General features: G+C 49.6%; 3 protein-coding genes across 4 annotated transcripts in view; 2 read left to right on the top strand and 1 right to left on the bottom strand.

The window, feature by feature from the left end:
- Positions 1-634: 634 nt before the first annotated feature.
- Positions 635-9,918, bottom strand: PXMP4 (peroxisomal membrane protein 4). Its single transcript, XM_069871788.1, has 4 exons — positions 9,783-9,918; positions 8,734-8,796; positions 7,921-8,119; positions 635-6,606 (listed from the first exon to the last, which is right to left on the bottom strand). Exons 1-4 carry the CDS (start codon positions 9,896-9,898, stop codon positions 6,343-6,345), a joined length of 642 nt encoding a protein of 213 aa, XP_069727889.1. The 5' UTR covers positions 9,899-9,918; the 3' UTR covers positions 635-6,342.
- A 919-nt stretch (positions 9,919-10,837) lies between these two features.
- On the top strand, positions 10,838-35,099 carry ZNF341 (zinc finger protein 341). Of its 2 annotated transcripts, XM_069871745.1 has the most exons (15): positions 10,838-10,877; positions 16,174-16,284; positions 17,857-18,044; positions 19,154-19,306; positions 20,371-20,610; positions 22,291-22,486; positions 23,582-23,666; positions 24,740-24,930; positions 26,503-26,696; positions 27,521-27,729; positions 29,103-29,199; positions 31,080-31,212; positions 31,632-31,743; positions 32,530-32,600; positions 33,791-35,099. In XM_069871745.1, the coding sequence occupies exons 1-15, from the start codon at positions 10,847-10,849 to the stop codon at positions 34,303-34,305; spliced, it is 2,526 nt and encodes an 841-aa protein (XP_069727846.1). In that variant the 5' UTR covers positions 10,838-10,846; the 3' UTR covers positions 34,306-35,099. The 2 variants fall into 2 exon arrangements, with proteins under 2 accessions (XP_069727846.1, XP_069727847.1); XM_069871746.1 differs by lacking the exons at positions 10,838-10,877; positions 16,174-16,284; positions 17,857-18,044 and having other exon boundaries at positions 19,194-19,306; positions 20,376-20,610; positions 33,791-35,098.
- A 5,630-nt stretch (positions 35,100-40,729) lies between these two features.
- CHMP4B (charged multivesicular body protein 4B) overlaps positions 40,730-69,011 on the top strand; it is a 31,197-nt gene continuing 2,915 nt past the window's right edge. Inside the window, exons 1-4 of the mRNA XM_069871787.1 lie at positions 40,730-41,048; positions 66,024-66,201; positions 66,946-67,060; positions 68,073-68,199. Of these exons, the coding sequence (XP_069727888.1) occupies positions 40,853-41,048; positions 66,024-66,201; positions 66,946-67,060; positions 68,073-68,199 (616 nt within the window). The 5' untranslated portion in view covers positions 40,730-40,852. The remainder of the gene's footprint in view (positions 41,049-66,023; positions 66,202-66,945; positions 67,061-68,072; positions 68,200-69,011) is intronic.

A 69,011-nucleotide genomic window follows, 5' to 3' on the forward strand; every position in this document is an offset into this window, starting at 1 on the left:
TTTGTTTAGCTAATGGGTTCAGACTAGTGTCCAGTGCCTTGTACCTCTGCCCTGCTCTGGCAGACGGTCCCACCACCAGCTTTCTGCTCTGAAGAGGAATATTTGGGCAAGGACCAAGCAGACAGACAGAAGCCAGACTCCACGTGCATTCCTGGTGGTTCCACGGCACCAGGGAGCAGTCTGTCCTGTAACTGTCACCCCAGGAATACCCAGCGGGACAGACAGACTCTTCACTAGCACAGTGCAAGAGCTGGTCACCCACTTTCCCATTTACACTGTGTCTGAGTGTGCCCAGTTTGTACACACCATGACCCCCCCAGCCTCGCCCCCAATCTGACGATACAACCACACTAAATGAGCCCAACAGCGACAGCACCGGAAAGTTCATGCTTCAAAAGAAAAACCCAGCCACCCCAGTTTGTCCTTGCAGGGAGGATCCGAGCCAGCCAGCCTTGATGTAGGTAAATGTGGTGGTGTGGTCCAAGTTGCCTCCAAGCTGGTAACGTGAGGGCACAACCGATGCCAAAAACGCACTCTGTGCATGACTTTTCTGCATATGGGATGAGTAACATGCAGTAATTAAGCATTACTGAATTTATTTCAGATTAATAATGATGACAGTAACAAAAAAAAAGACAAAAAATTAGATTTTTATTATTCCTATAGAAAGCACAGTATTATATTGAAGGAGTGATTACACAGCAATAATCTGCACAGGGGGTTGGCAGAAAGTCTCTGATCGATGTACAACACGGACCATGCAAGAAGTCAACTCATAGTGGACAGAGCGATTTCTACAACCCACTGCCACCTCTTCCACATGTTTTAAACCCAAACCCTGAGATATTCCTACAAGCATCCAGATTACAAGTTACCTGAGTTTATGTTTCTTCTATGCTGTCAGAAAATCAGGGCCTGGATTACAAGGCAATTATGAACATAAAACCAAAAGCATAAGTAATATTAACTTGTATTAGAGAGCATTTATTTTGTTTTTCCCTCTCCTCATCACCAGCCTCATGAGGAAACAAGGCAAATAAAAATGCTGCTATGTGAACAAAAAGTTACCTCTTCCAACAATCTGGTATGAACACACAGGTTGAAAACTCAAGATTAGCACCCCTAAAATATTAACAGTGGCAGCCAGACATTGCGCTGGACACATTATGCCTTGTTTTCTCTCCTCCCTTATCTGCTGGATTTCAAAACCAGCATCAGAGAACCGAACACGTTCTGCTCAGGTTGGCACGATCTGGGAAGACAAACACAACCTGACAAATAGGAACCAGCACATGGCTCTGGGTGTTATCCAAAGGTCGAATTTGTGCTGAGGCGGTGAAAAGGAGTTGGAGTCACAGCAGTTTCTCCTGTGGGAGGGTATCTGCCAGGGATTCTGGTTACTCTGCCAGTACCAGCCATCCAAGACTGCTCCCACCTGCAGAGCTTGGTGTGCCCAGGGGTCACAGGGGTCCCAATGGGTGGCTGGTTTTGATCTGCTTCAGCATCCAGAGATCACCCCTGTGCCTCACCCCCACCCAGCTTGGTTTAAAGCAGAGCTGGAACTCTACCAGGGCAAGAAAATCTCACAACACTAATACTGAATCCGTTCTGCAGCCCCTGCCTCCCAACTCTGCTGTCTGGAGCAGGACTGGTTACTGCCCAGACACACGGAGGGTGATGGGACAAAGCCCATTGCCACTCCGCAAACGCAGGCTCACCCCTTACGGCAGCCACAACTTCCACAAACACTCCTCTGGGGCACTAATTGGACAAGCACAAGGTTTGCCTTTGGAATTACCCTCCCCTGAACTGAAAGGATCAAACGCAGCATAGAAAACCTCCCCTAACCCAAATGTCATGCAGCCATTTAATTGTCACCTTTGTTAAATAATGCAATTGTCCCAGAAACGGTTCCTCGGCCACCCTGACAGCCAACACTGCCAAGCAAGCTGCCCTCCAAAGGGAGGGGAAGCACACTGTGCATGCTAGGGCAGCATGCAGCGGCAGTAAATAACCCCGAGCTTGCTTTGTTCCTTCATAAACTGAATGATTAATAGCTCAGCATCACCACTCTGCTCTTCAAGGCTTGCTGAAAACTTTTGATCAGTTTGATTCATTAACCTTTAAAACTGCCTCCAAAAGAGGCTTAAAATCTGGAGGAGCATCATTTTAAAATGAACACTTCCAGAATTCCTAATTTTTGACAAACCTCTAATTTTTGACACTCGTCACCCACATCTCCCAGTCAGGTGTCAAGGAAGAAATAACAAGGGAAAATAAAGCTGATGTAGACAAACAAACCCAAGTTCATCTTAAAATTCAAACCCACTCAGGGCTGGTGGGGAGAGAGAATGGCACTTATTTGTGATTCTTAAGCATTTGGCCGATTCGCAGGTGGCTTCCCAACTGCCTCTTTATTTCCTTTGGTTTTAATGCTAATAAAAAAGAACACAAACAGGGACTCAATTCCCCAACACAATGCGCTGGGGGAGGGCAGGGAGTGTTAACTTATGTATCCAAAAAGTCTGACTCAGACAAATTACTTCTAGTTCACTTCCTTACTACACGCCTGCATTGTTCCAGCACCTCGGCAGCATAAGGGGTTCATCCCCAGCTATCTGGTCACAGGAACAGCAATGCGGGACTGGTGCCGTTAAAAAACTGTTCCAATTACTTCCCTGGGGAAAGTGGTGACTTGCAGCTTAACGTCCTGCCCTGGCACAGCGGGAAAGCCAACCGTCCCCTAACGCGTGGTTAATGGCTGCGGCTACATGGATCCCACTCTCGGGACGAGTGCAGTTTGTCTTCCAGGGACGGCAGCTGGTTCCTGGATCAAAGTACAGATGGTCTGAGGCTCGGGCACAATTTGCTTTGAAAGCAAGGATGGTGAGAGACTCCCAAGAGGAAAAGGGTGTTTTGAAGCAAGGATGACTGGTGGACAGGTTGATCCTGGAAACTTAGTTTTGCCATCTGTACTCAGCACTGGTGAGGTTGCACCTCAAATATCGTGTTCAGTTTTGGGCCCCTCACTACAAGGACACTGAGGTCCTGGAGCGCGTCCAGAGAACGGGAACAGAGTTGGAGAACAAGTCTTACAAGGAGTGGGTGAGGGAGCTGGGGTTGTTTAGCCTGGAGAAGAGGAGGCTGAGGGGACACCTTATCACTGCTCACAACTGCCTACAAGGAGGTTGTGGAGAGGTGGGTGTTGGTCTCTTCTCCCAAGTGACAGGGGACAGGGCAAGAGAGAATGGCCTCATGCCACAGCATGTTAAGATTGGACATTTGGAAAAACTTCATCACCAAAAGGGTTACCAAGCACTGGAACCGGCTGCCCAGGGAGGTGACTGAGTCACTATCTCTGGAAGCGTTTAAAAGATGGGTAGATGAAGTGCTTAGGGATATGGTTTAGTAGTGGATAGGTATGGTTGGGCTTGATGATCTTAAAGGCCTTTTCCAACCTAGTGATTCTATGATCTAGAGGACAGCGATATTCCAGCAACACAGGAAGTCCCCTTCACGTGGCCAGGGAAGTGCTTCACAAGCAGCCACGTGGCTGCAGTGGTAGAATTACAAGCAGAAGAAAATTATTTCGCCTCTAAGGGAATCACAAGCCTTTCTCAGAGAAAGGAATGCCAGCTATAAATTAAAAAGGTTAAAAACTTCTCACAGGGCTCACATAACTAGCCTGCACCATTTTCTACTATATTAATTATAGATGGTCAGGGTCTTGCAAGTCTAATAGCGCTCAAGAAAAACTGCAAGCCATGTCTGGAAGGGTTTTCTGAAGTTCTATCAAAGCCTGTAGGAATTCAGCCTTATTGGCAGAATATTAAGATTCTTAAATGGAACAATATTGAGGCTTCTGACTTAAGCGTGCTGCACTTGCACTGCTTCAGCTGTCCTGTGGTGCAAATAAAGATACAAAGTCTGTAAAGAAATCAGACCCCACCTGTAACTTCAGTGTTTTTTCCTGTACTTGAATCCTTAGGCTCATCTACACCAAACAAAATATTTAACTACAAATCAAAAAAACCCAGTTCCTAACTTCTATGGCTTTCCTGGGGTCTGTCTGCTTAAACACTGAGTGGTGTTCAAATTCAAGTGTCCAGCACAGACCACAATAGCTGGTGATGTTAAAAGTTGAAGGTACCAATAGCAGTTATTGCAGCAATATCTTGTCTGATGAGCACGTCATGGACTTGCATCGGATGAGCACAAAGAAGCTTCCGCCTCCACAGTCAGATTCAGCATTAGGTTCAGTTTGGATTCTGTTCCTACTTGACCTGAAACACTCAGGATGCGGTTCAATCTCAAATAACACAGCACCAGACTACCACAAGTCCTTTAATTCTCTCTCTTGCTGACAGAGAGAGTGGATGACTAAAGAGCAAAGCAGCACTCAGAAGATGTAGAAGAGCAGCAAAAGAGCTTAGGAGGACAACGACAAATGACTTAAGAAATCTTGAGGTTTTCTGCTCAGAAGATACCTGAATTTAAATGTAGTGTTTTGTTCGTATCATTAAATATGACAAACTGCTAGAGCCTGGAGCATAGAGAGGCTACAAAAGGTGACGAACAGCAGCAACAGAATAATGAAATGACAAGGTCAAGACCTTATAGTGGCCTTCCACTACCTGATGGGGGCTACAAGAAAGCAGCGGAGGGACTCTTTACATAGGCAGGCAGTGTTAGAACAAGGGAGAATGGTTTTAAATTGGAAGGGGGAACATTTAGATTAGACATTTGGAAGAAATTCTTCATGATGAGAATGGTGAGGCCCTGGCCCAGGTTGCCCAGAGCAGTGGTGGCTGCCCCATCCCTGGAGGTGTTCCAGGCCAAGCTGGATGGGGCTTGGAGCAACCGGATCCATTAGGAGGTGTCCCTGCTCATCACAGGGAGTGGAACTGGATGGGCTTTGAGGTTCCTTCCAACAAAAATCATTTTATGATTCCAAATCAGGAGAGAAAAGCAGATGGGTACAGAGAGAACTAACCTGTTTTAAACAGGAGATAAAAAAGAAGCAACTAAAATCATCTTGATGGATAAGGGAAGGATTAGCACAGGGTGCTTAGTGAATCTCTTGTGACATCACCACATAAAACCTGTGTTTTAGGAATTATTTTAAATGTACATCATTAAGTAAATAGTGTAGTGTTACACAGCAGTGTAAGTGCTTTGTGCTATTAACAGTTTGATTTTATCAATGTTAAAGCAGTTTTTGTTCTTTCTCAACTCTCCAGTCTGTCTCCTGTTAAAGTCCAGTGCGAGCTGCACTGTTCCTGGGGCCTAGCAGTGTGTTTTTAAGAGGAAAATTCACTCATATATTCATTCATGGCCTCAACATGGCTCAGCACAAACTACACGTACCTTCAAGTTTGATTACAGCAAACACATGCCACTGCTGTGGAGGGCGGATTCTGGAGCTAAGAGAAACCCATGTGCTTATCTTCCACCAAAACATAAGTGCTTGCTAAAAGTGTTGTTTGCTTCTACGTATAAAGCACCCAGCGTGATATCTGAGGGCGTGCGATGCGCCTCAGCCTGTTTCCACAGGAGCCCGAGTTGCGTAACTGTTTTTGGTATTCAGTTCAAGCAGCTTTTAAAAAGTCTACAAACAAGTTTAAAATGATTACAGGGTATTAATTAGCACACTCTGCAGAGGGACAGATTCAGCCCAAGCACCTGAAAGAAACCACGCAAAACCAGTCCTTCCAAGCCCAATTTACCAGGTTTTCACCAGTCTTACCAGTCTTGTTCTCAAGCATTTCATTGTCTCCCTGAGGGGAAACTGCAGAGAAACTCTCTTACGTAGCACACAACTGTCCTTGCAATAGTTTAAATGAGATTTCCAGTCATCCACAGGAATCAAGACATTACATCCCTGCGTTCAGACCTGAGCTGGTCCCCATTCCCATCACACCACAGTGAGCATAGCAGCACAGAAAAACGCTTTTGCCTTATGAGCATACAGTCAACCCCTACAACACTCTTACAAGATTAGACACGCTCTCCATTCATTGTCAGGCTGTCATTTTGTCAGTATATTTAGTTTCTTTAATAAATAAAACCACACACATGCATGGAAAATAAGGCCTCTCTTAAAAAAAGACTTACTTCAACTCATTCCCAAGGAATCCTCTCACTGAGGACTGCAACAAGTTTCTGTGGGGTATTTGCTTGCTCTGCACAGAGCCAAGACTTATCATTTTGCCCAGGACACAAGAAGTAACCGTGCTCGATAGATGTTAATTTAAAAATCACCAGTCAGGAGCCACAGAAGAACCTCTTCCCTCAGCTGCTGGAAGGTACCATCTCATTCGAAGGTGTTTTACAATGAACCACCTACTTGCTGTCTGTCCTCTTGTTGTAAATGAGAAAGTCAGAAACATCATGCCATACGTTACTGTCATCGTACAGGTAGGTCATGGAGGACTGCAGAGAAGGCTGCAGGGTTTCCCGGTGGTATTCAAAGAGCCACAGAACTATCCCCCATATCAGGGCAGCAACGAGCGGAAAGGGATCCTGCTTTGGCTGTGGGACGTAGCCCTTTTCCACCGCCAGCCGAGACAAGCCGAACAGGATACGGGACAGCAGGTACATAATAATCTGCATGGAGAGAAAAATCAAAGAACATTAGGTAAATCACCTGACCAGATGCAGCAGCCAAGTTAAGTGATTTAGAAGCCTTAAGACAGGTAAGAGGCGTGAAAATTATTTACATAACTTGACAGCGAACAGGCTGCAGGGTCACATAATGAGCAGCCTTTATAACTGGAGATCACAGAATGATTTGGGTTGAAAGAGACCTTTACAGGTAATCCCATCCACCCCCCTGCTGGACCAGGGACATACTCAACTCAATCAGGTTGCTCAGAGCCCCATCCAGACTGACCTGGAATGTTTCCAGGGATGAGGCCTCCCTCCCTGGGTAACCTGTGCCAGTGTTTCACCACCCTTATTGTCAAAAAATTCTCCCTTATATCCAGTGTAAATCTCCTCTCCCTTAGTTTAAAACCGTTACCCTTTGTCTTGTCACAACACACCTTGCTAAAAAGTCCATCCCCAGCTTCCCTTGAGCCCCTTTCAGTCCTGGAAGCTGCTCTAAGGTCTCCCTGAAGCCTTCTCCTCTCCAAGCTGAACAACCCCAACTCTCTCAGCCAGTGCTTTCCCCAGGTCCTCAAAGCCCTGCTTCTCTGCTCGTGTTCCAATGTAGCAATCGATAAGTTACTCTTGATGCAACATCTCTTTGCAGTTGCAAAACTTTTATCTTTGCTCAGTTAATACTGCCTCCAATGCTGCTGCTGACGGAATCGTCCCAGAGTGGCCCTGCTCACCTGGCAAGCAGATACAGACTCGGTAGACTGGACACATCCTAAAACCAGACTGAAGGCATGTTCTCACAGAGGACCGCATAAGAAAAACACCTGTGATGAAACTGCAGCTGTGTTTTACTGACTCATTCATCTGTAACTGTGACTTAACCGCCAAACCTGAGCAGCTTTCATCAGTTTAACCAGTTCAGGTCTGTGTAGCTCAGAAACTGACTGTGCTCTGCACTCAGTGTTCCAGCTACAGGCTTTAGTCACTTACCACAGCCCAGACGACACCACGGGTAACCCAACGCCTTTGGATTGCTTGCCTACCTGCCTTTCTCAGCACACAGCGCAGCTCTGAGGCTAAAGCTGGGCTCCTAGCTCTCACACTGAACACACTGCTCACAGACGTGTGTAACCACCTCTAGCACTTGAGTGCAGCACAGCCAGAAACAGAACTTGCGTGCGTGTAAAGAAATATGATAAAAGAGTAAAGCGACATGGTAAGAACTACAGCACTGTGCCAGGCTACACCAACCGTTTCCTGGCACACAGTCACCTGCCAGTTGGGTTTTCTGACACAGAAACTTTAAACAAGTGCATTTACCTGGCTGTTGATGGGATTGTTCTCGCCGAACACTAGCCAGCCTCCAATGCAGGCTGCAAAGAAAGAGTGAAATGGAATTTTTTTCCCCTGTAGTTGGGCCTGCAACGCCATCAGCCCCTTGTAGGTAAACACAAAACACGCCAGGTTCCGGGAATGAGTGTACGTAGCCTGAGCAATCGATTTCAATTTCTCTTTTAAGCTGAGGAAAAGAAGCAGACAATTAGAAAAGGAAAAACGCAGAACTGTGGCTGTCGCTCAGCCTGGACACTCTGGCCCTCTGGCCTGCCCATCTACACTGACCACTTGCTCAGCCCACAGAACAGGTACTTTGTGAGGGATGACAAACCCCTTGATGCCCAGCTCCCCTGAATACATTCAACTGCTCCGCTTAGACCGCAGGCTGTGCTTCTCTTCAATTCTATCAATTGCCAAGGAGGCTTATTTTATTTTTCATTACCATTAATTTTTTGCCTAAGTGCCAACCTCTAGCATAAGTGGGGAAGGCATGACACACACTGCTAAATCTTGGTTTCCCTTATTTGAGCGCAGAGCAGAGCGTTGCTATTTGCAGTTGCTAATTTCTCCTCAGCCCAATGGTTCTTATCAACCATTGCACAAGCAGTAGACCCCCATGCATACACATATTCGTGTACGTGTCCGTACATGCGCTGCCTGTGCCGCTATCAGAATAGGCTGTTACCACAGCTCATACATCTTTTTGACTTTTTAAGCCCTCTGGAAACACAGAAAACCAAATGCTTGAACGAAAGCACTCTACACAGTAACACAGAAACACAGCACTGTAGTTCGTACCTTCCACTTTTGAACAGGAAAGTCATCACCAGGGCATGCGGGGCTCGGATTTTTGCTCCATAACTGCAAAAGTGAAAACATATTTCAAACATTTTGCATTACACTGTAAAATGATGGCATTTTCATTCTGTTGGCAGCCAAAAGGTGCTACCTAAGGAACTACATCTTACACTTAAGCCAGCCCAGAAGCACACAAGACTGGAAGGAACCACAGGCTTAAGGAAATGATAGAATGACTGAAGTTGGAAGGGAATGGTTTGGGTTGGAAAGGATCTTAAAGTCCATCAGTTCCACATCAGTTCCACATCCCTGCCATGGGCAGGGACACCTCCGACTGGATTAGGGTACTCCAAGCCCCATCCAACCTGGCCTGGAACACCTTCAGTGATGGGGCAGCCACCACTTCCCTGGGCAATGTGCACCAGGGCCTCCCCACCCTCATTGTAAAAATATTTCTTCTTTATATCCACTGTATATCTCCCCTCCCTTACTTTAAAACTATGGCCCTTTATCCTGTCACAACAGTCCTTACTAAAAAGCCCCTCCCCAGCTTTCCTGGAGCCCCTTTCAGTCCTGGAAGCTGCCCTAAGGTCTCCCAAGAGCCTTCTCCCCTCCAGGCTGAACAACCCCAATTCCCCCAGCCTGTGCTTTCCCCAGGGCCTGGAACAGCTCCAGGAACGAGGCAGCCACCACTTCTCTAGGCAACCTGAGCCTCCCCACCTCCACAGCAAAACATTTCTCCCTAAGATCTCATCTCCATTTCCCCTCTTTCAGTTGAAAACTGCCCCCACCCCCCATCCCATCCCTGCAACCCCTGACCAAGAGCCCCTCCCCAGCCTTCCTGGAGCCCCTTTCAGCGCTGGGAGCTGCTCCAAGGTCCCTGTGGAGCCTCCTCTTCCCCGGGCCGCACAGAGAGAGAGAGAGAGAGAGAGAGAGAGAGAGGCCCATCTCTCTCTCACGGAGAGGCCCAGCGGGACCCCAGGCCCCGCCAAGCCCCGCAGCGGCCCCAACCTCCCTGGCGGCCCCTCCCCGCGCCCCGCCGCACTCACACGGCCCCGTTGCGGAAGCCTTTGATGACGGCGAGCGCGGCTCGGTACCGGCGCTGCCTCAGGAGCGCGTTGGCCGCACGGAGCAGAGCGCGCAGCGAGTCCGCCCCGCCCGCCATGGCGCGGCCCGGGCCTCTGCGGCAGCGCGCGCTCCCGGGGGCGGCGCCGCGCCCGGCGCTCATTGGCTCTGCCCGCCGTCCATCAGGGGGCCTGACCAATGGGAGCGCAGCCTTGCCGCTCATTGGCGGGAGCGGCGGCCTGGCAGCCAATGGGAGCGCAGCCTCGCTTCTTCTCATTGGCGGGAGCGCGGCGCCGCAGCCAATGGGAGCGCGCGGAGCTGTCCCGCCCCTCCCACTAAGCGCGGCCCCGCGGAACGAGGGCGCCGCTCCGGGTAGCGGCCGCCCCGGGGTCAGCCCCGTGTCACCCCGGTTCCCCGGGGGGCGGGGACGGCGGCCTCCGCGGGTCCCCAGGGCGCTACCGACCGAGTTAGGCGCGCACCGGGGGTGCCCCACGCGCCGGGGCGCTGCTGCCCGAGCTAAACACGCACCGGGAGCCCCGCACACACCGGGGCTGCCGCACACACCGAGGGTGCCGCACACACCGGGAGCGTCGCTTCTCGAGTTAAGCGCACACGAGGCTATCGCACGTCCCGGGGGTGCCGGTGCCCAAATTAAGCACCCCCGGGGGATGCCGCGCACACTGGGCGCGCCGAAAGCACCGGGTACCGCGAATAAGAGGGAACCCCGCGCGCCCCGGGGATGCTGGTGCTCACGTTACGCACGAGCTGGGGGCAGCGTAAGCCCCTGGGATGCCGCGCACAACCGGGTACCGAACACACCGGGGATGCTGATGCTAAAATTAAAGCACACCGGGTTCCGCGCACACCGGGTTCCGCGCACACCGAGTTCCGCGCACACCGAGTTCCGCGCACACCGGGTTCCGGGCACACCCGGGCCGCCGCCGTCCCGGTCCCGCTCCCCGGGCGCCGCCCCCCGTGCCCGGTGCCGGGCGCCCCCTGGTGGCGGCGCCGCTCGCTGCGGTTCCCGGCGGGGCCGCCGCTCTCCAAGATGGCGCAGGCGATCTTCGAGGCGCTGGAAGGTAACGGGGCTCCGGGGAAGGGGGGGGGACGCGCCCGTGCGGGACGGGGCGGGGCGGGCACCGGGGCCGAGGCGGCGCTGCCCGGGCCGCCCCCAGCCCAGCGCCCCCCCACCCCGGCCCCAGCCCCGAGCCACCCACCCCGCCGCTCCCCGCTCTGCGTGCCCCATCGCCCCCTGCCCCAGCCCCGCGCCCCCTGTCCCTGTGTCACCCACCCCAGGGCATCCCTGTGCCCCCCATCCTGGGCTGCCCCGTTGTCCCCCTGTCTCGTATCCACACCCCGGAGCATCCCGGGGTGCCCCGTTGCCCCCCTGTCTCATACGCACGGCCCGGAGCATCCCGGGGCACCACCTTGCCCCCCAGCTCCGGGGTGCCCCATCAGCATCATCCCTGTGCCCCCTACGCTGGGGTGCCCCATCAGCTGCATCCCTGTCACCTCCCTCATCCTGTGTCCCCCATCCTGAGGTGTCCTGTCACCTCCCTGCCCTTGTGTCCCCCATCCTGGGGTGCCCTGTCACCTCTCTCATCCTGTATCCCCCATCCTATTGTGCCCTGTCACCTCCATCCTGGGATGCCCTGTCACCTCCCTGCCCCTGTGTCCCCATCCTGAGGTGCCCTGTCACCTCCCTGCCCTTGTGTCCCCCAACCTGGGGTGCCCTGTCACCTCCATCCTGGGGTGCCCTGTCACCTCCCTGCTGCTGTGTCCCCCATCCTGGGGTGCCCTGACACCCCCTCACCCTGTGTCCCCATCCTGGGATGCCCTGTCACCTCCCTGCCCCTGTGTCCCCCATCCTGGGGTGCCCTGTCACCTTCTTCATCCTGTATCCCCCATTCTGGGGTGCCCTGTCACCTCCCTCATCCTGTGTCCCTATCCTGGGGTGCCCTGTCACCTCTCTCATCCTGTATCCCCCATCCTGGGGTGCCCTGTCGCCTCCTTCATCCTGTATCCCCCATCCTGGGGTGCCCTGTCACCTCTCTCATCCTGTGTCCCCCATCCTGGGGTGCCCTGTCACCTCCCAAGTAATTTCTTTCCTCAACTGGGTTACACACCTATTTTCCTTACGTGAGGGACACCACAAACTGCAAGGGCCTCGCCACAGGACTGTCAACCCCGCTGTGCTTTGCAAACCGCAGTGGCAGGAAAAAGAGCAAAGGAGAATTTTTCCTCTATTTTGTCAGGTTTCTTGGTGCATTTGACAGCGTTCTTTGTGCCATCAGGTTCTCTGTTTCCTCTTCATCTCCTTACTTCATCTCCTTGTCGGGTTTCAGGAAAGGAAAACATTTTAGCACATTGAGAAAAAAAGTGTGGGTTTTTTTTTTCTTGAAGCCCACAATAATTGGCAGCTTTTAGTAGCTGAACGTGTTTGTTTTGTCTTGTTGGTTCCATTACAAATCGAAGGGGACTTGGCACTCGTGTGCGGTGCTGAGAGCAGCCGTGTCCTCAGCGGATGCAGCTTCACCCCTCACAGAAATGCCTGCTGCTCGTGATGGACAAAAAAAAATCTGGGTGCGTGAAATTCAGGGAGGGAGGGAGGGAAAAGTAGCACTGGGGCGGAAGGGATGGTCTTATTTCCCACTTTAGACTGAGCGACATCTGAAAGGGGAAAAAGAAGCACAAACCGGTAGCCTTGTGCTTTTATCCTGGCATCCCCAAATTGCTGTGTTCTGTGGGGAAAGCCAGGAGAGAAGAGATGGCGTTTTAGTTTAGGTATCATAGAATCATCAGCTTGGAAAGGACCCACTGGATCATCGAGTCCAACCATTCCCATCAATCACTAACCCATGTCCCTCAGCACCTCGTCCACCCGTGCCTTAAACCCCTCCAGGGAAGGTGACTCAACCCCCTCCCTGGGCAGCCTCTGACAGTGCGGAATGACCCTTTCTGTGAAAAATTTTTTCCTAATGTCCAGCCTGAACCTCCCCTGGCGGAGCTTGAGGCCATTCCCTCTCCTCCTGTCCCCTGACACTTGGGAGAAGAGCCCAGCTCCCTCCTCTCCAGAAGCTCCTTTCAGGTAGTTGGAGAGAGCAATGAGGTCTCCCCTCAGCCTCCTCTTCTCCAGGCTGAACACCCCCAGCTCTCTCAGCCGTTCCTCATAAGGCCTGTTCTCCAGCCCCTTCACCAGCTTCGTTGCTCTTCTCTGGACTCGCTCCAGAGCCTCAACATCCTTCTTGTGGTGAGGGGCCCAGAACTGAACACAGGATTCGAGGAGCGGTCTCCCCAGTGCCAAGTACAGAGGGAGAATAACCTCCCTGGTTTCATGACTGAAGAGCATCCTGCAGGCTGGTGCTGGTTGAAATCAGTGCAGGATTGATCCAAAGCGTTCTTCTGGAGCCTGTGGACTGCCATGAACGGCATCCATGCAACCAAGTATCTCTCCCTGTTCATCTGAACCTTGAACGTGGTGAATTCCTGCTGTTACGTGCGGTGTTGAGCACTGACCCTGGGACACCGCAGGCTCTCTGTGGTTGCTTGCCTGAATTCCCAAATGAATGAAGAGCAACGCATTCCTCTTGTCCTGGGCCACTTCTCTCCAGCAGAAAGCTGAATGCAACCCCAGTGGTGCTCCTGCAGCGTTATTGCCTGTCTTCAGCTTTTGGCCTCTCCTCAAGCTTCTTCCTGCTAGTGAGATCGAGGGACTCATCTGGCTTTTTGACGTGGAAGATCTAGCTACGTGCCAGGAGGAAACCCAGTTGTCCATTGTCGGGCACATCAAGAGTGACGTTCTTGGTGCAAGCTGTTCTTAATTATCTTCATAATAGACTAAAACGGAATTTTTGGTCCCCCTAAAAAGGGGGAAGAAAACTTTTATGTCCTGCTAGCTCACTTATAGAATCACTAAGGTTGGAAAAGACCTCTCAGCTCATCCAGTCCAACTATCAGCCCAACCCCACCATGCCTAATAAACCATGTCCTGAAGTGCCATATCCACGCGTTTTTTGAACTTCAGGGATGGAGACTCCACTACTGCTCTGGGCAGTCTCTGCCAGTGCTTCACCACTCTTCCAGTAAAGAATTTTTTCCCAATATCTAATCCAAACCTTCCCTGGCACAACTTGAGGTCTTTTCCTCTCGTCCTGTTCCTTGTTACATGGGAGAAGAGAATGGCACCCACCTTGTTACAATCTCCTTTCTGGGAGCTGCAGAGAGCGATGAGGTCTCCTCTCAGCCTCCTTTTCTCCAGGCTAAACACCCCCAGGTCCCTCAGCTTCTCCTCATAACACTTGTTCTCCAGACTCTTCACCAGCCTGCAGAGAGTTGACCAGCAAGAGTTGACCAGGAGGTTGTTTGTAGAAGAGGAGGTGTATTTTAAAGGCTTTGGTTGGCATGAGAAGATCGACCCAGGAGTGCTCCATGGCCTTCTGCTGGTGGGGCTGTCCCACAGGGCTGGTCCCAGCTCTCTGTAGAAGTGCAGCCTTGCCAGACTGGAGCTTTGCTGTGCTTCCGTGAGATCTACGCAAAAGGATTCCCGTAGGCATGGGGGTAATTTCATGATAGCGTGTGAGGTAGTGTGATCTGCTGCTACCAGTAGCTGCTTGTGCCAACCCCCTTGCCAGCAGCACTGCTCTCCTCTGTCTGATGACACGTGCAGCCTTTGCAACCCCTTTATGGTGAAAGGTGATTGATGAAAAAGGTGTTCATGGAGACTTGGTCTTGCTTGCTTCACACTGGAGATGCAGGAGAAATGAGTATTTAGAGTGTCTTTAAAATGCCATGGATTATATGGAGGCTCCCCATCAGGAAGGGGACATCGTAAAATGGTTCGGGTTGGAAGGGACCTCAAAACCCATCCAGTTCCAACACCCCTGACACCTCCCACTGGATCTGGTTGCTCAAAGCCTCATCCAGACTGACCTGGAACCCCTCCAGGGATGAGGCAGCCACGATTGCTCTGGGCAGCCTGGGCCAGGGCCTCCCCACCTTTACTCATCTTGCTACCCCGACTGGCGCGTGGCATCCCAAGTATTTGATGTGTAGTTATTTCACACCTGCTGTTTGTAAGTATTCTTCTCTGCAGCAAATGCCTGAAACCAAACCTTCTTTCAGTTTTCCATGTCCTTCCTCCCTTTTCTCTTATCAAAGGAGTGTATGGAGACAGGTGGGAGCACTGCTTTAGTTGGTAGTTGAGTCCTTGGAGTAGAGGGAGATAATAAGGAGGCAAGAGTGGCTCTGCAGAAGGAAGTAGCTGGTTGGATGGCCGGGCCCAGAGAGTGGTGGGAAATGGTGCAAAATCCAGCTGGAGGCCAGTGACAAGTGGGGTTCCCCAGGGCTCAATGCTGGGTCCAGCCCTGTTCAATGTCTTCATCAATGACCTGGATGAAGGCATCGAGTGCACCCTTAGCAAGTTTGTGGACGACACTAAGCTGGGTGGAAGTGTCGATCTGCTGGAGGGTCGGGAGGCTCTGCAAAGGGATCTGAACAGGCTGGACCGCTGGACTGAGTCCAATGGCATGAGGTTTAACAAGGCCAAATGCCGGGTCCTGCACTTGGGGCACAACAACCCTATGCAGTGCTACAGACTAGGAGAAGTCTGTCTAGAAAGCTGCCTGGAGGAGAGGGACCTGGGGGTGTTGGTTGACAGCGACTGAATATGAGCCAGCAGTGTGCCCAGGTGGCCAAGAAGGCCAATGGCATCTTGGCTTGGATCAGAAACGGTGTGACCAGCAGGTCCAGGGAGGTTATCCTCCCTCTGTACTCGGCACTGGGGAGACCACTCCTCGAATCCTGTGTTCAGTTCTGGGCCCCTCACCACAAGAAGGATGTTGAGGCTCTGGAGCGAGTCCAGAGAAGAGCAACGAAGCTGGTGAAGGGGCTGGAGAACAGGCCTTATGAGGAGCGGCTGAGAGAGCTGGGGGTGTTTAGCCTGGAGAAGAGGAGGCTGAGGGGAGACCTCATTGCTCTCTACAACTACCTGAAAGGTGGTTGTGGAGAGGAGGGAGCTGGGCTCTTCTCCCCAGTGACAGGGGACAGGAGGAGAGGGAATGGCCTCAAGCTCCACCAGGGGAGGTTCAGGCTGGACGTTAGGAAAAAATTCTTCACAGAAAGGGTCATTGGGCCCTGGCAGAGGCTGCCCAGGGAGGGGGTTGAGTCACCTTCCCTGGAGGTGTTTAAGGCACGGGTGGACGAGGTGCTGAGGGACATGGTTTAGTGTTTGATAGGAATGGTTGGACTCGATGATCCGGTGGGTCTCTTCCAACCTGGTGATTCTGTGATTCTGTGATTCTCTCCATGACTCATGAGCTGAGTGCTCCATGTTCGAGCTGTGTTTGATTTACCACCCGTGCTTGTGTCTCCTTTCAGGAATGGATAATCAGACGGTGCTGGCTGTGCAGTCCTTACTGGATGGTCAAGGAGGTGTGACAGACCCATCTGGTCAAAATGTCAACCCTTCCACCGCCATCCAGCCAATGGGTGAGTCCTGGTAGCAACAGGAGAGAGGGAGGAGGGGCAGGGGTGGCAGGTTTCTTCCTGCGGTGTGTACTTGTGACTGTCAGAACAGCTGGTAGAGCAGCTGTATGTGTTGGGTGCTGCTGCGGGTGTTGTGAGCCCTCAGCAGGACTTGGCACAGCAAGAGGAGGGAGACAGGTGCCCGAGCAAGCAGAGAACCCTTCGGAGATGGTCATGACAACAGGTATTGTGGAATCATGGAATGGTTTGAATTAGTAGGGACCTTAAAGTCCATCCAGTTCCACTCCCTTCCAGTGCACGGACACCTCCCACTGGATCCGGTTGCTCTAAGCTCCATCCAACCATCCAGCCTGGCCTGGAACACCTCCAGGGATGGAGCAGTGACAACTTCCCTGGGCAACCTGGGCCAGGGCCTCCTCCCTCACAGGAGAACATTTCTCATTGATCTCATTGAAATCTTCCCCTCTTGACTGTGCCTTTCCACTAAAGGCATGAAAAGGGGGAGCAGCTGTTCTACTTGCCACTCGTGCTTGTTGCTGTTCCCGTTTCTTGTATAATGAGCCAGTCCTTATCCTCTAGGGTTGTACAACGGCTCCAGCCATCTTGTGCATGAATATGGGAACTGGTTGTTCATGTGCACGTGCAAGCTTGTTGCACTTGACCAGGGTGGCTACCAAGTTATCCCAAGTTATTTAGGCTGTGAATCAGCCTTGTGAGTCTGACTGGCTCAAGTGCAAAGCGGTGTGTGTTTGTGTGGTTTGCTGTTGGTGCACATTTCATCCAGGACATGGTGACTGCATTGTCTTCTTTCTGCTTCTAACATTGAGCAGAGTTACCAAGGACCAGCTGTTGTGAAGGGGGTGGCTTTTGGACACAAGCTGCTGTCAGCTCTGTGCCCTGGTCCAATTTACTTCTCTTCCTTAGTGCAATTTGAGTAATAAAATCTGCCGCCCCCACTGTAGCGCAGGTGCTTCAGAAGAAGCTGGTTTGACTAAAAGCAGAGGGTGCTGTGGGAGCAAGGCCAGGTTGGGTGTTCCTGCCTTTGGGATGAGGAGACAGACAATGGGATTCAGTTTGTCACAGGGAGATGGTGGGTTTCATATGTGGGAGCAGGGCTGAGATAGGTTCAGTCGCATCAGCTGGCTTTAGGGAGAGCTTGGGATTGGGGAGGAGAGACAGTTTGACCTTTGCAGCTGATGACTCCTGGTGATGGCCTCAGGCTGCACCAGGGCAGGTTCAGATTGGACATCAGGAAAAATTTCATCACCAAAAGGATTCTCAGGCACTGGCAGAGGCTGCCCAGGGAGGTGGTGGAGTTCCCTGTCCCTGGAGGTGTATAAGAGACAGGTAGATGAAGTGCTTAGGGATATGGTTTAGTAGTGGAGAGATATGGTTTGGTTTGATGATCTCAAAGGTCTTTTCCAACACAGTGATTCTATTATTCTATGATTCTGTGATGATGTCCTTGAGGAGCTAAGATCAAGAAGGGGTCTTTTCTTGTGGTTGTGGTTGCTAGGTGTAGCACTGGGGAATGCAAGAAAGCCTGAAGCAGTCATCTGGTCCTTTTAATTACAGATGACGAAGACGTGTTCCTCTGCGGGAAGTGCAAGAAGCAGTTCAACTCTCTGCCTGCCTTCATGACCCACAAGAGAGAGCAGTGCCAGGGAAATGCCCCGTCCCTCTCCACGGTCTCACTGGCCAACAACAGTGTGTACGGCCCCCCCATCACATCTGTGCAGCAGGCTCCAGGCACTGGCCGGCAGGTACTGTGCTGTGGGCGGGGGCTTTGCCGCTCCCCTGCTGGGGTTTTGGGACTGGGGGGACCTCTGGGTGATGCTTTTGTATCCGTTGATGCATCATGACTGACTTCTCTTTTGGGAGGCTCAGCTGTGGTCCTGTTGGCTTTTAATTCAATCTGCAGTGAAGTGTCCTCCAGCATGAGTGTCTGACACCCCTTTTTTCAGAACAGGAGCGAGGTTTGTGTTGTGTCTGTGTTAGAATCTTCATTACAGACGGTGTTACAGACTTTGGCTCTACTGGAAAGCCCCGATGTTCTGGTCCAGCAGGCTGACCATGTGCCTTGGAGTTCAGGGTGGAATGGCTCTTGCTGTCCCCTGGGCTGTGACCTGGCTAGTGGCATAGAAGGAGGGCAGTGTCTGGTAGCTTCATCCCTGCATCCCTTCACTCAGGCTCCTGCAGATAAGCCCATGTAAGGTGGTGTGATGAGTGTGAAAGGAATATCCTCTCTGGAGGAGTTCCCCTTCCCAACAGACTTCTCAGGAGTGAGTCCCTTGTGTGGTGGTTTCCAAAGTCATGGTGGTCATGGTGTCCCCAGTCGTGGTGGTTTCCAAAGGGCTTTCAAACCTATTTTTTTCAACCGTATCAGTTGCTCAGGGCTGCAAACATGGGTTGTTTCTGCTCGGAAGATGAGACAGTCTCCCTCCCTTCCTCTAATCCGATTCCAGTCTGAAGGGATGAGCCTGACATTCACCGTCTGCACCCAGAGCAGCTCCCCTCAGTTCTCCAGCATCCCTAGCTGGGGGAAGCACGCCACAAAGACCTGGACTTGTCTGCGACCAGTTTATCCTGCAGCTCTTGTTTAATAACGCATGATTCAAATTGTAGCCGCTGGCCACTTTCCTGAGCCACCGTGATCTTTTTCACCTCCTTTTCTGAAGAACGTTTGTGTGGCTGCCTCATTGTTACAGCTGGAAACTGCCATGAGCTCAGCTGGAAGCTGTAGATAATGATTGTGGCTCACCAGAGGCTGTGAAAGCAGGGACTCCGTGATTCAGTGAAAAGCGGTGTCATCGTTTTATGTTTATTGTTTTGTCTTGTTGCTGGTCAAGAATAAATCCTTTTTTTCTTTCAGCAAATTTCTACGTACATCACTGTTCCCCCATCACCTTTGATTCAGACCCTGGTGCAGGGGAACATCTTGGTCAGTGATGAGGTGCTGATGTCGGCTATGTCGGCTTTTACATCCCTGGACCAGCCCATGCCGACAGTGCAGCCCCCGGTGCAGGTAAGGAGCACGTATGGTTTGGGAATTCCTGGTGTGTGTGTCTGAGCTTGTTCTACATGGGATGACAGAATTGCTTAGATTGGAAGAGACCTTTAAGGTCATGAGTCCAACCATAAGCCTCAGACTGCCAACTCCACCACTAAACCATGTCTCTAAGTGTCACATCCACACATCTTTTCACAGAGTCATAGAGTCACTCGGTTGCAAAAGACCTTTGAGATCATCAAAATCCCTTATTTTAAATCACTCCATGGATGGTGATTCCACCACTTCCCTAGGCAGCCAGTTCTGGTGCTTGACAGCCTTTTTGGTGAAGTAATATTTCCTAATCATAGAATAGTTTGGGTTGGAAGGGACCTTAAAGATCATCCAGTTCCAACCCCCTTGTGATGGGCAGGGACACCTCCCACTGGATCAGACAGCCCAAGGCCCCATCCAACCAATATCCAGTCCTAACCTCCCCTGGTGCAACTCGAGGCCATTTCCTTTTATCCCATCGCGTGTTACTTGGGAGAAGAGACCAACACAATCCTGAGCATCTTCCCAACGTGACAGCCAAGCTTGGGAAGGAGTGATGGATAAAAGACGGGATAGCTCCAGAGCCTGCTCTCTCCTGCTGTCCTTGCTGCTGGGTGCTCAGATCTTTGCCACGTGGTCTCTCCAGCTTTTTATTGTGCCCTCGTGTAATGATTGGCTTCCAGAGCAGCTGTCAGTTTGTCCCATGGGTCCCTGTCCTCCTGGGATGGTTGTTTTGGGCTCTCCCAGTGGCTGGCCAGGCTATATACACTCTCCATGCTCTGAAAATATTCTTTGTCGCCAGGATTAAAAGCAAACAAAGCAAAAAAAAAGGCGTTGGGGCTTGAGTGCTTGGGTTTTGGAGGGGACAGTATCTGCTGGCGGGTCATGCCAACCCTCTGCAACCTGGCAGCTGGACCATGCTGCGTTACGGTGAGACATCGTCGCTGTTCCTGCAGGTGCTGGTTTGAACTGGGAATGTCTAGGAATGTCACCGCTGCTACATTTTCAGCATCCTGTCTGTCTGTCTCTCCCTCTTCTGGTTTTAGAGCAGCTTGAGTATGCACACTGGGGCTGGCTACCTCTCCCAGCCGCCCCCGCCGCCGCCTCCCCCGCCGCCACCCCCTCCCCAGCCCCCGCCGCCTCCTCCCCCGAGCATGGGGGCTCCGGGACAGCCCAGCACCGGCGGCAGCAGCGTGGTTGAAGTGTACAGCGCGCCCGCCCCGATGGCAGCAAACAGCACGGTGGAGATCCAGACGCTGGGGATGCAGCCCTATCCGCCCATGGAGGTGAGGTCAGGGGCTCTCGCTGGGGCTCTGTCCTCCTGGGTTGCTTCTAAGAAGCGATGCTCAGGAGTCACCTGGACTGGAAATGCAGAATTAGTCTGAAAATCTGTGTTAGGTTATTTGAAATGGTTATGAGGTCCGACACAAAAAACCTGAGGCTGTGCCTGTAACTCTTTATTTAATGAATTAAGGAAATCACCTACAATCCCCTTCACAACAGTTCCCTTCTGAGCTGGCACACGATGCTGTCAGTGCTCAAAGCAATTCTGCAGGTCATTTTCTGAAAGGCTGCTGCAGATCTCAGTCGTTTGTGCTTTCACAACTTCTCCCGACAAAAAATGGGTTCCTTTGAGTAACGACTGGATCTTTGGGAAGAGGCAACCAGGTCTGGAGAACAGGGTGGATGCTCAAGTGCAGTGATGTTGCGAGCTAAAAACTGCTTTGCAGACAAAGCGTTGTGGGCTGGCGTGTTATCTTGACGTGAACTCACTGTTCACTCTTGCACACCTTTTCTGACCAAGGGTAAGAAAACGTCTCTATGTGAATATGCATCCACTCATACAGGGTAAAGTGATCAAGCTGAGCCTTATCTCACTGTGACAGGCCAGATCATGTTCTGTACCCTTCTTCTTTGTCTCTGCCCTCCCACCTTTGGTTCCCAAGCTGTAGGGTCAGTCTGGTTTGTTTGTATCGGACCTCGTATTTCCTCTGGGAGAAGGTGCTGAACAGAAGGATGGGGGTTCAGAGATAAGAGAGATAGAGGGTTTGACTGGCACAGGCTTAGGAGACCTGAATGGCTGCTGTGGTTGAGGGATACCCGCAGGTGTTGGGAGTGAGAGGGAGTTGAGGGACTCACCTCCTAGAGGGCTGCAGGGAGGTGCACCCTGTGCACTGCAGGGTTATGTGGAAAATAAAAGTCAGTCTGACTATCAGTGAGCTGCACAAGGCAGCTTTCCCTAAAGAGAGGCACAGGTCGGGCTGGATTTACCAGTGGGTCAGCTGTTCACAGCCTCCACGTTTCCACAATGGAAACAGTGGGACAGAGGTTTGTCAGCTGGCATCTGATCTGGATGTTCCAATGGTCAGAAACAGGCAGGGATGTTGGATACATGGTGCTCTGTGTTAATTTATCAGGGTGGACGACAGAAACACCCTTAAACCACATCACCCCAGGCTGGTGCCTGTTTTTCTCTAAGTGTCCTTTTCTGGTGCTGCTGTAAATAACTCTGCTTTGCCACCTGGAGTGTTCTTGGGTTTTCCTTCCCTTCTGCAGTCCTGCCAGAGCAGGTGGTGGGGCTCAGAGATCCCTGCTTTTGGGTTGTGTGAACACAGAGGGTCAGCGGTGATTGTTCTGATGACCCACTTCAGAGGGATGAGAAACCCTTCTAGGGATAAGACATTGATGAGGGACTTGAGGGCTCCTTCAGAGTGTTCCTTTACTGCTCTGTTCCTGATGTAATAACTCCAGGATGCTTGGTGATGCCTAGCAGGAGAGCTTCATGCTGTGCAAGGTGTTAGTTTTAGTTAGAGGCACATTGTTGGGCTGGTGAACCAGCAATTTGATCCAGTCTGGCTGGAGGCTGAAAACTCAGCCATACTGGGGTGGTCTTTGCTGCTGGAGATGGAGGGTAGGACACAGCACGACTGCAGAAACCTGTCCACTGATAAATTGCGCTCTTGCAGGTACCGAGCCAGTGTGTGGAAAGTCCTGTGTACCCTTCTCCTCCTGTGTACAGCCCTGGGAAGCAGGGGTTCAAGCCCAAGAGCACCAGCCCTCCCGCACCTTTGTCCAGCACAGGAGGAGGTGGTGTGGTTGGTTTTGATTCCACCTCCGCTGCCAAAAGTCGACGCTGCAAAAACGAGAGCGGGCTGCAGGAAGGTAGGTGTCTGTACAGGATTCACCTCGCTAACCTCCAGCCACGGGCTCTCCAGGTCCAGTGGGGTGGCTTTGGCTGTTCCAGAGCAGGAGCACAAGAGCCCCTGCGTGAGGCTATCAAGAGCAGGTGAAAGCATGGCCATGCTTCTTCTTGCCTGTCACCTCTGAGCACATGTGAAGGACTTCCACTGTGTTGCTGTGTGGGCAAGCTTGTGCTAAACCTCTGCAGCGTATTGGATCGCACCTGAAATGGGGAGATACTGCCGAGTAAGGTGTTAGAGCCATTTTAACCCAAGGAAGACTGCTGGGCCGCAAGGCCACTCTCCACAGGCTTGGAGACTCTTCCCAGGGACTCAGCAGACCTGTCCCTGCCGTGTGTTTTGATGCCTCCCCAGGCGAGGCAGGATGGGGTGAGCCCTGTGACAGGATGATCCCCCACTGGCCAAGCCTGTGGGTGGGATTCAGGCACCCACAGCTGAGTGACAAGGGAGGTCCTAGGTGTGAGGTGGAGGAAAGCCACATGGCCTTCCTCCCCAGGAAGGCTGGGCCTTCAGAGCTGCAACCCTATGAGTGCTGGGCTTTAATGTTCTTTGCAGAGGTGAGAATGATCATACAGCCTGCAGCTCTCAGTCCAGATTGTCCTAGAGCAGCCCACACTTCTGGTGTTTCCCATTGGTTTATACCCATCATAGTAGACAGAAGATGCGACTGATGTTCTGGATGGGAGAAACATGCACGTGTTCTGTCTGGGGAGTTCGTCAGAGAGAGACAAAATTGGGGCCCTTCATCTCACTAATCCTGTGTGTTTTCCCAGTGTCCAACATGCCTTTAAACTGGGTGTTTTGTAGCATGGCTGGAAGACTCCCGGGAGTGGTTAGTGCCTGAAGGGGATGCCGTGCCCCTCACTACTGCTCTGAGTACTTCTGGAATTAGCTCAGGCTATGTTGAATGCATGTTTGTGCCCATAACCTCTCCCCAGTCTGGCCAGACAGATCTTATCCTTTCCTAAACTCTATATTCCTGGTCTTGAATAGACACATCTTGGGGTGAGGGCTCTGCTACATGATCTCATTCCTGTGTGCGCCCTTGCTCCTTCAGGGAAACCCAAGTCCCCCAAGCTGAAATGCACTTACTGCGACAAGGCCTTCACCAAGAACTTCGACCTGCAGCAGCATATCAGAAGGTAACGGTGCCATGAACCCAGACACAGAAGTGTGCCTGGGGTGGAGGTGGGCACAGCCCACTGGGGCGAGGCTCCACTCCCTGCTGAGGGAGTCTGTGCAGTCCCATAGACCTTGTGTTTGTCATGTCCCAGAATATGTGCTGTGCTGGGAGGTGATCCTCCATCCCCCTTGCTCCAGGACACCTTCTCCCCAGTGGCTGGGATAAAGGCCATGTCATGGATGTGATCTCGCTGACTGTGGGCTGGGACTGGAGCCTTGTTTTCTTCACTGAGGAGACCTTGAAAGCCAGACTTCTTGTCACCTGATTGCTGGAGCAGCATCTCCACTGCTTGCATCTGCCCTTTCCCCTGCTCTCCCTCCCTAGCAAGCGGCAGCTGTCGTGTCTCTTGGTGTTGGCAAACCATAAGTGAAGCTCAGTGTTTATGTAGGGAGCTCTTCTAAGAGAGCTTTCCTCTGGCAGGAGGCAGCGTAAATCTTCAGAGTTTTCCCTACAGTCTTCTGAACTCAGGACAGATGAGAAAGAGCAAGTGGTGGTTTTGTTCCCCTTCCCAGTCTGGACTCTTTGCCTGATGTACTGCACGTATTAGAGTCCAGTCTTTCTCCTGTGGCAAAAGGGTGTGGTGGAAAGACTGTTCTGCTGTGGACAGGGGAGAGCAAATTCAAGGAGCTCAGGGGGCTGCAAGCTAGAAGCCACATGTGTTCAGAGGAGAGAGGGGTGGCAGGGAAGAAAAGGGTTGTAACCCTGAGAAAGTGATGGGGTCCTCCAGGTCTGTGCAGAGACCCTGACGGCGAACGCCCTGATGTTGCTGCTGAGGTCTTTTCCTCTGCCACTTCTTCCTTTGATCCCTTGTCATCCCCAGAGCGTGAGCGTTTTGTCTGTGCAGCAGGCTTGTTTCCCCAGGCCTCTCGCAATGCATTTCCTCTGGTTAATCCGGTCTCACAGCCCTGTTTGGCCGGTCCAGGGGCTGATCTGAGCACTTAGTGCAGTCCTGCAGTGGCTGCTCCACCACCGTGTGCCTGGGGGCTGCTTCCCGTCTCTGGCGGCTGCTGATGTGGTGCCTTCTGCCTTCAGTCACACAGGCGAGAAGCCCTTCCAGTGCATCGTGTGCGGCCGAGCCTTTGCCCAGAAATCCAACGTGAAGAAACACATGCAGACCCATAAAGTGTGGCCTCCAGGGCTGGGCTGCACCATCTCTCGCAACTCCATCACGGTGCAGGTCATGGCCTTGAACCCCAGCCAGCCCGAGGACGAGGAGAACACAGGTTTGCAGGGGATGGCACATGCTAGGGACAGAGCAGCTTCCAGTACTGAAAGGGGCTCCAGGAGAGCTGAGGAGGGACTTTTTACAAAGGCATGGAGTGCTAGGGCCGGGGGGAATGGCTATAAATTGGGGAGGGGAAGATTTAGACTAGACGTAAGGAGAAAATCCTTCACAGTGAGGGTGGTGAGGCACTGGAACAGGTTGCCCAGGGAAGTCACAGCTGCCCCCTCTGGAAGTGTTCAGAGCCAGGTTGGATGGGCCTTAAGCTGCATGATCCAGTGGGAGGTGTCTCTGCCAATGGCAGAAGGGTTAGAATTAGATGATCTTTATGGTCCCTTCCAACCCAAACTATTCTATGATTGCTTGATTCCCGCTGGGAGGTGCATCCTTGGGTACCTACAGGGTGGGGTTTCAGGTGCTGGTGGACACAGCAGCTCTTGAGGCTGTGCCAGGATGTGCATGGGGACAGAGTGAGGTGTTGTACCCCTTCTCACTCTCTGGTTGGTGCAGCGTGAGTCAAGCTTGGCAGCTCTGGTCTGGTGGCCAAACTAGCTGGCAGTTGAGCAGAGCCCAGGACTGTGGCTTGTTCACAATGTGCAAGTCATGCCCGGGCTCTGTCTGGCTGCGGTGGCCGATGGAAAATGCTTGAGGCAGAGGAGAGCTCCTTGCTGGCAGGTGGTATCTGGATGCCCTTTCTGCTGGTGGCTTCAGTCCCGGTGGAAGGGAACACAGTGAAAATGTCACATCTAGGACAAGGCCCTACTGGAGCTGCTGTCTGCAGGCATCATGGGCTGTGAGCTGATGGCTGGATCTCGCTTCCCAACTCCTGCCAGAGAAAATCTGGCTCTGGTTCACTGATGGATGCCTCCACAGAGCACAGAGCCCTGGAAAAAGAGAATGGGTTAAGGGGAGGAAGACAAAGTAGTTGGAGCCCTTAATAATCTGTAGACAAATTTAAAAATAACCTAAGGATGGTAAAACTGTCCAGAGGAGGCTATGAAAGTGATCCAAGGGCTGGAGCACCTCTGCTATGAGGACAGGCTAAGAGAGTTGGGGTTGTCTGGAGAAGAGATGGCTCTGGGGAGACCTTAGAGCAGCTTCCAGTACTGAAAGGGGCTACAGAAAAACTGAGGAGGGTCTTTTACAAGAGCATGTAGTGATAGAATGAGGGGGAATGGCTTTAAATTGGAAAGGGGGAGATTTAGACTAGCCATTAGGGAGAAATTCCTTAAGGTGAGGGTGGGGAGGCCCTGGCCCAGGTTGCCCAGAGCAGTGGTGGCTGCCCCATCCCTGGAGGTGTTCCAGGCCAGGCTGGATGGGACTTGGAGCAATCAGATCCAGTGGGAGGTGTCCCCGCCCATGGCTTAGGGGTTGGAACTGGGTGGGCTTTAAGGTTCCTTCCAACCCAAACCGTTCTGTGATACTGTTAGAGAGTGAGATGTGTCTGATCTAAAGAAACTGCCTTTGAAAGGAAGGAAGAGCCTGGATAAAAAGCCAGCCTGGTGGGTTCTTGCAGAGCAGCTTTCAGAGCTGTCTGGTGGCAGGCTGTGACTTTCTCTCTCCCTTTCTCCAGGGTTGACTCAGTCCTCGAGGAACTCTGCACACCCGCCCCAAGATATGAGCCCCTTGGAGGAGAGTGAAGCAGGCAAACCAGAAGCCAAGCAGGTTGTCTTGATCGATAGCTCCTACCAGTGCCAGTTCTGCCCCAGCAAATTCAGCACCTATTTCCAGCTCAAATCACACATGACGCAGCACAAGAATGAGCAGGTAGGGACAGAGGGTGCCCCATGTTGGTGGTGGGATTGGGATGGGCTCCATGGAGTGCACTGGCTCCCAGGGTCTGTCCTGAGCCTCTTGCTCTGTAAAGCTGCCAGCATTTCCCCTGCAGCTGGGCTCTCTGCCTGTCTAGTTTCCAGCTCTGTGGCCTGGGTGGCTTTGAAAAGCTTCACTGCCTCCACCCTGCTGAGTGAGGAGTCAGCCAAGCAGGTTTGGGTGGTAGAGGAAAGGCAAAGGAGTGAAGGTCAAAGTTTTCAGTGTAGGTGGCAGCTGTCAGCTTGTGGGACAGTCCGTGCTGGGATGTTGTGGGCTCGCCCACTCGAGGGCTTTCAGGTGCTCACACCACCACCCCTTTCTCCCACCTTCTTCTTTCTTAGGAGAGTGCCCTGACAATCCGTGTTTGCAGAGTGTTCAGCTCCCTGCAAGTTCTGCTGTTGTCTTCAGCTGGAGCTGCCAGCCGCTTTGTGATGCTGAGCAGCTCTGTGCTGTGCTTTAAACACCCTTCGTCTGGGAAAGGGGATGTTTTACCACTACGTTGTGTCCTGCTGTAGTGCAGGGTTTTTCTGCCGTGCCCTGACTGAGCGCTAATACGGCTGTGAGCGTGGTGGGATGCTCTGGGAACTGCAGTGTTGCTTTGTTATAACATCAGCTCAGCTGTTCTCCAGGGCAGTGGGTGAGGGGGCAGTTGTCCCTTTCTGTAAATGACCCAGTGGCACCGATTTCCAGAAAGGAAGGCACTCTGTCTGTTGGCAGAGGGGTTTCCCTGCTCATTTCCATGATGGAGCCACTCCAATTGCTCCCGCTTCTTTGCCCAGGTATACAAGTGTGTGGTGAAGACCTGCGCTCAGACCTTCCAGAAGCTGGAGTCCTTCCTTGAGCACATCAAGAGCCACCAGGAGGAGCTGAGCTATCGCTGCCACCTCTGCAGCAAGGACTTCCCCTCCCTGTACGAACTGGGCATCCACCAGTACTCTCACAGCCTGCTGCCCCAGCACAGCCCCAAGAAGGATGTGGCCGTGTACAAGTACAGTAGCAATCGGTGCTCGCAAGGCTTGTAGGAGTGAGTGGGTGCAGAGAGTGTTTGGCTGAGAGCGGTGGGGACGTTAAATGGAAGATGGGGCTGTGTGTTCAGTGGCCGCGGTTCTTCTGGGCATCAAGGTGGCAGATGGAGGGTCCCTCCACGGGGCTGCCAGGGCGAAGCACTTTGAAAGCAAGGAACCTTTTGGAAAGACAGTGAAAGGCTGGGATCGGTTACGTGGGAAGATCCCGTCACTGCAAGTCCACTGAACTCTAGCCAAGAGTGAGATGGGCACAGCTGAACCTACACTGGGTTGGGTCAGGGACCCAGGGAAACCCCTCTCCAGCCTGTTTTCTGTGATTTTTGACCCCCTGCAGCCAAGGGATTGCGAGTTGTAGAACCTATGCCCAGGTACAATTTTTTTCACCTACCCTTTTGCTATGAAGGGATCTATTACCTGGGAAAACCTTTCTGTTAGTGTAGATGGAAAGGGTGAGGGGTTACAAGCAGAATGCTCTGGGGCTTTTGAAATGCTTGTAGAGACATACAGGAAGAGCAGGAAGCCCAGAGGAAGTTCCTAGGAGCTTGATGGAATAAATAATCTGCTGTTTCTTAGAACAGACCATAATTTCTAGTTATTCTTATGCTGTGGAGCTTCACCCTGCAGCCTGCTAGTGTGTATCTTTGAGATCAGAGCCCTGCGTATTTTTGAAGAGGTTCTAGTCCGATCTAAGGAAAAGAGGGGGTCACAGGAGATAACACGATGCGAGTCCCTCTGTATCTATTGTTGGTGCCTGTTCCCATTGCCCATTTTCAGTCAGCTTTTGCAGAAGTCTGTGGCAGAAATACTGCTGGGATGTGTGAGTTAGGTGGAGAGGGCCCCGTTGTGGCTTTGGAGAGTGGGCAGCATGAGATCCGATGTGGCAGCCTTGGGGCTGCCCCAGCCATGGGTTACACTGCTGCTACGCTGTGACCCCAACTTTCAGCTCCTGTCTTCATGCAATGAAGATGGAAGGAGCTGTTTTAAGTAAAGTGAAGTTGTTACTTAAGGCCTGTCTCCATCAGGAAGCAACATGGAATATGTGCTGCGGTCCCTGGGTGCTCCCAAGGGTGTTTGTGTGGAAGAGCACTAGCAACTTAAAGGCTTCTTCACTCAGTTTCCCAGCATCTCCTCCTTGTGAAGGATGCTAAGTGTGACTGTGATCCGGGTTGCTGAGGTTTGAGGGATGCTGAGAGGTGATATTATTGTCTGTACCAAACCGATCCTGTCAAAAATCAACCCAGGAGACTGCTGGTGACTGGGCTGGGATCTGCCTGCGGTGTGGGGCTTGCTGGCAGAAGCCTGGTTCACAGCCTCTGTGCTTTCTCTCTGCATTCAGGTGTGTGAAGTGTGTAAATAAGTACTCCACGCCCGAAGCCCTGGAGCACCATCTGCAGACAGCAACGCACAACTTCCCCTGCCCTCACTGCCAGAAGGTGGGTGGGTGACGGCTGCCTGAGCCTGTCCTGGCTGTGTCACTGTGGCTTTGAGTGAGACAGGAACCCTCGGCTCCCTTTCCTCTCCCTTCCTACCTCGGGCTCGCCAAGTGTCTTTTCACAGAGACAGAGGTGATTGCACCCCTGGCCTCCAGCTCTGGCCTCTCATGCAGAGCATGTTCCTCCCTGCAGTGCTGGCTTTTCTCCTGGGTCCTTTTGCCGAGGAGAACGTGTCAGGGGAGCTCCTTTACTCCCATGACAGCACAGGACTGCATGCTCTGGGCTGCTGTCCTTATTTCTTAAAAGCAAGCGTATCAGGCTAGTTTGGGGAAGTCTTAGGGGTGGTTGTACCTTTGACCCACTGTGTCTGGCTGGGAAGTAGGGCAGGAAAAGCCCTAGGTCCTGGGGAGATGGTACAACTCTTGCTGTCCTCCTCTGCTATTGCAACAGAAGTCTCTGGGTTCTCCCTCACTCCCTGCTTTTGGATGAATGTTTTGTGTCCTTGGCAAAGAGAAACCTTGTCTGAGTGATGTGACTGGGACTGGAATGATGCCCGGGTAGGTTTTGGCTGGAAAACTCTCTTCAGCACAGCCCCTAAGGGGGATTGAGGAGCAGAACTTCATGGGATTTGGATTCTAATAAATTAGTTTTTTGAAATCCAACCTAAAATTTGGACCCTTGCCCCTGTGTTTATAGCAAAGGAAATTAAAGCCCTGCAGTGGGGGAATGGGTGATCTTAAAGGTTACTTAAAGGAGTGTCCACTCTGTACAGAGGTAGCACAGGAAGGGAAAATGCTCTCTTGTTATGGTTAGTAACCCACCTTTCTTCACCTGTCTTCTCTCCACTTCCCCACCAGGTGACAGGTGCCCTTCTGAGCCTGGGTGGGATGTGCGGCCTGCAGCACAGGGGTTTGAAAGCCCATTATTTGCAGCAGTGTTTTTTACTTCTGTTTGTTTTCTTACTAGTATTGCTGGTTTGTGGAGATGGGAGAGCACAGTCCTGGGTACCAAAACTCCTGACTCTTCCATGCTCCCTTCAGATGTGTGCTTGCAGCATCCTCACTAGAAATTCACTGAGCTTGGTATTTCCAGTATCCCCATTTCCAGTATCCACATTAGCCAAAGGAACCATTCTTTATAAAGACTGTGAATGGGAGCCTTTGGTAACAGATGATGGGGAAGCTCAAACTGAAGTTAGTGCTGTGGGAAGGTGGTAATGACTGGGGGTCCTTGCCCAGCCCATCCTGCTGCTGGCTCCAGTGGAAGACTGAGCATCTGTCTGGGATGCTGGTCCTCAGCAGTACGGTGTTACAAAACCTAGCAACAAGGCTTCAGCTTTTGTGTTTGTTAAAGATAAGAAGGTTTTAGGTTTTGGGGGTTGATTTTTTTTTTTTTAAAAAGCTCTATCTGTATTTTCATAGAATCACAGAATGGTTTGGGTTGGAAGGGGCCTCAAAGCCCATCCAGTTCCACCCCTGCCATGGGCAGGGACACCTCCCAAGGGATCTGGTTGCACCGAGCCCCATCCAACCTGGCCTGGAACACCTCCAGGGATGGGGCGGCCACCACTGCTCTGGGCAACCTGGGCCAGGGCCTCCCCCCCTTCACAGGAAAACGTTTCTTCCTAAGATCTCATCTCAACCTCCCTGCTTTCAGCTTAAACTGTCCCCCCTCATCCTATCCCTGCACTCCCTGATAAAAAGCTCCTCCACAGCTTTCTTTATCCAAACTAAAGGTTTCCTTGGTGTGTTCTTTCCAGGAAAGCAGTCACCATGAGCTTCAGGTGCTTTCTATTCTGGCCACCCCTCCCATGCCCGTGGGGGCTCAGTGATGTCCCTTTTGTGCTGCTGGCTCTGAGCCCTGTTTTCCTGTGTTACCAGGTGTTCCCCTGCGAGAGGTACCTGCGTCGCCACATCCCCACGCATGGTGGGGGTAGCAAGTTCAAGTGCCAGATCTGCAAGAAGTTCTTTCGCCGGGAGCACTACCTCAAGCTGCACGCACACATCCACTCGGGTACGGGCTTTTCCAGCACCACAGGACTCACCACCTCGGTATCGCAGTCCTTGCCACACTCCGTAATGCCCTGGCTGTGTTCCTGATCACCGGAGTAACGCAGCTGAGCGTTTGAGTCACTTGTAGTAACGTGGGGTCTAGGGAATGGATGGTTTTGGTTCAGCCTTAGGCGCAGTACTGTTCCAGATAGAAGTAGGGCACAAACTGGCTTCCCCACTGCCTGTGGTTGCAGGAGCTAAAGAAGCTGGTCCTGGAGAGCAGGAGCAATGCACTGGATGGGTTGTATCCACCCATTTATCCATCAGGCAGGGTAGGGAAGCTTGGGGAGGTTTATAGAGAAGCAGAGCATGGCAGTGCTGTGACTGGAGCAGCCCTGGGTTACTGGACTCTTCCTGACTCTTGGTCTTTTTTTTATCCAGGTGAAAAGCCTTATAAGTGCTCAGTGTGTGATGCAGCTTTCAATCGGAAAGACAAACTCAAGCGACATATGCTGATCCACGAGCCTTTTAAGAAATATAAATGTCCCTTCTCGTACGTAGTTTGTTTCCATCGTGGTGCCATGTCTTAATGGGGTTGAGATGAGGTTTTGTGGGGGAAGAAATGTCTCTCGGTGGTACCGTAGGGTATGTGTGTGGCATCTACCGATCCACTGCTGCTTGGGAGGCAGGAATGCTGTGTCCTGTTGAACTGGGAGCCCAAAAGTCCCAGTTCTTTGACCTTGACTTCCTGTGGGGCCACATTGTTTCATCTCACTTCATCAAGCTGTGTGAAATAATGTCTGACTTTGTGGGAGGCTTGGTGGGGAGCTCTGGGGAAGAGAAGGAGTGTTGTTTGACCACAAAGCACAGGATTGCCGGCGTGGTGGGCTCTCCCTGACTGCTGGGTCTCAAAAAGCACTTGGCAATACAGGATCTGATGGATGAACTAGAGAAATCCAGGTTTGGAAGGTACCTGCCCAAACCCATAGCCCAGCCTTCTGAGGCAGCCAAGACTGACTGGCTTCTCCCTGCTCCAAATATCTTGTAGCTCCCTCTGAAGTATTTCCTTCTCTGGCTGAACCTGCTGCTTTTAGAAGTATTGATGGTGAAACACGGACTGTGTGTAGTCCAGCAGAAGCCACGTGTCCCTGTGGCAGCCTGTTTATTTCTTGCCCCTCTCCAGAAGGGCTCAAATAGTGGAGCCTCTACGGAGGCTGCACCAAGGGACACATCTGGGTGCTCCTAAGGGGAGGGGTTGTGGATCTTTCGATGGTCCAGGGTCTGTTTATACATCAATCCTTTGTTGATTCATGCTGCTCACCAGCATTTGTTGTTACAGAAGCCACACGGGCTGCAACAAAGAGTTCAACAGGCCGGACAAGCTGAAGGCTCACATACTGTCCCATTCAGGTAAGTGCAGCTCTGGGAATGCGGTGGCTGGGATTTGCTGTGGTGTGCAGGAGCATGGTACAGGAATAAACCTGATAAATGAGAGAGAGCAAACTCTGAAAGTGCTGCTTGGTACCCCTAGCAGCACAAGGTGTTCCTTAGAGGTGCTTTCCTGGGGTGTCCCTCGACCCATTGCTCAGCTGTCACGGCTCCTCTGCAGTTTCCTCTGAGAGAGTTTTCCACCATGTGTGGCACAGTGTTTCCCAGATGTAAGCCTAAATTCTTAATATCATTTATTTACTGTAGATTTTCTCTCTGTTGCTGCAGGCCTGTTGATGTGAACTTGCGTTTACAGCTGTGCCCACGCTGTGATCTGCTTTCTAAGGCAGTGTAACTGTGTAGGACGCAGAAGCAGAGCTGGATTACTCATTGTGTTTGCTATCAAACAAATATCCAGAGTGCTCTGTCCACTCCTCCCCAATCCCAGCTCACATTCAGAGGGAGATCTCTTACGATTTGATTCTCTTCTCTCTGTCGTTCAAAACCAATGCTCCCACTCCTAATGAAAACAAATAATTTATTCCCATGCCCTAGGGAACGTTGTGACTTTTGTCTCACGGGGTAAAACTGATGGTCTTTTCTCGTGCATGTCATCTCCAAAGTGCTGCAGAGTGCGGTCAGATGGGACTGTGCTGACAGCGCAGTGGGTGGTTTGTTCTGTGCTCTACATTCCCATGCCTGGGAGGAAAAAAAGTGATTTTTTTTTTTGACTTGCCAAATACAGTTGAAAAAAAAATAATCAGAGTTTTAAGTTTGTTTTGCATTTTCATCACAATTACCTGACATTTTTTTTATTCTGGTGATATTTTAATCATCTTATTTGAAGCAAGAACTATTGTTTTAGCCTTTCATAAACACAGACGTTCATAGAATCCTAGAATGGTTTGGGTTGGAAGGGACCTTAAAGCTCATCCAGTTCCAACGCCCCTGGGCAGGGACACCTCCCACTGGATGAGGTAGCTCAGAGACCCAGTTCAAGATGTAGCCCCTTACCCTTTTCTGACTGCAGATTTGCCTGGCACAGTATCTCCTCCCTTTAATCAGGGAACATCTCCTTGGAAGAGGAGATGAAGCTGTCAGGGTTTCTGGGAGGTCTGTATTAAGATGCAGGGTTTCTAACTGAGCTCTCTCTCCTCCAATGCTCTGTGCAGGGATGAAGATCCATAAGTGCCAGTACTGTAACAAGTCCTTCAGCCGACGAGCCCACATGATAGAGCATCAGCGCTCGCACACCGGCAACTACAAATACCGCTGCCCCACCTGCAGCAAAGGCTTCACACGCCACAAGTACATGAAGGACCACAAGTGCCGGCTGGGCTCACCCAAGGACAAGGACCTGCAGCTCAGGAAGCCCCAGAAGAAGCGGGTGGTACGGGGACGCAAGGGGGGCCTTTCCCTCTCCAGCCATCTGGGTTTGGGGGAGCTGAAGGACGGTTCTGCTGGGGAAAGCCCTCCCGAAGGTGGCCCTAACAAAGAGCCGTTCCAGGAGTCGGATGCAGTCCTGTCCATCGTGGTTGGTGGGTCGGGAGCTGCTGACTCGGACCTTGTTGTTCCTCGGCAGCCCAATAGCATCGCGTCCAATTTGTCCCTGGCAGAGCTGCAGACTCCCTCGGACAGCCCCTGCACCATGCTGGCTGTCCCTGTTTACATCCAAACAACAGAGTGATAACGTGTACAGCCACTGTGTGGCTGAGGGCTGCTCTGAGGTTTTCAGACTTGCTGCTGGAATTTATCCCAGTGAAAAAGACCGAATCTCTTGTGGGGAGGTAGATGGACATGGGAGAGAATGGCTTTCATCTCCAGTTGTTCTTCCCATCCTTGGGCAGAGGACTGCTTGGAAGCCACCAACGGCTACAAGGCACTGAAGAGAATGGCTCCATTATTTCTTGTCCTTCTGCATCACTGGTCAGCCTAGGGCAAGAAAGACTAAGATCCCTGAATCAGGGTAAGAAGAAGGAGCATGCAGACTTGCAGCAAACAGAGCTGCTGACATCAGGTGGCTTTGCAAATCACAGCCTGTCCCATCTGTGGTTTTTCTGGCCTAAGTATTGCCCAGTATTTGGGTGGCCTCTCCGAGAGCAAACAATTGATCCTTCCTAATGGAAGCAAGTTCATCCTGAGATCCTTTGGGAACATTGTTCAGAAATACCCTGATAGACTTATCTCTGGTATCTTTCTCCTCTCTGTATCTGTCAGCAGAAAGATCACCTTGTCTGTACTACACGTGTTATAAACACCATGGAACTCATGTGCCATGTGGAATTGCTGAGTGGGAGCACATGCAGGTGTTGCCTCCTGTCTCTGGTTGGTATTCCCTCCACAGTGTTTGTCCTTCTCATAGTTTTTCTCCATATCCAAGGATCTCCAAGTGCCTTAGAGATCAGTGAGTCAATCCTTGTGGCAGTTAAACGTGACACCTCTGTGTGCTGTGAGGGAGAATAAGGTCTGGGTGAAATCAGCTGTCCAGGGTCACACAGGAAACCTGTGATGCATCCACGAGCCAGTTTTCCAGCATCAGCTCTGGATTAGGTGCTGCGTGGTTCCTCTGTGCGCTTCTCTGTCAGCTGCTTCCCAGCCTGCACATTCCCTGAGCTCAGGTCTATGAGCCACTTGTTAGGAGTGTCACTGGGTCACTGCTGAGTGTGGTTAGAAAGCAAGAACATCTGGTGTGACTGGGACAATTTCCTTTGTCCACTTGGCTTCTCCTCTTTGATTGCCAAGCTGGAGGCCCAAAGCTGGCACGTGAGCACCAGACCCAGGAGCTGAAAATTACAGTTGTGCAATGTAGGTAAGGGAGGTTGCTGTGCTCTGCCATGCTTTATTCCTGCTCCATGCATAGGCCAGCAGAGCTGAGCTTTCCCCGGTGAATTTGTGTGATGAGCTGCTAAGTTGTCTGTAGATGCAAAATGCTGCATTCCCAGCCGGTTTCTCCTGGGTGGAGAAAAAAAGTGTGGGCTCAGTCAGTCCTGGGTGCCAAAACTCTGCCTGCCGTCTGAGAAACATAGAATCACCAGGTTGGAAAAGACTCATTGGATCATCGAGTCCAACCATTCCTATCAATCACTAAACCATGTCCCTCAGCACCTCATCCACCCGTCCCTTAAACACCTCCAGGGAAGGTGACTCAACCACCTCCCTGGGCAGCCTCTGCCAGTGCCCAGTGACCCTTTCTGTGAAAAATTTTTTCCTAATGTTCAGCCAGAACCTCCCCCTGGTGGAGCTTGAGGCCATGCCCTCTCCTCCTGTCCACTGTCACTTGGGAGAAGAGGCCAGCACCCTCCTCTCCACAAGCTCCTTTCAGGTAGTTGTAGAGAGCAATGAGGTCTCCCCTCAGCCTCCTCTTCTCCAGGCTAAACACCCCCAGCTCTCTCAGCCATTCCTCATAAGTTTTATTCTCCATCCCCTTCACCAGTTTCATTGCTCTTCTCTGGACTCGCTCCTTCTTGTGGTGAGGGGCCCAGAACTGAACACAGGATTCGAGGAGCAGTCTCACCAGTGCTGAGTACATGGGGTGCTCCTGGCTGCTAGACCAGTCTTCCCAGTGATTCTGGTCTGACCCACCTGCTGTCTGCCTGAGCTCCAGTCCGTCATTTAACCCCAAGGTGCCTTTTCTGTCTCCTTGCAGGGTTTTGCTCAAATCTTAGCAGCAGCTTGCAGACAGCATGCTGGGGCAGTGCCCATTGTGGTTTCTCCCGGTGGGATGTGCTCCCAGGCTGCACTGTTTCTCAGGATGGCTTATGCTGTCACCCCTGGCAGACTGTCACACGAGTTCAAGTCAGGATGGGTCCTGCCACCAGTTCATTCTCCTCACTCACTTTCCTAACTGATTTTTTGCCCTTTTCTCTGTTTTGTGATGCTTCTGTACCTCCTGCCATTGGTGGGTGTTGGGAAAAGGAGCACGGGGCTTACAAAGGGAGGCTGAGAGAAGGGGAGTTGTTCAGGCTTTACAAGAGGCTCAGGAGAGATCTTGCTGCCTGATGGGAGGGGGTGGAAAAGGTGGAGCCAGGCTCTTCAGAGGTGCGCAGGGATGGGACAAGAGGCAACAGGGACATGTTGGAACATGGCAACTTCAGAGCTGATACAAAGAAATTTCCACCAAGAGGGATGTCAAAGGATGGAGGCCACAGAGAGGTTGTGGGATCTTGGTGGTGACGCTCCAAACTGGACTGAGCAGAATGGCTTTGGAGGACGTTGCTGGGCTGGAGACCTCCAGATGGCCCTTGCTACTTAGGTGTTTTTGTTCTTCTGGAATGTCTTGTCTGCTTTGGAAGGCAGAGTTTATTTGCCCACAGTGTTTGCTTTAAATACGCAGCTCTCACAGGAGGGGAAGAGTACCAGGAAATAGTTTTCTAAATATATTTTTCCCATTTTCCTCCCCTCTGAACCCGCACTGGATGGTGTCATTATGTGGTCCCTGGCACTCGCTGCAGTGCTGCAGTTGGGTCTGTTTTGAGGCGATGATGTGTGGTGCAGCACTCCTTCAGCTTGGAAGCACCATCTGCAGGCCTGGCCCATCCTTTCTGGCCCTTGCTTTCCACTAGCCCTGTGCTCCGGCCAGCCAGTCTACGTAGAATCATAGAATCATAGAATCACCAGGTTGGAAAAGACCCATCGGATCATCAAGTCCAACCATTCCTATCAGGTACTAACCCATGACCCTTAGCACCTCATCCACCTGTCCCTTAAACACCTCCAGGGAAGGTGAATCAACCCCCTCCCTGGGCAGCCTCTGCCAGTGCGGAATGAGCCTTTCCATGAAAATTTTTTCCTGATGTCCAGCCTAAATCTCCCCTGGCGGAGCTTGAGGCCATTCCCTCTCATCCTGTCCCCTGTCACTTGGGAGAAGAGGCCAGCACCCTCCTCTCCACAATCTCCTTTCAGGTAGTTGTAGAGAGCAATGAGGTCTCCCCTCAGCCTCCTCTTCTCCAGGCTAAACACCCGTTCTCCAGCCCCCTCACCAGCTTTGTTGCTCTTCTCTGGACTCGCTCCAGAGCCTCAACATCCTTCTTATGGTGAGGGGCCCAGAAATGAACACAGGATTCGAGGAGCGGTCTCACCAGTGCCGAGTACAGAGGGAGAAGAACCTCCCTGGACCTGCTGGTCACGCTGTTTTTGATCCAAGCCAAGATGCCATTGGCCTTCTTGGCCACCTGGGCCACTGCTGGCTCATGTTCAGTCGCTGTCAACCAACACCATGAGATGCTGGAAGGTGGTTCCACTGCATGTAATTCAAGGAGTGGAAGCAGAGCCACAAACCAGCCTTGTATGTGACTGGGTCATCGGGGCTGAAGGATGCCACGCTGTTTGCTTAAGAGGCATTTGCGTGTGTGGTAGAGTTGACCTGAAACAAGTTTTATTGGATTTTACCTAGAGCACAAATAGAGAGAACCTTTAAGCGATTATGCGTAAGATAACATAACAGAGGTCCCTGCTCAGCCAGGCAGCTGGTTGCCTTTGGAAGCTCTGTGGATACGGGTCCTTTGCGTGTCTGATGGATGCTGCAGCCCCATGGGGACTAGCAAGGGAAAGGATGGGCCACTGTCTGCTAAGCATGGTGGCTGCTGTCTCCTGTTTCCCAGCTGGGCTGGGAGCAACACTGGAGCAACACTGGAGCAACAGCCACTCCTGGCAGCACTACGGAGCCACTCCTGGAACCTCGCTGTCCTTGTGGCAAGGGAAAAAAAGGCAGCTATTTAAATGAACAGCAAACCCATCCCTCTCCTCTGCACCCATGCTGCCTGCAGAATATATTCTGCCAGGGAAGGAAATGTCACGGGGAAAACAATTTAATTAGGAGACTAAATGCCTAATGAACTACATCCCTAGTTACGTGTAGCCCGCAGTACTATTCAGTATGGTGAAGGGCACATCACAGCAGGCCACAAACTTCAGGAATTCTGTTTCCTGCTGGCCAAAAGGGAGGGATGCTACCCAGAATGTTACCCCATTTCTGTCTCTGTAGAGGGGGCTGGATCTGAGCTGCTCAGGACATCGCTTTTGTCCCACCACCTTTCTACAGGATTGGTTCCATCCTATGTCCTGGGTACAATAATTTCCTTTACAAAAGCCCTGTCAGAAGGATCTTGGCATTTTCCGGAAGTACCCTGGAGTACTGGAGCGCCAGAGCCATTCCCTAGAAGAACCGGAGCCAATACCGGATTGGAACAAAGCTCCATGGTGCTCAGCCTCCACCTCTGACAGCAGATTCTCATGTGAAAGTAAGAACGGGGCAGGTGAAAGCTCTGCGTCCCCTTGCACCCTTCCAGCCTCCGATGTCGTCAGCTGGGATGGGCGTTCCTGCCCTGGGAGTGGTTTCTATAAACCTCTGTGGATTTTTCTTGTGTATTTTCTTCCGTATCAGCCTCCACAGTGTTAACAAGGTGGGATGAGGCAGAATCCATCACACAGCTTTGTCACTGAACTCCCACCTTGTAGTAAAGAGTCTGTCCTGTCTCTAGTTACATTAACCAGTGTGGTGCCATTTCTCATTTGTGGGTGTGGAGTCCATCTTACCCAATAAGCAGTTTTGGGGTTCATTTTCCCTCTCTGCCATTTGGGGGATTGTGCATCCTGGTGTGTTTACAGCGCGCTGACTTGTCCAGCCCTGCTCCAAAGCAAGCATTAATTTAGGTGGGTCCTTTGCAGTAGTTAACATTACCATTGTAGTTATTAATTAGTTTATTTTCACACCACCACTGGCAGTTCTCGGAGAAGGAGGGGAAGCTCAGTATTTTGCAGATGACAGAGGCCAAGCACAAAGAAACAGAAGTCAGAAGCACCCAGCAAGGGTGGGTACCGCGTGGAGGAACCCAAGGCTCAGTTTCTGCATTGGACTTTGGACTCTACACAGGGTCACACAGCCTGGTGTGATGTCCACACCACCTCTGCAAATCAGGGCGCGTGACTCGGTGCCTAGGAAAGAAGGAGCTCACAATTAGTCACCACCAATGAAGCAACTGTGACTTAAATACTTCATTTTGCAGTGCTGACGTGTAAAGAAAGGGAAGTTTAATACCTAAACTGTCCCCAGCTGCCACCCTGACTCCTCGGTGGGTGCTGGTTCTTGCCCTACAAGGCCAAGTGCAAGGTCCTACACCTGGGTCAGGACAGTCCGCAGTTTCAATAGAGCATGCGAGATGAAATGATTGAGAGCAGCCCCGTGGAGGAGGACTTGGGGGTGCTAATTTGATGAGAAGCTCAACGTGAGCTGACAACGTGTGCTTACAGCCCAGAAAGTCAACTGTATCCTGGGCTGCATCAAGAGAAGCGTAGCCAGCAGGGTGAGGGAGGAGATTCTGCCCCTCTGCTCTGCTCTGGTGAGACCCCAACTGGAGTCCTGTGTCTGGTTCTGGAATCCCCAATATAAGAAGGAAGTGGAACTGTTGGAATGGGTCCAGAAGAGGCCATGAAGATGATGCGAGGGCTGGAGCACTTGCCATCTGAGGGCAGGCTGAGAGCGTTGGGGTTGTTCAACCTGGAGAAGAGAAGGCTGAAGGGAGACCTTAGGGCAGCTTCCAGTACTGAAAGGGGTTCCAGGAGAGCAGGGGAGGGGCTTTTGATCGGAGAGTGCAGGGATAGGATGAAGCAGGAACGGTTTTGAGCTGAAAGAGGGGAGACTGAGATGAGATCTTAAGAAGAAATGTTTTCCCGTGAGGGTGGGGAGGCCCTGGCCCAGGTTCCCCATCCCTGGAGGAGTTCCAGGCCAGGCTGGACGAGGCTTGGAGCGACCGGATCCAGTGGGAGGTGTCAGGGGGGTTGGCCCTGGGGGGGGCTTTGAGATCCCTTCCAACCCAACCTGTGGCTCCACGAATCTCCCCCTGGCCCCAGGCGAGGGCAGCCGGGCCCTACGGACCCATCACTGTCCTCCTGGGGCCCAAGGACCGGGCCCGGCCGCGCCCGCCATGGCGGCGGCTCCTCCTTTCCGCCCGGCGCGTGACGTCAGCGTGGCGCGTGACGCCGCTCCCGCCTTACGCTCCCGCCTACAACTCCCGGCATCCCTCGCGGCGCGGCCGCCGTCCGCGGACGGCGGCCGCGCCGCGAGGGATGCCGGGAGCTGTAGGCGGGAGGGGGTGGAGCAGCGCGGGGCGGGGCGAGGCGGAGTCCGGTGAGGGAGAGAGCGAGCGGCGGCCTGGGCCGGTGGGTGGCTAGACGGACAGACAGACAGACAGGCGGTTTGTGAGGGGTCCCGGTGCCCCGCGCCCGTCCTCGCAGCCATGTCGGGGCTCCTGGGGAAGCTGTTCGGGACGGGCGGCGGCGGGAAGGGCGGCGGGAAGGGCCCGTCCCCGCAGGAGGCGATCCAGCGGCTCCGGGAGACCGAGGAGATGCTCAGCAAGAAGCAGGAGTTCCTGGAGAAGAAGATCGAGCAAGAGCTGGCGGCCGCACGCAAGCACGGAACCAAGAACAAGCGGGGTGAGCGGCCGGGCTGGGCTGGGCAGGGCTGGGCTGGGCTGTGAGACCGAAAATGCCAGCAAAAAAAAGTCTCCGAGATTCAATTTTGGAGTTTTAGGGAGCAAACAGTCCTTCAGTTCATCGAGGGAGTGATGGATGAGAAGCTGGATGTGAGCTGGCAATGTGCACTCGCAGTCCAGCTCGTGTCCTGGGCCGCATCAAAAATAGCGTGGCCCGCAGGGCGAGTGAGGGGATTCTGCCCCTCTATTCCTCTCTCGTGAGACCTCACCTGGAGTCCTGTGTCCAGTTCTGGAATCCTCAACATAATAAGGATATGGAGCTGTTGGAAAGGGTCTAGAGGAGGCTACAAAGATGATCAGAGGGCTGGAGCACCTCCCGTATGAGAACAGGCTGAGAGAGTTGGGGTTGTTCAGCCTGGAGAAGAGAAGGTTCCAAAGAGACCTTATAGTGACCTTCCAGTACCTGAAGGGGCTACAAGAAAGCTGAGGAGGGACTGTTTATAAAGGCTTGTAGGGACAGGACTAGGTGCAGTGGGTATAAACTGGAGAGGGGCAGATTTAGACACAACATAAGGAGGAATTTCTTCACCATGAGAGTGGTGAGGCCCTGGCCCAGGTTGCCCAGGGAAGTTGTGGCTGCCCCATCCCTGGAGGTGTTCCAGGCCAAGTTAGATGGGCCTTGGGCAGCCTGATCTAGTGGGAGGTGTCCCTGCCCATGGCAGGGGAGTTGGAACTGGATGATCTTTAAGGTCCCTTCCAACCCAAACTGTTCTATGATTCTGTGATTTCCTTCAGTCCTGCAGCAAGACCAGGGCTGGGACAGAATATATTTCGTACTTGCATGTGTATGGATAAGTTTTCCCAGACCTTTGTGGGTATGTTTGTATGTATAAGTTTTCCCATCCCCCAAATGGCAGAGGAAAAATCAACCAGATATAGTTTTATATCTTATGCCTAGAATTGTTTGATTGGAAAAGACCTTTGAGATCATCAGGTCCAACCATACCTGTCCACTGCTAAACCAGATCCCTGAGCACCTTGTCTGCCTGGCTTTTAAACATCTCCGGGTATGGAGATAGGAACGGTTGGACTCGATGATCCGGTGGGTCTCTTCCAACCTGGTTATTCTATGATTCTATGGGGATTTAACCGCCTTCCTGGGCAGCCCCTGCGAGTGATTTACCACTATTTCAGTAAAGAGTTTTTTCCTGATATCCAATAGGCCTCCTTTCAGGCAGTTGTAGACAGTGATAAGATCTCCCCTCAGCCTCCTTTTTTCCAGGCTAAACAACCCCAGTTCCCTCAGCCGCCTCTCAGAAGGCTTGTTCTCCAGACCCTTCACCAGCTTCATTGTCCTTCTCTAAATGTGCATCAGCCCCTCAATATCTTTCTTGAAATGAGGAGAGCACAAGTAACCTTTTAATGCAGGCCTGGGCAATGTGAAGGAATGATCTCCAGCAGTCATGTTCAGTGAGACAAGACCTGGTTACAGAATTTATTTCCCACTTACATGCATGTGTATATATTTCCCCAGAAATCTTATGCATATTCTGTTACTTTCCAAGGACTCATATTAATGTTATTATGAACTTCACAACAGTCAAATCTCTTGCAAATTAGACCTTTGGAGCCAGCTCTCTGTCTGATTCTGCGTTTCAGATAGGGAGAGACTGCAAACAGAGGTGATTATAGAAGACACATCTGTTCAGTACAGTTCATACTTAACACAAGATGTTATAATTTCCAAAAGAATGAAGAGTGTAACAGTGTCTAGAAAACTCCCCTGGCTTTCGCGGGCTTTCCCCGGCTCAGGAAGGGCAGTCTTTGTTGCCAGGAGTGCTCTGACATCGGTATACGTCACTGCTGCCCCATAACAGTATCACACTATGGCTCCACTCCTCTGTGCTAGGTTCACTTTCTGTTCCCTGTGCCCACATTTGGGGAGAGGCCTGGAGAATCTGGCAGAGTAGAGGCTGGAGTTACGCTGGTTGCGTGCCGGAGGAGTTGGAAAAGATGTGATCAGCCTGGAACAAGGCCTGGCTGTCTGGTGTTTCATCTTCTAACAACCAAAACTCTTTATAAAGCCGTTGCTCAAATCGAGGGTTTGGCTAAATACATTTTTGTTGTGCTCAGGGTATCCTAAAGCTGTAGGTGGCTCATAAATGAGTGTTACAAATTCATGTTCACTTGGCTGTCCCAGGGAGCTCTGGCTGCGTGTTTGCAGTCGGTGCATGGTGGGCATTGGTGGTCGGGCAGCCCACAGTTAAGACCAGGTTTCTTGGCTCATGTATTTCTGTGCTCTTATAAGCTTCTTGCTTGTTTTACAACAATCATTTAAAGTGGCATTTTCAGGAACGTGCATTTAGATTTTTGTGTTGACGTTGCCCTTTTTGTGCAGGGTTTCAGCAGAGTTTGAAGCAGGAGCAGTGGCTCCGTGTGTGGCCCTGGGAGCTGCTGACGCACAAGTGTTGGCTAAGCAGCAAGGGTTAATTTAAAGTAATTACCCACAACAGCTTCTGCTTTATATCACCACCTCAGTCAGCATTTTAAGCCTCTTTTCGAACTTCAGAGCACTCTAGTACCTCAGGGCTTCTTGCTTGTGCTGGTGCGAACAGAGCAAGCTCGGGACTGGTCACTGAGTTCGTGGGCAGTGATGGTGTGGCAGGGGCCTCGCTTGCTGCCCCAAGCATCTTCTGAAGGACCTCAAGGGAGCCTGACTTCAGGCTTCTCTATGAGTTTCTAAATTTAGTGCAGCAGTTGTAGTAAGTCTGAGTTTCTTGTGCGGTTTTTGGCCTAGTTTGGTTATGAGCTTAAAAGGAGGACTAAAATACATCTCTTCGTAGCCTTCCTGTAATGCAGTTTGTGCATGTTCCATCTTCCTCTTGTCTTGTTTAACCTCTTCTAAGCTTCTCTTTCTGCCACTGTTGTTCAGGGCTTTTCTGTCAGGCCCTCTCCCTCCCCGCCGTGCTGTGCCTGCTGCCTGGCAGTGTGCTCTGGAGTGCTTTGGGTAGCAGAGGGATTGCATTTCTTTGGAGGTGGAGGAAGGAGAAAAACCTGCCCAGGATTCTGGGTCAGACTAATTGAGGTCTCACAGGCGGAGAGGATCCTGGTGAGTAATTGAGGAGCTGTGAAATGGAGAAGGGCTAGGAGTGGTTTTCTGCTGGAAAACAAAATTGTCGTGTTTTCCAGAGGATTTCTGAAACTTGGAGGCCAGCTTTTATTGTTGGGCTGCTGGGAAGGACAACTGGTTATCTGCAAGCTTGCTGGGAAGTGAGTTCCACTCAGGACAGACTGTGGCACTGCTCATTTATTCTGGGTTCACATGTCAGTCATCAGCTCGGCTCCAACAAATTGTGGTTGTATGCAGTCATTTGGGTTTTTCCCTCTCTGATTTCAGGCTGGTTTATAATCCAGAAATGATGTAGTTTTGATGCAAAGTCATTTAAATCAACAGTTAAAGTGAAAATAAAAATACGTTGATTTTTATATGTGAAAGTCTGTCTTTTGAATGTCAAAACTTTAATGTAGTTGAATGTTTTAAGTCAAACTGAACAAAAGTTAATTAAACAGGGATTTTGTAAAGTATTGTGTCACCTTTTAAAAAGTACAACTTTAAGGATCTTTAAGCTTTCATAGTTTCTGTGTATCGCTTGCTACAGAGAAGCGTGCTGTAGATTGTGCATGTGTGTAATGCCCAGCTGGGCAGTCATGCTGGCATTAATGGAAGCTGCTGCGGAGAAGCTGGGAGACATAGAATGATTTGGGTTGGAAGGGACCTTAAAGATTATCCAGTTCTAGTCCCTGCCATGGGCAAGGACACCTCCCACTGGATCCGGTTGCTCAGAGACCCATCCCACCTGGTCTTGAACACCTCCAGGGATGGGGCAGCCACAACTGCTCTGGACAACCTGGGCCAGGGCCTCCCCACCCTTAGAGCAAAACATTTCTCCCTAAGATCTCATGTCAATCTCACCTCTTTCAGCTGAAAACCATCTCCCCTTGTCCTATCCCTGCCCTCCCTGATCAAGAGCCCCTGCCCTGCTTTCCTATAGCCCCCCTTAAGGAGAACACATGTTGCTGCAGCAGCAGGGAAGGAGCTTACTTGAAAGTTTAAAGCCACCTTAGAAAACCTGGAATGATATTTTTGTTTTCTCAGGGGAGAGATGGGCATCTGGCACACTGAGGGTGACAAAAGGAAACCTTCCCTGTTCTCCAGCACACTGTGCGATTGTTCGGGTGCCAAGTCAGTGGGTTTCTAAAGGCTCATTGACCGATTCCTGCAGCACTGCTGGCGTCTAGGGAGAGCACAGAGACTTAGAGGCTTCCTGCTTCTTGTGCCTGCCCCAAGCACATGCAGGGTTTTATAATTTATGAACTTACTTTGTGTGTGTATTTTCCATCGTCTATACTCTGGATGTCCAGGCTGTGTAACCTCTCATGAAACACTGAAGTTAAAATGAGTGACTAATATATAGTGACTAGTATAAATTTCCTCAGTTGATGGTGTTTCTTGGCATGGGAAGCTTTCAACTTTTATTAAAAAGCTGGGGTTTTTTTTCTGGGTCTTTGTCTTTTCTGGCAGCACAGATGTGGCAGTGCTGTGATTACCATGACTTGTGGAGGAACTGGAGTAATTATTAAAATTAAAATTATTAAAACTTATTAAAAGTAGTAATAATTTTCCTTCATTCCACCAATTCCTTCTCGTTAGTCCGCAGCTCCTGGAGGATGGAGAGGGTAACAGCCTCCAAGAGTTTGGTAGGTGCGAAGGCACCTATGCCGCTTCTGGACATGTCAAGGAGACCAGCACTTATGGCTTCAGTGAGCTGTGGGAGAATAAGACTGATCATCTTTAGAAGGGTTTCTTGAGAAGATTCAGGTTCTTTTAGGGAGAGTTCCTTCTTTTAGGGGGGAGTTGGGTTATGCTTGTGGTTTTTTTAGTGTTATCTCATGGAAGTGCTCAGCCTATTCTCTGGAAAACAGTCTGTGTTCTGGTGGTTATCTTTTTGTTTTCTGTTCTCAGGAGGCTCCTCAGCATCTTTGCTCTGGCTCATGAGTAGTGGACCTACTCTTCCTGAAGTTAATGAAGCAGCAGTAGTACAGCAGGGTTTGAACACCAGTCAGCCAGCTTCTTCCTGGGTTTTCAATCTGTCCTGAAAACAACTTTTGCTTTAACAAAAGGAATGTGCAGCTGTGAGCTTGACGGTTTGAAGTATTGTGCTGCTGCTGCATCCTTTTATTCCGCCCCAGTTTGTCGATACGGCATTGTTGCGTTCAGTCCGGGATATTTTATCAGGCACTCAACCCTCTTGAAACAAACAGAATGGCTAGGTCCTGCCAAGGGTTATGAAGTTCTTGTGTTCAGTATTCAGTTTCAGGGTAGCTCAAGCTGATCTTAATCACTGCTGCTTTGGCATTACTCCTTTCTTTGTGGCTGTTGCCTCATCCTTCAAGAGCTAGCTCATAAAGCCAAGCTGCTGGAGAAATAGAGTACACACCCAGAAAAGCAATGGGTTAGTTCCTTGATCCATAACTATTTTGGGTATAATGATTCCAGAATCTGTTTCTGCATTATTCATTATTTATGCATTATTCTGTATTGTTTTGGCCTTCCAATACCTGAATGGGACCCACTAGAAAGCTGGGGAGAGACTTTTTACAAGGGTGTGGAGTGATAGGATGAGGGAGAATGGCTTTAAATTGGAAGGAGAGAGGTTTAGGTTAGATGAGGGTGGTGAGACAAAGGCACAGGCTGCCCAGAGCAGTGGTGGATGCCCCATCCCTGGAGGTGTTCCAGGCCAGGCTGGATGGGGCTTGGAGCAACTGGATCCAGTGGGAGGGATCCCTGCCTATGACAGGGGGTGGAACTCGATGGGCTTTAAAGTCCCTTCCAATCCAAACCATTCTGTGATTCTATGATTATTCAAAACTCAAAGCCCAAATGATGTTTGAGCGTGAAGATTACAGCAGGGAGAGAAACTGTGTGCTCTGTTGGGGTGCCCCTTGTGCAGGTTGTACACTGCAGAGGTTACGTCCAGGGTGGATTGATGCCGTTGTAAAATCCAGTGGCAGGCAGGAGCACATCTTTGTTAATGAGCACCGGGTCCACGCACACTGGAGTGGGCGAAATGCTAACATGGTGCTAATATGAAGTAAAATTATTCCAGCTTTAGCAGGATACTGACATTTCATGGGTTTTCTGTCAACTCTGACTGTTAGTTAGCCAGTTTTCTTCTCTGATGTCAGAGTTTCACTGTAAATAAATAGAATCCTGTTTTTTTTTAAGCACTGATGACTGAGTACAAAATGGATGCAAAACCTCTGCTAGATTCCTGCTGTATAATTCAGACTTTTCCTGGAAAGACAGCGTTCCTGTGCTCCAACCCACACGTAAAAAAAACCAACAAACAAGAAAGCTGGGTGTAGGCTGAAGCCAAAAGTCATAATTTTATGCCCACCTCCGGCTGGCAGTAGGTGATGGTGCTGCCACAGGTGAGTCAGCGCTGCTGGCTGATCTGATGGAGAATTAACTGTTTGCTGTCCTTGTGCCTTTTCAGTCCCTCACAGCAGCCTGCTGCTGCTCTTTGCCTCTTGTGAAGACATTGAGGAGCTTGAGTGTGCCCAGAGAAGGGGAACAAAGCTGGTGAAGAAGCTAGAGAACAAGCCTTGTGGGAGGCACCTGAGGAAGCTTGGAGTAGTTTAGCCTGGAGAAAAGGAGGCTGAGAGGGAGACTTCATCACTCTCTGCAGCTCCCTGAAAGGAGGTTGGAGTGAGGTTGTTGTTGGTCTCTTCCCCCAGGTAACAAGTAATTGAGAGGAAACTGCCTCAAGTTGTGCCAGGGGAGGTTTAGACTGCGTATCAGGGAGAATTCCTTTGCCAAAAGATTTCTCAGGCACTGGAACATCTGCCCAGGGGAGTGGTTGAGTCCCCATCCCTGGAGGCATTTAAAAGATGGGTAAATGAGGTGCTCGGGGATCTGGTTTAGTGTTGGACAGCTGTCCTGTGCTGCTGTTAGCACCAGTGTGGGCAAGGCACCAGTTGGATTAGTCTGCTGATCCAGCCAAAACCTAACTGTTAATAAAGATAAAGAGGAAAAAAACCTATTTTATGGGCTTAACTGCACAAATGCCAGAGCTGGCAGGAGGAGTCAGGACTGTGACTGGAAGGAGGAGGGCAGTTCTGCCTCTCCTGGCAACAGTCTCCTGCTTGATCAGTTTAGGGCTGTTACTTGAGATAAAATCTGAGTGACTTGCAGTATCCCAGCTGATCATTAATTAAAAAAAGGAAGCCAGCCTGCACCGTGGTGTGGGCATTTTTTATTTAGACGTTTACAACGATCTGGGATTCAAGAAAGAGAAAGCTGCAGGCTCAGACCTGGTATGGGCAGAACTCCAGTGACCTGTGACCATGTATGTAGGGTCTTGGGTGTTAGCGCATTGCTTATGGATGTGTTTTTAAAGCCCTGCTTGACATTTGGCAAGATAAGTGATCTCTGCCCTTAGAGTCAAATAACATGAGCCTGGTTCTGTTTCTGTGAATCATAAGATTCATGAAGGGGAAGCAGGAGTCCTGCAGCAAACACTGTCCAGCCCTTCTTCTAGTATTTGAGGCTGCCGTTTTGGTGTTTTACATCATGTGAAATATGTCTGTGAGTTCCAGGTGCCAAACTAAACCATGGCTGCAATGCAAGAGTACTGATAGCAGTGCTGGCCCGAGACCTTCATCTCCCCTGAGGTTAATGAGTTCAGCATTAATGGCCTGGCTTAGGAGAGTGTGATAATTACTCTTTATAAACAGAATCACAGAATCATGAAGGTTGTAAAAGACCTCTCAGCACATCCAGTCCAACCATCAGCCCAACCCCACTGTGCCTGCTAAACCATGTCCTGAAGTGCCACAGCTACACTGTTTTTGAATCTCTCCAGGGATGGAGACTCTGCGGCTGCCTGGGCAGATGATTCCATTGCCTCCCCACTCTTTCACTACAGAAGTTTTTCCTAATATCCAACCTAAACCTCCCTGGCACAACTCGACATCGTTTCCTCTCGTCCTGTCCCTTGTTACTTGGGAGCAGAGACCAGCACCCACCTGGCTACAGCCTCTTTCCCGGGAGATGCAGAGAGTGATGGGGTCAGCCCCTCAGCCTCCTCTTCTAAACAGCCCCAGGTCCCTTAGCTGCTCCAGTCCCTTCTCCAGCTCTGTTCTCCTTCTCCAGATGCACTCCAGCCCCTCAATGTTTTTCATATACTGAGGAGCTCAAAACTGAAGCCAGGGTTCAAGGTGTGGTGTCACCAGTGCCAAGTACAGGGGGATAATCTCTCCCTGCTCCTGCTGGCCACCCTATGGCTGATACAGGCCAGGATGCAGGTGAAATGGGTGTTTAAAACCGAGGAAACTTCTAGTTTGTGATTCCATCCTACCCTTGTTTAACAGAAGCTTTTGGAGAGAGGTTGGTGTGGTATGGAACTGTTTGGTTGGAATCTAAAGCTTCATAAACACCGTTTAAAATGGCTTTAGAAAGTGGCATAAATATAAACAAAAAACCTGCTTCTGCCAGATGTGTGTTGGTAACTGTATTTGATGCAATACATCCTTCCTCTGTTCCTGTTCCCTGTCAAGCCCTGTCGAAGGGAAGTTTGCAGCCAGCAATTTTGTGTTTATTATCTCTCCAAATGTATCAGATATTTGGTTCCAGCATGTCATTAAGCTCCAGCCCTGGTTACTGAACCCTGCTTAAGGGCCCCTAGTGCTTGTTCAAAACCCTAGTTTGCAGGTGATATGAGTTGTTAATTTGTATTAACCCTCCTTTACTTACTCACACTTGTGCAAGAAACTTTGATGTTGTTTCTTTGGCACAATTTGTGCAATGTTTTTCTGTACTGGAGTGTTGCCAGGCTTTGCACTTGTATCCTTCAGGCCTCTGTCAATCTTTTCTTGCTCCTTGTGACTTGGTGCTGATAAGAACCACGTGCTTGTACTTCAACAGCGTTTTTCCTGGGAGCATCAGCAGCTGAGGGGATGCACTGGAGGCCCTCGCTTAGTCTAGCTGGGAAAAGATCACTGTGGTGCTTCTGGCAGTTTTTGCTCTCCCCTGTGAGATCGCCAGCTGCTTTGGAAAAAAACAAAGTTTTTATTACTGCCCTTTCTGGTTTTTGGAGTGCTACCTGCAGCTTATTGCAGAGACTTTGCATGGGATGTGATGTGAGTGAGGAGGATGTGGCTTGACCTTCTGCAGGCAGCAAGGCTCTTAAAGAGAGTGTGCATGTGTGTGAGGAAGGAATGGGGTGTGAAGTCAAATCTTGCTGTTTACTCATACTACTTACAAATGGATGATTTTTGCAAAACTAGGAGTTGGATCAGCTCACCTGCTTTAACATGCTTTCCATGAAGTTTGCAGTCCAGCAGACAGGCTCTCCTGGCACTAAGTGCCTGAAATAAAAGGGTTGTAGTTGGAGAAACCCAAGTAGGCTATGCATCAGGTGTTGGTAGACCTTTTCCTCAGACATCCCAAGGCAACTCAGAAGATGCTGGGAGACGTAGGTTTGTGTTCTCGCAAGGACGTGGCCAGGTTGCAGGTGATGATCCTGGATTGTACTACTCCCACTTGCAGGATCACATCTAGAGTGGTAACCAGCTACTACCACCTTCTGCTGTGAGTGTTTTCCAGGCAGCAGTTGCTTCAGAACTGAACAAAAGATTAAAAAGTCCCTGTGCCCCAGTCCCTTATCCAGAAGGTTACAAGCCAGTTACAAGTGGGGTTCCCCAGGGCTCAGTGCTGGGTCCAGCCCTGTTCAATGTCTTTATCAATGACCTGGATGAAGGCATCGAGTGCACCCTTAGCAAGTTTGCTAAGCTGGGTGGAAGTGTTGATCTGCTGGAGGGTAAGGAGGCTCTGCAAAGGGATCTGAACAGGCTGGACCGCTGGGCAGAGTCCAATGGCATGAGGTTTAACAAGGCCAAATGCCGGGTCCTGCACTTGGGGCACAACAACCCTGAGCAGCTACAGACTAGGAGAAGTCTGGCTGGAAAGCTGCCTGGAGGAGAGGGACCTTGGGGTGTTGGTTGACAGCGACTGACCATGAGCCAGCAGCGGCCCAGGTGGCCAAGAAGGCCAATGGCATCTTGGCTTGGATCAGAAACAGCGTGGCCAGCAGGTCCAGGGAGGTTCTTCTCCCTCTGGACTCGGCACTGGTGAGACCGCTCCTTGAATCCTGTGTTCAGTTCTGGGCCCCTCACCACAAGAAGGATATTGAGGCTCTGGAACGAGTCCAGAGAAGAGCAACGAAGCTGGTGAAGGGGCTGGAGAACAGGCCTTATGAGGAACAGCTGAGAGAGCTGGGGGTGTTTAGCCTGGAGAAGAGGAGGCTGAGGGGAGACCTCATTGCTCTCTCCAACTACCTGAAAGGAGGTTGTGGAGAGGAGGGAGCTGGGCTCTTCTCCCAAGTGAGAGGGGACAGGACGAGAGGGAATGGCCTCAAGCTCTGCCAGGGGAGATTTAGGCTGGACATTAGGAAAAAATTTTTCACAGAAAGGGTCATTGGGCACTGTCAGAGGCTGCCCAGGGAGGGGGTTGAGTCACCTTCCCTGGAGGGGTTTAAGGCATGGGTGGATGAGGTGCTAAGGGGGGCATGGTTTAGTGTTTGATAGGAATGTTTGGACTCGATGATCCGGTGGGTCTCTTCCAACCTGGTTTTTCTGTGATTCTGTGATACTTTGAAGGTCTGATATGTTGAAGTCAAGTGTTGGTTTAGGCACAAGGTAAACCAAGAATCTTGCTCATGTGGCCACCACCCTGCTGACACCAGCCCCTGAGATTAACCTGGCAGTGATATTGGTGAATTTAGCTGTGTAGCTGCATCTTGAGCTTGTTTGGATACTTGATGCCAGGTTACTCAGTGCATGCAAAGCCTTGCAGTGTCTTTTGCTGTGAAATCTGCTTTTTGGTGTCCCTCTCTCTGATAAGGCTGTGATCACTTGTAATTCCTGTTTCACTGAGTTGGTGGTGTTACCAAACATCCATATCGCACGTGCTCTTCACAGCCTGGCAGGAGCTCATTCAGGGTTAAGGATGTCAATGTTTACCTCCAGGTGACTGCACAAAGGTTGCTTGGAGGTAGTGGGACTGCAAAGAAGCATCAATGCCAGGGTAACATGAACATTGACTGATAATATTCAGAAGCTTGCATATGATTCTTGTTGATTACGAAATAAACTCGGTTGATATAAAGTTCATAGTGAGCTGCCTAGAGCTGTGTGCAGTCATTGCATCTGCTGTGAAGGTGGTACCCCTATAAAATATCTTGACAGCATCCGTGTAGTGGGCTCAGCACGTGCAGTGTTCTGGGAGAAAAGCGAGTGGTAGAAAACCTCTTCTGCTAAGTGCTTCCCTGGCAGCTCCACCAGCTTGTGATGGGAGGGCTGTGGTAGCAATGCTTATTGCCAAACCGAGCTCCAGGAGCTCGTCTCTGCCCAAGGGTGCGGGAGCAGCATTAAAAAATAAAATTAATGAAATTCTGGCCTCGAGAGATGAACTGCAGTGGTGCCCATTAAGTGTTTAGGTGTTGATTCAAGAAGTATGAAGTGTTTTTTGGAAAATAAATATGGTTTCTTTGATTTGTAACTTCTGGCTTTCTGAAGGTTTGTGTATTCACTCTTATCCCCTCAGTCATTATGTCGGAATCTGAGCTGTCATGAAAAAAGTTCAAATTTTCACATCTCAAAATAGCATAACTTTGCCAGATGAGATGTTAAGAGAAATGCTAAATATTATGACAGCCTTAGCATAATTCTTAAAACTTGGCAACAGTCTAATGATAATTGCTGAAAGATGGAAAATGGAGGATAGGTCACCCAGGAACCCACTTGTTCCTTTCCCCACGAAGAGAAGGGCTTGAAATGGGCTACTTAAGGGTAGACTCTTCCAGGTTTTGTGACTTAATCACAAAAATATTGTTGAGCCAGGGAGTGCAGTTGTTTGGGTTTCTTCCCTGTGAGAAAAGAACATTTTGAGATACTGAAGAAGCACTACTTTGGTTCTTGTAAAGCTGAACCTCTGTTTGATAAGTCCTGGCAAGGATTCAAGGGAGGATCATAGTCTTTCACTGGAATTCTGTTCTGGAATCCCCAGCGTAATAAGGATATGGATCTGTTGGAACCGGTTCAGAGGAGGCCATGAAGGTGATCCAGGGGCTGGAGCACTTCCAGTACAAGGACAGGCTGAGAGGGTTGGGGCTGTTCAGCCTGGAGAAGAGAAGGTACTGGAAGAGAAGCTTCCAGTACTGAAACAGGCTCCAGGAGAGCTGGGGAGGGACTTTACAAGGGCATAGAGCGATAGGATGATGGGGAATAGCTTTAAATTGGAAAGGGGGAGATTCAGATTAGACATTAGGAAGAAACTCTTCACAATGAGCATGGTAAGGCCCCGGCCCAACTTGTACAGAGAAGATGTGGCTGCCCCATCCCTGGAGGTGTTTCAGGCCAGGGTGGATGGGGCTTGGAGCAACCTGATCGAGTGGGTTTTGTCCCTGCCCATGGCAGAGGAGTTGGAACTGAGTGGGCTTTGAGGTCCTTTCCAGCCCAAACCATTCTGTGATTCTAATTCTCTTTGACAAGGTATCTACAGCAATCACAAGATGAAGAGGAAAACCCATGGAGAGTATTTGCAGGCTGTGAGAGTCCTCAGGAGTCCTTACGGACCATATTTTCTCATCCTAAAAGTTTAAACATTTGTTGAATTCTGAATAATGATCTCCTTTTGTATCCATATAAAATTCTGATGTGTGACCAAGTGCAGATTTTAACAGCAAAGTTATTGGGCAGTTTAAAAGGGTAAGGGGGGATTAATTACCCCAGGAGGCTTAGAAAATACCTGGTCTCATTTGGAAAGAAGAAATGTGTTTTGGGTAAATCAGTTTTGGAGATGCCTTGCAATCCCCTGCCATCATTCAGTGATGTGCAGGACTGAGAACTGGGAAATGTGGCTGAAGCTTTCCTTCCAGAGGGTGGAGCAGATTTAATGTAAGTTGGAAGCCTTGGGCCTAGATCATGTTGGCTGGTGCAGTGTTTGTTAAGCTCACTCTAGCTCCTGGGTGGAACAAACCAGTTGGCTTTTTCTCTTTCTTTCCCAGGTTTCTTATTTGGGTTACAAAGCTTGCTGTAGTTGACTTGTTTTTTTTTTTAATTGGATAAAACTGCTCCAGACTCGCCTAGAGATTATTTTACAGCAGATTATTGACCAGAAGGTCTGTTGCCTTGATGTCCAAGGTACAGAGGAACCAACTTTCTTGGGCTGAAGGTTTGCTGGCTTTCAGGACCGTTCACCTCTTGTCTGAGGTAGAGGTTCCTCAGCTTGTGGGTCTGCATCCCAAGTGCAGTACGTTTCCATCTGTAACTTCCAGCCCGACTGAGTCACTTGCTGCTTCAATAGTAAATAGCATTGTAGTCATGGACCTTTGGAAACGCACTTTTTGCACTGTATGTGAAAATAGCTGCTTGTGACTGATTTCTGAAAAGGAAGCATTACAAGGAAGTGCGCTACGCTTTGAGTACAGCTGCTTACATCTCAGCTCTGGGATTGTAGAATCATGGAATGGTTTGGGTTGGAAGGGACTTCAAAGATCATCCAGTTCCATCCCCCTGCCGGGGGGATCCCTCCCACTGGATCCGATTGCTCAAAGCTCCATCCAGCCTGGCCTCGAACACCTCCAGGGATGGGGCAGCCATGACTTCTCTGGGCAGCCTGTGCCTGTGTATCACCACCCTCATCATGAAGAATTTCTTCCAAATGCCCAATTTAAATCTTCCCCCTTCTAATTTAAAGCCATTCCCCCTCATTTTATCACTCCATGCCCCTGTGAAAAGTCCCTCCCCAGCTTTCTTGTAGACCTCCTTCATGATTCTGGAAGGCAGCCTCTTTTCCAGGCTGAACAACCCCAACTCTCTCAGCCTCTCCTCACACAGGAGATACTCCAGTCCTCGAATCATATTCGTAGCCTCCTCTGGACCCATTCCAACAGTTCCATATCCCTCTTATGTTGGGGATTCCAGAGGTGGACACAGGACTCCAGGTGTGGTCTCACAAGAGCAGAGTAGGAGGGAAAAAATCACCTTCCTTGACCTGCTAGCCACGCTTCTGTTGATGTGGAACAACATCAGGAACTGCTGGTATGAAAGCTGAGTTGATGCTGGTCGGAACACCGAGCAGCATTGAGGGGGTAACAGTGTGAAGGAGGTAGTTGTCAGATTATTTGGGTAAAATTTGAATCAAGGCTTTGATTGCGGTTGCACAGGATGCACTTTTCTCTGTCTTTTTCTTTTCTTTTTTTGCCTTTGTGTATTTCTAGATTTTTAGACCAGGATTGTGTTTTGTTTAGTTTAATCTCTTGCACAACAGACTAAATGTTCTGTCGCTACTTTGCTCAAGGGGACGTTGTGTAATCTCGTTGTTTTACATACAGATAGGACAGCAACCTCCTTGTATTCTCTGACTGGTTTGGATGCTTTATTGGAGTAGTTTCTATCAGTTACTTAAACTGTGAGCTGGGAATAGTTGCCTCCCATTGAGGAGAGGGGTTGGGAACTTTGTTAGGTGTTTAGTAGCCAGACACTGAGAAGTGGAGGACAAAGACTAAACTCTGCTCATGATTCTCTGCTAAAATACAGCGTCTCCCAAAAGAAAGACAGAGGCGGCTGCTGCCAGCTCTGCCGGCGTGCTGGAGGCATTAGGCCGGACCATTGCAGAGAAATGCACGATAACGGCTTCAGACATTCAGCATAAAGTGACTTTTAGGCCTGTGTGTATCCTCTAGACATCATAAACCTCAGCAGGTGATCCTCACGGGAAAGGAAATCGTGCTGCTTTGTGCTGTGTTAGCTTTGGAGTTGATGTGAATGCTTTAGTGCCTCTGTCTCCCAGCTGCTTTCACACCATGATGCTTAAAATCAAAGCTGACTTCTTGGACCTCTAACGTTTTATGCTGTGTCATCAGCTCGGCTCAGTGTGTCTGAGTGTTTATGGGCAGCCAGGTAGGAATGGGGTTGGGGATTGGCTCAGTGGCTGTGCTTTGGAGAGGCTTTGGAAAACACCCTGAAGAGATCTGAACTGTACGACCGTGAACAGAAGGGAATTCAGTGTCGCCAGCTTCTGCATCCTGTAAGGCTGAAAGGTCTTGGACCAGTGTTCCTTGGAATGTGCTATGGATCTGTTGTGGCAAGATGCTGCCTGGATGCTCTTATGCTGTTTGGTTTGAACCAACACACGTGTTCCTCAGCTGGTTAGCAGTTCCTTGAGCAAGCAAATCCCTGCAGAAAGATGGTTATCCGAGGCCAACTCAGTGCTTTGGAAGGGGTTTGGTAAGACTGTAGTGGAATTTATATAGAATCATAGAATGCTTTGGGTTGGAAAGGAACTTTACTGGTCATCCAGTCCAAACCCCTACAGGATCAGGGACATCTTTAACCAGATCAGGTTGCTTAGAGCCCCATCCAACCTGACCTTGAATGTTTCTGGGGAAACGTATCTACCCCTTTATCCGCTTGAGGTTATTTTTCAACCTTTTTCCTTCTTAGGAGATTTTTTGAGATACTATAGGTGGTTTGCTAGTTCTCAGTAGAATGAGAGCTGAGTGCATGCTGCCTGAGACGAAGCTACTCCCCTGCAGGTGAAGCAGCCAACTACTTCTTGCACCTACTGGTGCCTCTTGTTTATCCCATTTTAAGGACAGTGAGGATATTGTCTGTGATTAAATTTGCCGCCGAGGCAAGTGCCAGGAATGGTATTTCCAGAAGCAGCAAAAATCATGAGGTTTCTTTCTGTTGAGCACATTCTAGCTGGATACACTATGTGGAGTGCAAGAGCTCACCTGGTATTAAGGTGATCATGTTGGTCATCTCTGGTGCCTGGGCTGTCCGAGTGGGGCCAGGAGACTCCCATCAGGAAGCCCCTCTGTACTATATTGTGCTGCTTGTTTTGGTGTGGCTGTTGCTGGGTGTGTGGGGTTTTTTGTGGCTATTTTGGAGTATTTCATCCCATGTTAAACAGCTGGTGCCTGTCCGCAGTGGCATGTCTGCTGCTGCCAGTTCTTCTCCTCTACCAGAGAGAATCAAAGAATTAGAAGTGAGAGTAGATTATTTTCCCTTTCAACTGGAGCAGTCGGAGCTCTTAACCCTTGTGTTTCCTCTGGGTGAGAAGCCTTTCTGGTTTAGGTATCACTGTGATTTCATAGAATCATAGAATCACCAGGTTGGAAGAGACCCACCGGATCATCGAGTCCAACCATTCCTATCAAACACTAAACCATGTCCCTCAGCACCTCGTCCACCTGTGCCTTACACCCCTCCAGGGAAGGTGACTCAACCCCCTCCCTGGGCAGCCCGTTCCAGTGCCCAATGACCCTTTCTATGAAAAATTTTTTTCTAATGTTCAGCCTAAACCTCTCCTGGCGGAGCTTGAGGCCATTCCCTCTCATCCTGTCCTCTGTCACTTGGGAGAAGAGGCCATCACCCTCCTCTCCACAACCTCCTTTCAGGTAGTTGTAGAGAGCAATGAGGTCTCCCCTCAGCCTCCTCTTCTCCAGGCTAAACAACCCCAGCTCTCTCAGATGTTCTTCATTTTTCACAGATCTTTGCAGAGGCTGGTGTTGGAAATGTGCATATTGTGAGCCACCAGCTGAGACAAATTCTTGGGGTTTGCAAATGCCTGGGCCGTGGTACAAGCATGGCTTTGAATTCAGGAAAACTCTTGAATTGTATTCCCAGTGCTCTTTGAAGGGATGAGTCCTCCCACTGTTCACAAGGTGAGATGTGGTTTTGGTACCAGAACTTTGGAGTTGCAAGTATGTAGAAAAAGAAGCCTTGGGTCTCCCTTGTTTTTATTAATACTTTTCTATTAATGACATTTAAAAGCGTTAGTTCCACAGAATTGCTGTATGCATCAATATTTATTAACATGACTTGTCCTACAAGTGTGTCAACAGTAATTATTTGCAGGAGAGCTGTTGATTAATGAATTCCCTGATATGTCCATAGTCAGTGTTTCCTCTCTGAATGCAGTACTATTTAGTTAAATTATGTTTTTATTATCCTGCTCACTTCTTAGCGCAGTGAACTTTTTTCTTATTTCACTCACAAACTGCTGTAAACATTGCAAAGAAAATCATAGAATGGTTTGGGTTGGAAGGGATCTTGAAGCCCATCCAGTTCCACCCCTCTGCCGTGGGCAGGGACACCTCCCACTGGATCAGGTTGCTCCAAGCCCCATCCAGCCTGGCCTGGAACACCTCCAGGGATGGAGCAGCCACCACTGCTCTGGGCAACCTGGGCCAGGGCCTCCCCACCCTCACAGCAAAACATTTCTTCCCAAGATCTCTAAGATCTCATTTAAATGTCCCCTCTTTCAGCTTAGAGAGGGTACTCTTAAGACTTACAGCAGCTCTGTTAATAATTTGCTTGTACACAGGTTGAAATACTTCAACAGTATGTAAAATTAAATTCTTACAGATAGCATTTCCTGAGAATGAAATTAAATTATTTGGGTGAGCAGTCATGCTTTTCAGACCGAGTGCTGACAGAGTGGGATGGTCTTGCTAAATGTCTGCCTTCACTTGTGAGTGTTCGTTAGTCAGAAGGGGTAACGACTGAAAACCATAGCATGAGTTCCTGCTTATCCACAGTGCTGGAGGGCTGGATACTGCCGTGGCAGGCATAGCAATGAAACCCTTGCTATTCACTGCGGTTGTAAAGCTTCTGCTCGAGCCTCTAGGGGGTGTTATCACAGGAATTTGAATAAATAGAACATTAAAAATGGCATTATACAGTTCAGCAATTGAAGACTGTAAGTAAATAAAAAGCCCTCATCAACACCCAATAGCTTTGTATGTATTAAAATTAATTTAAACTTGTATGTTTGAGTTCTTAAAAAGGCTGTAAGATGTTCTTCAAATGTACATTTATATGTGTTTTTATGTTCAAATGATTGAAGCAGCCAGGCCAGATCTGACCACTTTGGGCGCAGCTACAATTGTACCAGACTCCCCCTCTGCTCTGGAAGCTGATTGTTTCTTTGGGAGAATTTTTGTGTCAAAACGAGCCACAGGGTTTAGAGGCTTGTTCTTATTAGCACTGAGACGCTTTGTATTACTTTGCCAGTGGAAAAGAGCTCATAAACTATTCATATCCACTTTAACGGGTCGGAGTACTGTGGTGAAATCTTTTGGAATAAAAATTGGCTTCAACAGCCCAGTTGTAGCTGGTAATAAAGACAATGAATACATCAAAATGTCATATGGAGAAGATCGTTCTGAGCCTACTCATCATCTTCTGATGGATGACAGGAGTCACCTAGTTAGTTTTAAATAGGTTTAAATCTATTACCTTTAATTTCATTACAATAATGTATATATAGCTACTTTTTCCCCAGTGCCTACTTCTTTATGCATTCAGCTGAAAATGTTACTAAAATTCAAATAAAGTACAACTGAATTTTGTTGTGCTGTTATTTTTTTTAGAAGATATTTTAAATGCATGTGATTCACCATACACATTGGACTCAGAAGGTAAGCCACCCTCGGCACCTGCCCTCTGAAATCCTGTGTGTTCACTGGCAGGTTCTTGCTGTCATCTTGTGAAAATGAACTTCCCACTTAATGACCAAACTTATTTACTACCATTTGGGCTGCACTGATTCACTAAGTGAAGGTCATCTTAGATGTTAAGTGTTTTTCCTTTTTAAATAGTAAATTCTAAGCCTACTGACAGTTTTCTCACATCAGTTTATCCAGTCATAGAATCACAGAATCATTAAGGTTGGAAAAGGCCTCTAAGCTCATCCAGTCCAACCACCACCCCAACCCACTGTGCCTACTAAACTCTGTCCCCAAATGCCACAGCCACACTGTTTATGAACCTCTCTAGGGATGGAGTCTCCCCCACTGCCCTGGGTAGCCTCTGCCAGGGCTTCACCACTCTTACAGTCAAGAAATTTTTCCTAATATCTAATCTAAACCTCCCCGGCACAATTTGAAGCTATTTCCTCTCGTGGCTGTTCAGCCGGGCAGGAGGGGTGGTCTGTCAGTTTGTTCTTTTCAAGTGGTTTGGCAACTGCTGGGTATTTCTCTCGTGCAGCCTATGGGAGATTTGAGCTAAAAAAAAAGTGGGGGGGCGGGGGGCGGGGAAGAGGCAGGAAAAAAGGGAGGGCGGACAAGGAAAAAAGCCCTCCTAATCCAGCCAATGATTTGAACTGGTCCTACTGTTTTTGTATATGATAGGGATATTCCAAGAACAAGTTAACCCCACCTAAAGGGAGGATGCTCTGGGAGGAGGAATTACGGTGTTATTGAGTGACATCAGTGGAAAGTCCCTTTGAACCTTGACCCTAACTACCTGTCCTTTTTCTGTACCTGCCGCTGGTGTCCTTTGTTGCCAAACCTGTGCCTGGGGAGGCTTTTATACAGAGCGATTTCCTTCAGCTCCGTGCCAGAGCAATATCACTGGAGTTGTGCCCTGCTCTGTACTCACTGCCTGCAACGCGCCGGACTTACCAGCTGTGCTTGAGTAGATAGTGACACGGAGAGACCGTAGTGGGAATCTTTGTGCATTATTCTGTATAAAAGGAGGCATTTCCATGAGAAACGCACAGCCACAGTATGGTGAGAGCAAGCATCCAGCCCTTATTCTTTCTGAGCCCTTTGCTCTGAGAGTCTGGTCTGGTGATCTTGTAATCTCATACAGCTTTTTTACTCTCAGATAAGATAAATTGTTGTGCTGTCAGGAAACTCGTATCAGCCATTTGTAGAAGAATGTGCTGGTGATCTCTAGCAACAGGTTCTGGTTTGTGAGTGGAGTCTGGCTGCATTGGAGAATAAATGCTTTAGACTTAATTTATGGTTGCAGGTCCTGCTGAAGCAGTTCCACAGCAATTAAAGCTGGGTATTAAATTACATTGCATGCCGATGTAATTACTATCTTGGAAGCAGTAAAGGCATAATTAGGGGTGTGGGTCCCGAGGGTGCCTCCCCCATGGCTGCCAGCCTGCATGAAGAGTAGAGCTGGGCCGTGATCTCCTTTGACTTCAAACACACATCTGCTTCTTGCGTGTGTATAAAACAGTGTGATGCTAGAGGACACATTTATAGCTTGCTGTCTCTTTTTCATACTTACTTAAAATTCTGAAAACTGGTTTTTTTTTGAGAAATAGAGCCAATGTCATTACCTACAAATTAAGTATTTGTAGCTTCGTCTTCAAGGAGGACTTAATGGAAATGTATTACTCTGGCAGTATGTGAGATTTCAGTAGGTATTTATGTAGATGGTAAAGACTGTTGTGCAGGAAAAAGCCATTAGAACTGCTCATCAATTTTCAGAAATCGATGCCTAAATAGGAGGTAGAGATAAAGTTGCTGTAGATGAGAACAGAATCGCCCCCTCAGATCGATATCTCCATCAGACACCTTCACTCTGTGAAGAATGTGAAGTGTGATAGCAACACATGGAGAATTTGCAGACCTGTTCTTTGTGCTGACGGGAGCTGGTGCTGGTCCTGTGATTCAGGCAGGAGTTGATGGCTCTTCTTTCATCTTCCCTTTCATGCAGAGGGTGGCATGGCTTTTGTTTTGCTTCCAAAGGGACATTTTCTTTAGGAACTCATTGTGATCTCTGAGCTGTGGGTATTGTGCTCTTCATGAAATATCTGAAAATTGAGAATTCAGTACAGAGAGATGGAAAAATCAACTGAACTGTAATGGACTTAAACAAATTAACATGATTTTAAGTATTTCTCTTGAAGGAAATGGAATTAGATGCAGATAAATGATCACTTGGCAGCCTGGTTTTGGAGCTGAGACTGATAGAGCATAGAAAGCTCTGCACTGATCCCAGCAGTCTCTATCAAGCTGGTAGAGATGCAGGAATCATAGAATGGTTTAGGTTAGAAGGGATCTTAAAGTACATCCAGTTCCACCCCCTTGCTATGGGCAGGGACACCTCCCACTGCATCAGGTTGCTCCAAGCCCCATCCAACCTGGCCTGGAACACCTCCAGGGATGGGGCAGCCACAGCTTCCCTGAACAACCTAGGCCAGGGCCTCTCCACCCTCGTCGCGAAGAGTTTCTTCCTAATGTCTAATTTAAATCTTCCCCCTTCCAATTTAAAGCCACCCAGTGTTCTCAGAGTTGCATTTGCAGCCAGACATGGGTGCCTGGCAGCATCTGCAGAAGGGGCAGCGCTAAAAATTGCAGTAAGGAGAATCCTGAATGTAAAGTGCAAATACTTTTCTGTGGGGGAAAGAATATGGGAAACAAATTTCCAAAGCTCTCAGGATGCAATGAATGCAAGTGACCTAAATTAACTTGGTATTTTTTTGGCTTAAGGAGATTTCCTAGTTATGAACAAGGAGACACAGATGAAAATAAATTGCAGGAAGTTATGATCATCTAATTGAGGACACTAAATACCTTTTTCTACATCCCTCAGTGCTCCTGGCTGCAAAAAATTGCAATCTCTGGTGATAAATGTTCTTCACTGCAGAAGTTTGTCACTTTGATGTTAATCAACCTGTGGTAAATGTTTTTGCTGAAATGCACAGGAGCTTTATGTGTGGCCCTGTGTTATTGCTGGGGCTGTGGTCAGTCCTTATTCCTTTTAGTCTACTGAAATAGGCATCTCGACCAGTCAATCTTCAAGTAGGTACAAGAGGTGCACTGTGGCCATGGGAGGCTTTGTCCTTGCATATTCCTTATTGGAGAGAGGAGAAGATATAAATATCTTCCTTGGTCACTCTTGGTACGAAGGAGCTAGAAGTGTTTATAGAAAATCCCTTGAATCCATTATAAGCTTTCACTTGAAACAAGGTGAGTTTTAAAACGAAGATGTTTATTTTCCCATTCCTAGGCAGGGATCTACGTTCCAGGCTTCTGACTGTAACAGATCCGAGCACGGTGGGTGCTTGGCTGAGAGCTCCAGGAACTCAAGGGGGCTTGGCAAGAACTCTGCTGCCTGAGCTGCGTGGGAGACGTGCCGTCCTTGAGGTCTTGGGGGGTATCTCTGCTCAGTTCTGCAAGCTGGAATATTACATGCCATGCTTTTGTAAAAGCAGGAGCCTTGATCTCTATATATGATAGAGAAATTCAACAAGGAAAGGGTTTATAAAAGAGATTGAAGGCTGAGGAAGGCAGGTCTGATACACCGAGCTGGTGTGTGTGGAAGCAGGAGGAGAAGGGTTACCCAGTAGTCCTGACAGAGCCTCTTCTATGCTGATGCTTGCCATGTTTGGTGTCTGAGCAGCTTTTAAGTGCATAAACATGAAATCTAGATGAACTGTAGCCAGAGAAAGCTGTAGTGGGGAACTGTACATTTGGAGTACTTGTGTTTGTGTAATGTTTACAAAATCTCCAGGTTTGCCAGCAATTCCCCATGATGCACAAAATCCTCTCTGAAGAATGTCCTATCGCTCCTTGATGCTGTCCCAGCATCTCTCGCTGTATAAAGAGCCTGCTAACAGTTTTATCTTTGTGAGGGAGAAAACTTCATATATCCTTAATGAAACCATTAGCGTAAAATTAACCAGACTCAATATACCAGAAGTGTGTTGCTCATCCCTTTATGAGCTGGCATAAAGCTGGAATGTTTCAGATGATATTTGTGCTGATTCTGCAGAGCAAACATTGTTCTTTGTGTTACACAAACTCTCAGCCCTGTTCCCACTTCTGTCAAACAGGAATGGATGTTAAACTGGCCCCAGAATAGTGGGGTGGTTTCCTGATGACTGGACTAAAAGCTAGTGCAGGGGCTCATTTTGGGTCTTTGGCATCACAGAACAGTTTGGGTTGGAAGGGACTTTAAAGCCCATCCAGTTCCACCTCCCTGCCATGGCCAGGGACATCTCCCACTGAATCCGATTGCTTCAAGCCCCACAAGCTGAAACCTCTGCAGGGATGGGGCAGCCACAACTTCTCTGGGCAACCTGTGCCAGTGCCTCACTACCCTCATCATGAAGGATTTCTTCCTAATGTCTAATCTAAATCTTCCCCCTTCCAATTCATAGTGATTACCCTTCGTCCTGTCACTTTGGTTTGTGTTGGAACAGGGCTTTTGTGTTTGTGATTGCTCCTGTTCAACCTGTGCTCCTTTGTGTGCTTGGCAACCTCAGCGGTATCTTCACAAAGTACTTTTTCATTCTCTAATCCATCAGTGTAATTTGAAAGCAATCAAATACAGTATATCCGTAGCCAATTTTAGAACTGTTGGAATAGGTAGGGCTGCTGGATACCAGGACGTTATCTTGAAGGACTGTCAAGCTTCTCAAGATGGCATCTGACAAAATCCACAGGGTGCCTGCAGCCTTAATCCGCTCTTAGGAGAGGAGCTGTTTTGCTTCTGCTGCAACATACTCCTCATGTCGCACGGTAATCATCCCTCTAGTAAGGGAGATAAGGGAAGCTTTCTGCTCTCAGGTTTTCCTACTCCTTGTCCTCCACATCCCCACCCCTCCCCAGTCTACTGTGGAACCATGAATAGGAACCAAAGGTTTGAAATAACATCTTTAAATGTTTTATTTGCCACCATTCCTGGTATGTGTGACTGCTGTGTTGAGAGGTCTAGGACGTTGATTTTTAGCAGAGCGTGTGTTCCATGCATGGTACGCTTGTGCCAGCTGTGTGGAAGAGCTGATGTGGTGACACCTTCATAGTTGTGTGCTGTGAGTTTCCCAGAGCTGAGAGCATTGAAGAAATGGAGTGTGCACGTGGCTGAATTCAGAAACTGTGAGTAAGGCTGTTGGGGCAGCAGCTGAGTTTTTAAAGTAGCTGAATGTATTATATGACCAAGTCTATCACACAGTGGACAAGTCTGTTCATCTCAGCAGAGGAAGTAGAAGTGCTGGGAAGGGAAGCTCTAGTCAGATGTCTTGCTCCATCTGATACCTTGCATTTGTTCATCAGCCAGTGGTGCTCAGTGCTTGGTAGGTTCTGCCCACACTGGAGCTCCTACCAAAACTTTGAGCCATGTAAGTCTAGTTTGTGTTCACTGTCAGTGTTGGGGAACGACCATACGCCAGTCTGGTGTGTGTCTGGGTGTCTGGGGAAGAGGTGGCTGTTCCCTGTTGTCACCAGTGGGACGCATACCTGTGGGTGGGGTGGAGCTGAGCGTTGAAGAAGGAGCTGGAGCAGCTTAGCTGTGTGGCGGGTTGGACCAGTCCTGTGCAGGTGATCTAAGTGCAGAGCTCTGAGTGGGCTCCTCTTGCAATGAGCAGGCGTTGAACAAGTGGCGACGAGCAATAAATTGCTCAAAACAATGAAGATGATGGCATCTTCTCATGCCTGAAAGTAGAGACTGTTGTGTAGGCAGCACCTTGTAGCAGGAGTAATATGAAACACAAACAGAGTTTGTTTATATATAAGTATTTCCATATGTGTGCAAATAGGTGTATTTTGTAGAATCATAGAATGGTTTGGTTGGAAGGGACCTTAAAGGTCGTCCAGTTCCAGCCCAGAAATATTCGTCTTACTTAGTGTTTGAACGAGTGGCTTCTCCCAGCTCCAGCCCAGGAGTTCAGCTGGGTGTTAGGGACCTGCAACAGCATTGTAACCTCATCCGACAGGAGCTTCACCAACAACAAATTGATCAAGGCTGATGGTGAACAAAGATGTTTTTAGGTTGATCAGCTTGCATATTGAAGCCTGCTGTTTATTGTATTGTAGTCTCTGGTTTGTGGTGTGTTGTGAGCGAGTGGATCCTTGAGTTGCTCCTTGGCTTGCGTTCTTTGTGGGGCAGGGGATGGACAGTGGGCATCTGGCCACCTGTGAACAGTTTTGTTGAAGAAGGCCAACACAAGGCCTAGGCACTTAGTTTATCTAGGAAGAAAAGTGGACAACAAACAACAGAACGTGCTCAATGTTTCTCTGTACTGAGTGGCACTTGGTACAAAATGTGAATGGCTGTTCTGGGCGCAAATCTCACAAGTTCTACTCTTTTATTTGTTGTTCAGCTGCCCTTCAGGCCCTAAAGCGTAAGAAGAGGTATGAGAAGCAGCTTGCACAGATAGATGGCACGTTATCCACAATTGAATTCCAGAGGGAAGCCCTTGAGAATGCCAACACTAACACTGAAGTGCTTAAGAACATGGGTTTTGCTGCTAAAGCGATGAAAGCTGCACATGACAACATGTAAGTTATTCCCTTCTGTACCTTTGTTTGTCATTTGTTTGATCTGCTAAATGCTAGGTGGTTTGTAACCAAAGGTAGAGATAGAGTAGCAAACTCGTCTTTTAAAAGGCTATACCTGAAATTAAACTAAAATACTGGATGTGCTTTTGTGTTGCACAAAATGTGCAAGTGTAGATGCTTTCCCAGTTTGCCACCATTTCACATGGGACATAGCCACTGCCTTTGTCTGAACAAAGGCTGGCACCAGTGTGGTCTAAAGCAGATGGGAAGGTACACCAGTTACAGATCCACTGAGTAGCAGCAAGGATTTTATGTGTCAATGGGACACTTAAACTTATTTCTATGTAGGGGAGTTTGTGTATTAAGCAATAATTAAAGGAAACTGCATTATGGGAATGTTTTACTGCTCCAAAAGCAAGTATTGTAGATAATATAATAATGCTGGATCAGGAGACAGAGCAAATTATTACTAATACCAGTAATGCAGAACAAAACCTCTTCATATGAAGCCTCTGTACGTAACTGCTGTGAGCTAAGCTTTTAGAGAGAAGTAAAAAATACAAGCGTAATTTTGTGGAGACCAAGGGAATTGGAATTCAGACTTCTATGCAAAGTGTATTTTGGGAAAGGACCTTGTAAAATGTCACTGTGGCGTGTCATTTCTACAAAAACCCAAGTAATATAGCCATAAGCGCTGACTGGGAAAATGCCTTATTGTATGAAACTCCTTCCTTTCTTTTACAGGGATATTGATAAAGTAGATGAATTAATGCAGGACATTGCAGAACAGCAAGAGCTGGCAGATGAGATTTCAACAGCCATCTCAAAGCCAGTAGGATTTGGGGAAGAATTTGATGAGGTAAGCTTTACGTTTGCCTCTGTTTATATCGTAAAATCACAGAATCATTTAGGTTGGAAAAGACCCTTAAGATCATAGAGTCCAACCCTTCACCTAATGCTGCCAGCTCCTCCTCTAAAGCATGTCCTTAAGTGCCACGTCTGCACATTTTTTAAATCCCTCCAGGGATGGTGACTCATGAGATCTTTCTTCTAAGACCTACGTATTGCGTGTGTCTAGTGGAGTGTAAGGTATGAAATCTCTCCTGGAACTTGTTACTGGCTGTTCCTACCACTGCATACAGCAGCTGGGACCCTGACTTCACACTGAGAATGGTCTGGACGGCCTGATCTCAGAATGTTTGGACTCGGATTTATTCTCTTTACTGCTTTCCCCACCCTCCTCACCCTCCAAGATGTCACATACAGGAATTCAGATGAAGATTCAGACTCAATTTGCTCTGATGGCATTTAAGCCGTTTGCTTTAATAATACAGAATTGTTTGCTCATTTGGTTGGAAAAGACCATTGAGATCAAGTCTAACTGTACCCATCCACTACTAAACCAGATCCCCGAGCACCTCATCTACCTGTCTTCTAAACACCTCTAGGGATGGGGACTCAACCACCTCTCTGGGCAGCTGTTCCAGTGCCTGAGAACACTTTCAGTGAAGAAATTTTTCCTGATGTCTAATCTAAACCTCCCCTGGCACAAGCTGAGGCCATTTCTTCTCATCCTATCGCCTGTCACTTGGGAGAAGAGACCAGGACACACCTCACTACAATAAGGTCTCCCCTCAGCCTCCTTTTCTCCAGGCTATACAACCCCAGTTCCCTCAGCCACCTCTCACAAGGCTTCTTCTCCAGTCCCTTCACCAGCTCCATTACCCCTCTCTGAACCTGCCACAGCTCCCCAGTGTCCTTCTTGTAGTGATGGGCCCAAAACTGAACACAGTCTTCAAGGTGCCAGCTAAATGTACTTGCTAATAAAAATGACTTAAAGTTTCTCTTCTTTGTCTCCTTTAAAAAACTAGGATGAACTCCTGGCAGAACTAGAGGAACTAGAACAAGAAGAACTAGACAAAAACTTGCTGGAAATAAGTGGTCCCGAGACAGTACCACTACCAAATGTGCCCTCAATATCAATACCGTCAAAGCCAGGTATGTATGGACCTTCACCAGAAGCATCTGGGATTGGTAAAAATATGCTTATTTACCAGCAAGTTGGATTTGAGACATCCAGCTGGAGGCAGCACAGATGTTTTCTTCAAATTGCTTCATAAATCACAAATCCCATGTCATGCTGAGTCTCTGTAGGGTAACCTGCCTTTCATAAGAGCCATGGGGATCAGTAGCTGTTGCAGGAGCAGTTGTTACCTATTCTAGTTATCTATTCTATCTATTCTGTTCAGTACCAGTTTATACAGCGTGGATGATGCTCAGGGCAGGGTGGAGATGTGGAAAAAGGAAGCCTGCTAGCAGTTGCTGCTGGCTTATCAGGGACATACACCAGGACTGTAAAGGGAATGGGAATTAGTCCCAGCCTGGTTCAGATAACCACATTGAACCATGCTTGCTTGCTGCTGCTTTGTTAATTTGATCCCTGCTTTTCTGGCTTTTGGGAGGAATTAACCTCAGAGTCCCCTCTTTGGAGACAGTTGTGGCCTTCCTGAGGTCTGCATGTACTCATGCCAGACAGTACCAAACTTCAGGACACCCCAATCTTACAGCGCATATAACCAGGAAATTTTAGTTAGAGTTATGATTTTACATGGAAAAAGGGCAAGAAATGTTTGTATTTACACAGATAATTCAAAGATGCTGTTAAACCTGAACTGGCCACTCTTTTATGAATTAGAAGTGATACCTCCTGAAACACAGTTTAGTTGGAATACCTCTGATATGCATTCATGGGATGTGAAGCTTTACTAGCCTGCTTTGCTACATCTGCTGTAATGTATCAAGAATAAGTT

Source organism: Phaenicophaeus curvirostris, chromosome 18 (genome assembly GCF_032191515.1).
Source record: "Phaenicophaeus curvirostris isolate KB17595 chromosome 18, BPBGC_Pcur_1.0, whole genome shotgun sequence".
Classification (NCBI taxonomy): Eukaryota; Metazoa; Chordata; class Aves; order Cuculiformes; family Cuculidae; genus Phaenicophaeus; species Phaenicophaeus curvirostris.

What these genes read in the sequence shown, in the direction of transcription:
- PXMP4 (XM_069871788.1), bottom strand. Translation starts at nt 9,898, where the DNA reads ATGGCGGGCGGGGCGGACTCGCTGCGCGCTCTGCTCCGTGCGGCCAAC. An exon ending in TTCCTGTTCAAAAGTGGAAG is followed by an intron (nt 8,120 to 8,733) that starts GTACGAACTACA and finishes TCTTTTCCTCAG; the next exon opens with CTTAAAAGAGAAATTGAAAT. An exon ending in ACAATCCCATCAACAGCCAG is followed by an intron (nt 6,607 to 7,920) that starts GTAAATGCACTT and finishes CTCTCCATGCAG; the next exon opens with ATTATTATGTACCTGCTGTC.
- ZNF341 (XM_069871745.1), top strand. Translation starts at nt 10,847, where the DNA reads ATGGCGCAGGCGATCTTCGAGGCGCTGGAAG. An exon ending in CGAGAGCGGGCTGCAGGAAG is followed by an intron (nt 22,487 to 23,581) that starts GTAGGTGTCTGT and finishes TTGCTCCTTCAG; the next exon opens with GGAAACCCAAGTCCCCCAAG. An exon ending in AAGGATGTGGCCGTGTACAA is followed by an intron (nt 27,730 to 29,102) that starts GTACAGTAGCAA and finishes CTCTGCATTCAG; the next exon opens with GTGTGTGAAGTGTGTAAATA.